At 40.5% G+C, this 72,089-nt stretch overlaps 2 protein-coding genes across 2 annotated transcripts; both read right to left on the reverse strand.

Annotated features, from left to right (window-relative positions):
• Nucleotides 1–15,799: 15,799 nt before the first annotated feature.
• Nucleotides 15,800–33,366, reverse strand: IL26 (interleukin 26; the record flags this gene model as incomplete). Its single annotated transcript, XM_082666120.1, has 5 exons — nucleotides 15,800–15,886; nucleotides 15,974–16,039; nucleotides 32,746–32,880; nucleotides 33,054–33,110; nucleotides 33,196–33,366. 5 exons carry the CDS (start codon nucleotides 33,364–33,366, stop codon nucleotides 15,800–15,802), a joined length of 516 nt encoding a protein of 171 aa, XP_082522246.1.
• Nucleotides 33,367–57,970: 24,604 nt separating this feature from the next.
• Nucleotides 57,971–62,916, reverse strand: IL22 (interleukin 22; the record flags this gene model as incomplete). Its single annotated transcript, XM_082666171.1, has 5 exons — nucleotides 57,971–58,048; nucleotides 60,534–60,599; nucleotides 61,498–61,641; nucleotides 61,753–61,818; nucleotides 62,731–62,916. 5 exons carry the CDS (start codon nucleotides 62,914–62,916, stop codon nucleotides 57,971–57,973), a joined length of 540 nt encoding a protein of 179 aa, XP_082522297.1.
• Between the last annotated feature and the right edge of the window lie 9,173 nt (nucleotides 62,917–72,089).

Raw genomic sequence — 72,089 nt, forward strand, 5'->3', positions numbered from 1 at the left:
AGCAAGTGCCTGGTTGGGAATCCTGATCATTCACTGCTCCAGAGGATCTGGGAAAACTTGCCCAAGTATGCTTCAGTGGCCCCCAGCCAGCTCTCACAGCCCATTCAGACTTTAAAAGCTCTCTCCTTGGACTTATGTAGCCCAGGATCCATGGGTACACAGCACCCCACCACCTAAGCCTGGGCGGCTAGAGAACCTCTGAAACCTGGTCCCAGCACCTGGACATTGACAGGACACCATAACTGTCAGAAAAAGAGGGCAATGATGTGGAAATAGGAACAACAAAGGAACCTCTAGGAACAACTCAGAATCCCAACAATTGTACCATGTCTGTGTGGGTGGAAATCTAAACTCTAGAGTTAGGAGGATTCTGGTTACAAATAACAAAAAATTCTATTCAATTTGGCCTAAAACAATGATCAATTATTCCACCTGACTAAAACATAGGGAAGCTTTGGGGCACAGTTTAATTTAAAATACAGCTCCACTTCTTGGTGATTCTCTAAACTTTGGCCTCCTTGGACTGGCTTCATTCTTAGGCTAAATTTCTTACTGGTAATGAGAGGCCCACAATAGTAACTGGCGTTACAATCTTTCTCATTCATATCAGGAAGAGATAGTACTCCTTCTTTCAATTATTGATTCAAATTTATAAACCTCAAAATGACTGGGCTCCCTCTGAATAAATCTCCACGGTCAGGTTAATTCCATTGGTCCTGTGTTGACTGAACCATTCATTGTGGCAAAGACATTGAACAATTCTATCCTCATCTTTCCCCACTCCTTATCCTTTTTACCTTGCTTTATTTTTACTCTATAGGTCGATCATTTAGCTTATTATATACTTGTGTTTGTTTATATGTTGCCTATTTGCCATTAGAATAATGTAAGTCCCATGGGGGTAGACACTTTGTTTTGTTCCCTGTGCCCAGAACTGTGCCTGACATAAATAACTATTTGTTGGATGAATGGATGGATGGATGGATGGATGGGTGATCTGTAGTAGTGTGAGTGGTAAATGGCTATTGAGGAAGCAGAGGCATAGACTGCTCTTGCAGGAATGTTAGCTCTAAATGGAAGAAGAACAATAAGGCTGGGGCTAGAGACTGAAGGTGAACTTGAGGCAAGGTTTCTTTCTGTAAGAAGAGAGTTTTCTACACATTTATATGCTGAGGAAAAAGACCCAGAGAGGGGAGAGTTTGAAGTATGTACTGCACACTCCTAATGTAATGTAACCGGAGGAACAAATTGGCTTCCATCTCTTATTCCAAGAAGCAAGGCAAGGCAATTTTAATCCTTATCGTATTTTCCTTGAGTGACGTCTAGAGTTAGGTCAGAAATACTAAATCTTTTCTAGCTCTGCTTCATCTAAAGATTATCATTTGTGGGCTTCCCTGGTGGCACAGTGGTTGAGAGTCCGCCTGCCGATGCAGGGGACACGGGTTCGTGCCCCGGTCCGGGAAGATCCCACATGCCGCAGAGCGGCTGGGCCCATGAGCCGTGGCCGCTGAGCCTGCGCGTCCGAAGCCTGTGCTCCTCAATGGGAGAGGCCACGGCAGCGAGAGGCCCGCGTACCGCAAAAAAAAAAAAAAAAAAAAAAAAAGATTATCACTTGTGTGGACCAGTGTTTCCAAAACTATTTTCTGTGAAAGAAAGACACAGATGTTGCTAAGTGATAAAGCTAACATGTTCTTGGTCAAACAACTTCCGAAAACAGGTTAAACAAAGTTAAAGATTTATTTTAAAGCAGAACTTCTCCAAGCCTTTAATATTCCAATGTGTAATATAATTCCCGAGGTAGAAAATATAGTTTACATCACTTTCCCAAACTTGTTAAATAAGAAAACACTTTTGTAAGTTAAAAAAAACTACTACTATATTGAGGAAATGCTAATATTCCATGGAACAGAGTGAGAAATTCTGGTTTTAGTCACATATTTGTTTTTTCCTTAGGAGCAAGGTACACCCTAGTTTGTGTTTAATGCTTTCTGTCAGGTCCAAAGGATCTGTATTATTATGGTGGCCACATATTCTTGATTTGATGTCAACTTCAATTACTTGGTCCATTGTCCCTCTAAGTACTTTAGAAATGTTTCTGAATTTGTTGCCCAATTTTTGATTCAGAAAACACATTCACTACATGTATTTAAAAAAATAGTTTGGTCAGTCAAGAGAACATGGTTTTCAACAGTTAAGAAATTGTTTCTGCTGTTTAGTAAAAGTCATCATATAACTGAGATGAGAGAAAGTAAGGCACAAAAGGCAGCTCAGAGAAGTGTAAAACTTTGTAGGTGATGGTTTTCGTCTGTTTCCTAATAACTATGTGATATTACCGAAAACATTTAACATCCCCAAGCCCCAGTTTCTATAGCCACAGAAAACACAAAATCAGTAAGACCTTTGCTCACCTAAAGCTAATACAGCATTGTAAATCAACTATAATTAAAAAATAAAAATTAAAACAAAATTAATAACAAAAATAATACTACCTTTGCTACTTCTCAGTCATCGTGAGGATCCTTCAGATCTGTGCAAAAATGCTACCTCATCAGTGAGCCTTTTCCTGACCATAACCTTTAAAGAGTGAACCATCCCCTGCCCTGACCCCTGGCCCTAAACCCCCTCCCAGCTTGATTGCTCTTTTTAATGCTTGTCATCATCTGACATTATTTTTTTCTGGTAAGAATATTTGACATGAGATCTACCCTCAACAAATGTTTAGTGTACAATACAGTATTGTTAACCTTAGGCACACTGTTGTACAGATCTCTAGAATTAATTCACCTTGTGTAACTGAAACTTTACACCCATGGAATAGCAACTCCTTATTCCTCCTCCCCACTCAACCCCCGGAAACCAGCACTCTACTTTCCACTTCTAAGAGCTGGGCTATTTTTAGACATTTCAGATAAGTGGAATCACGCAGTATTTGTTCTTCTGTGACTGGCTTGTTTCATTCAGCGTGGTGTCCTCCAGATCATCCATGAGGTTGCATATGACAGTGTTTCCTTCTTTCTCATGGATGAATAATGTTCCATTGTATATGTATACCACATTTCCTTTATACATTCGTCTATCAATGGACACATATTGTTTCCATATCTTGGCTATGATTAATAATGCTGCAGTGAACATAAGAGTGCCACCCGTTTGAGATCCTGATTTAAGTTCTTTGGAATACATACCCAGAAATGGGATGACTGCATCATATGGTAGTTCTATTTTTAATTTTTTGAGGAATTTCCATACTGTTTTCCAAAGTGACTACACCATTTTGCACTCCCACCAAAAGGGTACAAACCTTCCAATTTCTCCACATCCTCACCAGCACTTGTTATCTCTTGTTTCGTTTCGTTTTGTTTTGTTGACAATAGCCATCCTAACAGGTACAAGGTGATAGCTCACCGTGATTTTGATCTGCATTTCCTGATGATCGGCAATGTCGAGCACCTTTTCAAGTATCTATTGCCCACTTGTATGTCTTCTTTGGAGAAACATCTATTCAAGTTCTTTGCCCATTTTTTAATCAAATTATTTGGGTTTTTTTGCTATTGAGTTGTGTGAGTTCTTTATATATTTTGGAAATTAACCTCTTATCAGATATATGCCTTGCAAATGTTTTCTCCCATTCGATAGGTTGCCTTTATAGTTACTTATTTGTTTATTGTTCATATCCCCCCAACTAGAATGATATTTTCATCTATTTAACCTTTAAAACAGACCCTGACACATAACAAGTAAAACAAATCAATCTTTGTTGGCTAAATAAAATTTTTAAGTGATCAAATTTATGGAAACACTTGGAAAGTGATATTAGATTCAATCAGCAGAATTGGAAATACAGTTGACCTTTGACCAACACAGGTTTGAATTGCATGAGTCTGCTTACATGTGGTTTTTTTTCAGTAGTAAATACTGAAGTACTACAGGATCCCACACTTGGTTGAATCTGCAGATGTGAAACTGCATATACCAAGGAACTGTGGTTACGGAGATACAGCAAATTTGGAGGGCCAACTACAATATAATAGGGGGATTTTCCATTCTGCAGGAGGGTCAGCACCCTTAACCCCACCCCCACCCCTATGTTGTTCAAGGGTCAACTGCAATATCAATGAAATCAGGTACATATGAAAGTTCAGTATATATTTATAGCCAATCATTGATAACACTGGGAAACTAACTGATAGGAAATAGTCATTGTGGGCTACTGTGGCCACAGAAGAATCCGTAGACCCAAGGGGATCATGAAAAAAATATAGAATTGGGTGGGAAATGGAAGAATAAAGAGGGCATTGCAGTTGGACAAAGCAGCATATACAAGATCATGAAAGCAGAATAAGCTTGCCTTACAGGGGGGGCTTTTTAAAAAATGGACTAGCCTTCAAGGGAAGAATACATTTCAAGGACTAGTGAGAGATGGATTTGTAAACTCATTCAGTCACTTAGTCAACAGATGCTTACTGAGTACCTACTACATGCTGGATTTGAGTGAGGACTGGTGATAGTTGAGGGCCTGATGATGGACTCTTTGAACATCAGACTAACAATTTGGAAGATGCTTGTGCTATCCCATGGGGTTATTGTTATTTTCAAGGTTAACAAAATAGTGTACTCAGGGTGCTCTGTAAGCCATTACATTCTATGATGATATACGTCTCTATTGTTACCCAGCTGGAGATTGAAGTACTGAAAACCTCATGTTAGACCATACATTTAACCAGGTGGTCATAGACAGTATATTTCTGAAGATCATATGGTATTTCAGAATTTAGAAAGCATGGTTGTGGGGGAAGTAGAAAAGCCATAAAACAGATTAAGCACCATCAATCAATAGACCTGTTTCACGCTTTAAGAACAGAAACTGCTAGAATTAAGTGATAAACTCAGTCTTTCCCAGAATGGATCCAGACCTTTAAAAAAAACTGCTCTGAAACTAATAAAACATTCTTCTGTTACCTCACTTAAAATTGTTGGGTGGAAAATTACAAGTGACTAAAGGAAACTGATCGCTGTCTATAAGATCCAACATCTACTAGAAAAATAGAGAAAAAGCAAACCTACATCGTGTGCCTCAATGCACTCTTCTGCCGCAAATTAACCAGTTTAACAGCAAGAATCGTTTTTCTCAAAACATCTCATTACTTTTATCCTCAAAGAACTGATCATGCCTCTTTCATTCTGACAAACTTGTCAAAACCTTTGCTACATGTAATGGAAAATGCCTCATTAATTCGGCCCTGTGATTTTTGAGCCCCTACTATGTGCTGGGCTCTCATTAAAGGTTGGCAGAACAAAGAACAATGAGGCATAACCCCTCCTCTTAATGAGTTTTGATTCGGTGAGAGAGTTAGACAAGGGAGTCAAAGGTTGCAGTCTGCTGTGATAAGGGACATACTGTATTTGGCAGGTATTGTGGCAGCAAGAAGAATCCAGGGGAGGAATCTAACTAGGCTAGGGATGGGAGTAAGAATATGAGATAGATGGGTAAGCTCACAAACTATTTGGAGAAGACCTCTGTTCTCATGAGGATAGTCAGGCATGTCATCTGGAAGGAAGGGACACTTGAGCTAAGACCTGAATGAGAGGAGTCGGCTGTGCAAAGAACTGGAGAAGAACATTCCAGGGAGAGGAAGTAGCAAGTGCAAAGGCCCCAGACAGTGAACTTGGATGTTTCAGAAATAGAAGGATCAGCAAAGAGATGAGGTCAATAAGCTCACGTAGGACTTTCTACACCAGATAATAAGGTTTATTCTCAGTGCAAGGGAAGCCACTAAAAAGTATCAAACAGGAAGGGATATGCTTTGACTTACAGTTTTTAAGTTCTCTCTGGAAGCTATGTTGGGGCTAGATTCAGGGGCAGGAAGTGGGTGGAGACATTGAGACCAGTAAGATGTGAGGCTTTTGCAGAGACGCCAGTGTATACCAATAGGGGAAGGAGAAGCAGAAGGATTGCGGATGTATTTGCGAGACAGAACTGAAAGGACATGCTGGTGAATTTGGTTTGGGTATGGGAGAAGAGAATAAATCAAAGATAAACCTAGATTGTTGGCTTTAGCAGTTCAGTATGTGCTAATTTATCTTATCATAATAATAATTCATGCTTTATTGTTTTTATTATGCCCCAGTCACAGCTCTAACCACTTTACATATATTACCTCATTTAATTCTTACAAACAACACTACAAAATAGATACTATTACCATCACCCCTATTATACAGATAAGGGAAGGGAGGAAGAGAGATTAAGCTTTTAAATTTCAGCCTATGTTTGAACCCAGGCTCTACTCATTCCAGAATTTGTGTGCTTAACCATGACATTATTCTATCTTGTATTTCCAAGTTGCTGAAGACTAGAGGTTGGATGGACTTTAGAAGGTGAAACAAAATTTCTGTTTCTGACATATTATGTTGTAGATGCCTTACATGGAAATGTCAGGTACAGAGTTGGATGGGTGAGTACGGAAGCCAGGGCACAGGTCAAGCTGGAGACATTAATGGAGTCATCAGCACACAGATAGTACTTAAAGCCATGGGGTTGAATTGGATATATCTAATAGCAATCTCCAATACAGTTTAGAAGAACCCCCAAACCAAGTCCTGGGGTCCTCTAATTTGTAGTTTTCAGAGAGAAACTCACTTGAAAGACTGAGAAGCAGCATTCAAACGAGGTAGAAAGAAACTCAGAGGAACACGGATTCCCAGAAACTGAGAGATTAAAGTATTGGCTTGTTCTCAGCCAAGCTCTGTCCTCATGGTGGCAACATGGATGCAGTGGTTCAGCCTATAGCCTTTCAAGCTTAATACTCAAAGGAAAGAGAAACTCTTCCCAGGAAGCAAGTCCTGGGGTTCTGTCTGACTGGACCTTCTTAAATCATGGGCCCATTTCTCAATTCTACACCAATCACTGCAACTAGGGAGCTTGAAGGTAGGGTCCCATTCATGATATACGGATGAAAAGCTGGGATTCCATCATCCACTGTAGCTTGTAATTTGCGTGAAACTATCACCAGAATTTTGAAAATTACCATGGATGTAAAGTATTAGAGGGACCTGATTTCTATGAAGAGAATTCTTTCTCACCTGTTCCAAAGAATCTCAAAAGATTTTTTTACCATACGAAGGCTGCCTACACTCATGGTTGCCCATATCTAACCCTCAAATATGCCTTCTCAGTCTATGCCGCTCTAAGCCTGATCTCAAGTGGGCAGGACTCAACCATAAATAATATGGGTAAATGGAAAATAGAAAATCACCAGAGCCTCATTTCATGTCAACTGCTTTGCAAACAGTTCTATTTAAAGGAAATGTAACCACATGGTTGGGAAGCCATTTCACCCACTCTCTTGCAAGAGTTTCTATCATAGAAGAGTTTCTGTCATAGAAAGTGAGGTTAGGAACGAGCCATGGTTAGGATTTTCAACATCCTTGGCAACAAGGGCTTTCAGTTTTCTTCCCTTTCTCTCTGAATGCACCGTTCACTCTCTCACTTACTTATTCATTCAACAACAGTTTATCGAGCACCTACTTGGATAAGGCACCATTTAAGTACCGGAGACACAACAGTAAATGAATCATGCAAAAATCCCTCCTGTCATGAAACTTAAATTCTAGTAGAGGGAGACAGGTGACACTAAGTAAAAATAATATGTAAGTAAGTTATATAAGAGTGTACCATGGAGAGGGGAAAAACGGATGTGGAGGGCTATGGTAGGAGGTGTGAAATTTAAAGAGGCTGGCCACCTCTCTTAGACACTTTTTTTCTGTACCAACTACCTTTACTTAGGAAGAATTTTTTCCTAATTATTAAAAACATAAAACCAGTGACGCATGAAGACATTTCATGGAGGGGGAGGCATGCGGCCCTGGAGGACCCCAGTTTACCAGCCCTGGTTTTCAAAGGCTTCTGGGAGTGCAGGGATCAGAGTTTGTTCTTGGGAAAGTGGAGCCAGCATGACTCATCCCAAATCGGCTGGCACGATGGGCTGTCTTGTTTTGGGGGGTGGGGAGCAGATGGAATTGGGCGAAGCTTTGGACAGGAGCTGAAAAAGCAAGCTGCGGGAGTTCCTTACCCCTGGAGGACTCTGAGTCCCCACCTCTACCCTCCCACAGCAAATGCAGACACCTACATTTAGGCTGGGCTTTTCCCTCTCCCTTGCACACCCAGAGCAGCAGAGGGATGGGGTGATGCACTCCCCAGTCTCAGCTGGGGCACACAGGCAGAAGCCATCCACATTGCAGTCTCTGGCTGACAATGCGGACTTTGTCAGGGTAGAGGGGAAGCACAATGTATTATCCAGGGCATGCGTCTACTAAATTATTTGAAATGTTAAAACCAATCAAAATGTATTATTTTTAGTTAGGTTTGGGTAAGGCTTCAAACTTATTATTGAAAAAATGGCCTGACATTTTGGGGGTATGTATCTCAGAAAAAGAAAATGTTGGAGTATATATAGGAAAAGATGATCTATTGAACAAGTTGTCAGAGGCATGCAAACTAAAACCACGTGATGCCACTTTCAACCATCAGCTGGCAAAAATGGAAAAATATTGATGATATCCGGTGCTAGCAAAAATGTGGGAGAAATTAACAATGGAAGAGTTGTGGGGAAATTTTGCTGGTATTTAGCATATATTCTGGGGAAAATTTGCCAGTATTTAGCATATATTCTAACCCCGCAATCTTGCTTTTAGAAAGTATTCCTATAAAAATAAAAGCACAGACCAGGATATACATACAACAATGCTTGTCACAGCCTGTTTTATATGGACAAAAAAATGAAACAACAAACTGGAATGGTTGAATAAATTATGCTGTACTCATTCCATGGAGGATTTTGTAGCTAATTAAAATGAACTTATATATAATATATACATACGTGGAAAGACATCCCTGATGTGTTAAGTGGAAAGACCTAGTTAAAATGTAGAATAAATGGTGTGATACCATTTTTATTTCTAAAAAAGGGGAAGATGTGTGTGTGTGTGTGTGTGCGTGTGTGTACATAATATGTATTATTGTTGTTGCTGATGAAAATAGAAAAATTGTGGGAAGAGCTCTAGCAAACCATCATCATTGGCTCACTTGGGAAGGTGGTGATACAGAGGTAGAACCATATAATTGTTTTTTCTTTATATGCCTTGATAGTGTTTCAGTAATGAGCCAAGATCCCAGCCACCAGCAGCAGCAGTGTTCACAGGGCTGAATGTTCCCCAGTACGTCTGCCACCAGTGTCTATGTCCCCACGGTGAACTGCAGCCACTCCTCTGCCTCTCCAGGAGAATCTCCAAGACCAGCAGGCAGGTCTAGCCCAGGCTCCTATCAAATTGCTGCTTTTGCCCTGTGTCCTAGTGTGCATGAGGCTTTGTGTGTGCCCTTTGAGAGCAAAGTTTCTATTTCCCCCAGTCCTATGGGGCTCCTGCAATTAAGGCCCACTGGCCTTCAAAGCCAAATGCTCTGGGGGCTTACCTTCCTGGTGCCGGAACCCCAGGCTGGGGAGCCTGACATGGGGCTCAGAACTCTCATTCTTGTGGGAGAACCTCTGCAATATAATTATTCTCCAGTTTGTGGGTTGCCCACCTTGGGGGTGGGTATGGGATTTGATTATATCACGAGTCTGCCCCTCCTACCCATCTCATTGTGGTTCCTTCTTTATGTCTTTAGTTGCAGGAGATCTTTTCTGGTAGGTTCCAATCTTTTTCATCCATGGTGGTTCTGCAGATAGGTGTGCTTTTGGTGTGCTCGTGAGAGGGGATGAGCTCAGGGTCTTTCTACTCTGCCATCTTGGCTGCTCTGTACTCTTCACCTTGAATTTAATTTTTCCTGCAAATTGATTTTATTGACTGTTTCCAGGAAGTGGGATACTCCCATGTCATAGTTGTGTGGCTTTTTTTTTTTTTTTTTTTTTTGGCGGTACGCGGGCCTCTCACTGCTGCGGCCTCTCCCGTTGCGGAGCACACGCTCCGGACACGCAGGCTCAGCGGCCATGGCTCACGGGCCCAGCCGCTCCGCGGCATGTGGGACCTTCCTGTACCGGGGCACAAACCCATGTCCCCTGCATCGGCAGGCAGACTCTCAACCACTGCGCCACCAGGGAAGCCCGTGTGACTTTTTTAAATGGATGACCCAAGGCTTTCCTCTGCAATAAAAATGAGGCTGTTACCATTGTTCTGAAAAAATGCTCCAGGAATTTCTTCTCTGTGGAATTCCTCTTAACAGGAACTCAGACCAAGGTTTTTGTTTCATGGGATAAAATTTCCATGATGTACTTAACGCTGCTCTTCCTAAACCCAGGCCTCCTGCAGCAGCAGTTTCTTCCAGCCCCTATTTTTATAATTTTTAAAAACCCTAATAAAGTATAAAAGAGAGAAGCAAGGGGATGACGCCGAGAAAACATGGCCCCGAGAACTCAACAAGGATTCATTATGAATAATTGCGGATTCAACTGGAAGATAGTAAGTTTTAACTATTGTAAGCACACAAAACCATGCCATTTGAGAACAGGTGGGAAAACGAAGCTGTTTACTGGAGAAGAGATTAGGTGGGAGGAGATGATGAAGCTGAGATGGAAACAAAAGGAAATGATGGATGTCTGCAAATATTTAATGTGTGGCTGCATCACCTGATATCCATTCTCCCCCCATTCACAGTATGGAACCCTCAGTTTTTAGCTGGATGCATGGCTACCCCAAATAAAGGCTGCATTTTCCACCTTCTTTGCAGTTGGGTGTGATTCTAAGTTCTGGCCCTGGTCTGTGCACACACAGGGTGTATGTAACTTCCAGCTTGAACCTTTGAGTCTCCCCTCCCCCAACATACCTCCTAAGTAACCCACCTGTCCTATGGAAGATGGGTCACAATTACTCTAAACCCCAAGTTTTGGAACTAGGAAAAATATATGACAAATTTCAGGAGGGTAGATTTCAGATCAATATAAATAATTGTCTGATAGGCAAGATTATTTGGAGAGAGAGGGGGCTTTTCCAGGAGGTGGTCTTCCTTAATTGTAAGGGGTCAAGAATACGCTAGATGGGAACAGTGTTATAAAGAAGATGCCAGTATAACACGCAAAGTTGACAATGCGCTCTCACTGGTCCTTTCAAATTGTGCGATTGTATGCTCCTATGAAGTCCAAATTTCAAGGCATTTCTGTTGGCCCAAAGGAGATACTAGAATCTCACTGAAGTTTATTTTTCTGAGTCCTGGTTTACTACAAATCCGTAGAAAATGTAAAACCCTACAGTCATCCTAGGCTATTTCCTCAGCACCAATCCCTCCTCAACCAGTTGTTCACTGAGTTTTATCAGCTTTACCTCCTCAATATCTCCCAAGTCCATTTCCCTTCTCCAGCCTCACGGCCACTTTTTTTGTCCATCATTCCATTCCAAAAATACTTCCTGAATGCTTGCTATATGACAGCACCATGCTAAGCACTGAGGACATGATGCTGAATAAGACTTAGTCTGTGTCTTCGAGGAAGAGATAAGGAAGCAAATAGAAAGTTACAATACGATGTGGTAAACGTTATGCTATGCAAGAGACATAGAACACAGCCTGGGAGTTGGGGCTGGGAGGAGAGATCAAGGAAGGCTTCCTGGAAGAGGCAACACCTGAGCAGAGTCTTCAAGGCTAAATTACCTCAAACTTCACCTCCTTAGTGCAGTGTGTCCGACCTCCACCCCACTGCACCTTCTACATAGCTCCATTACTGCTTATATTCTACCGTGTGATTGTTTACCTTCCTATCTCCCTTCCTAGATCCTAAATTGCTAAAAGAAACTATGAGTTTTACTGATAATTATGACCTCAGCCATGACCACACGACTAGCAGATAGGAAGCATTCAGTAAATGTTTACAGAATTGATTGGTTTTCATTTTAGTTTTTAGTGAACAACTCTTAGTCCTAGTGAAGGAATCGATCCTCCTGACTTCTTAGGGTGTGTGGTAATCCACAGCACAGTTCCGCATCTGCTTTTGAGAGTTTCTGCTGTTCCTTCCCGTCAGCCTGACTGAGCTTTCACTTTTTGTTCCATCCACCGTGTGTAACCTCTCGAGAAGCCTCCTTAACCATGACTCCCATAGCTTCCCTCCCTGGGAAGCCACGTGGACCATGGCTACCTGGACAGGGTGGGCTGACAGGACAGGAGCAGGGCTGTACTGCCATCCCAGCATCCCCTGTGGAGAGCCATAGTCATCGGCCCCATGGAATGACTGACTGGGTGAGCGTGCTTTCATACCTCCATCTCTGGAAACAATGACAGGCGCTCTGAAACCTGTTTGAAACCTAAATATCGTGGCTTGACTTCTTCTAAACTGGTCTCTGTGGGTAGGTTAAAATGATCAAGTTCGAATTTCCAACTATTTCTCTAAGTTGGACCAGAGCGAGGCAGTGGAAATTCATTACTATGCAGTGTTTCCCAGTGTCTGAAGCACACTCCACCTGGGTTTTGCAAGATGATTCTACATGGTACACTTGTGAACATGTTTTAGTTGAGAACGTATTTGTTTAAGTTGAATGACCTATTTGAATAGTCATATATGTATTTACAGTTACCTCTTATTTGGGGCAAGTAAAAAAGTATGCTGATTTAAATTCTTTGTTAATGTAAATAATAACATAGATGTTCTTAGAGGACTTGGGTTGGAAAACATTGTTATATCACAGTCTTCAAGTTTCATGCCAACCAGTGAAGATTATGGCAGCAGAAATGCCAGAGCTGAAAGAAACCTTGGAGGCTATCCAGTCCAATTTACTACTTTATTCACTTAACAAATATTTTTTGGGCACTTACCATGTATGAGGAGCAGAACTGCAGTGAATCCGAGAGGGACAGCCTAGAGGGAGAAACAGATATTAAATCTACAGAAGAATTATAATTATGACAGGTTCTGTGAAGAAGTAAAGAGTGTATGAGACCATTAACAACAGGATGATGTTTCAATAAAATCATAAAGGTTCAGGAGAAATGAAGCAGGCAGAGCAGGGCTCGGGGTGGTAGGGGCAGGTGGTGGGAGAGAAGAGAGTGTGTGAGGTCCTTTGAGGGCACGTGTCTGGAGTAAAGAAAGACCTCAGTCCCCCACTCTGCAGATATCTGTACAGATCACCCGTGGTAGCTAGTTTCAATCAGGATCCATCCAGAAACGGAGGCCCAGGAAGTGAACTAGCCTGACGTTGGTCACACACCCTAAGAGCAGCAGGGCCAAAGCCTCGGTCCATGCCCTCAAGAGCTCACACGTTCACCATGTGCTGATGTAGTGCCCCGCGTTCAGACCCTGATCTGGGTGCTGGGGACCCTCCAGAGAACAGAACAGACAAAAGTCCTGCCTCGCAGAGCCTCTATTCTGACATGGCGGAGACAGTCAATAAACAAACAAGTCAGTACAAGCACGCCAGTGCGAGAGAAGTGTTTCAGAGAAAAGTGATGAGGGCGGAGGTTGATGTTTTGTATGGATGACCTGGAGGGAGTTGGGACTAAGCGGGTCTCTGGACCACACTGAGGGCTGTGTCCACCACTCCAGTCTACTCACAGGTACTCAGGCTCGTTCTGCTCTCCCTGTGTTAAGAGCAGATTCGATGCCCTTAACTCTAATTATATGCTGTCAGACAAAACATTTTAATAGGAAACATAGTCTCCTAGGTATGACCCAGGAGGGATCTGCTAGAAGGAATCTCCTCCTATGAATGCTGAAGGGCTTGGGGATTATAGAGCACCTCGTGGGTGTTTGGGGGTATGCCGCCATTTCCCAAAATGCAGCCATCTCTGGCTCTGGTAAGGTCCAGAGTGGGACCTGTAATCAGAGGGAAGCTTTCACCCTGAGCCCACGGTGATCCCACCAAACACGGTTTCCTCCCTGTGCACAAGGACAACAGCTTCTCCCTCCTTAACTGCCTTTTCAGAATACCAGTCTTTACTCAAACACACTAAGACCACGCTTTTTCCTTTGGTATCTGAAAAACGTTTGTGAAGAGGCACCAGCACGTGGATGTTGGTTTTCTGCTCAGTGATGATGTTTAAATTCCTATTGTGCTTCAGCAGCCTTTTGACTCTTCTGGGCAAACGGAAGAATTTGGGAAACAATCCAACAAATAAAAACATTGAATCCAATCACCCCAGAGTACTGTGGAACACAGATAAAATTTTATCCTTAAGGACCTAAAGTTGGCAAATGAACATTTCACAGCCCCTCTAATACCCGGCGTCCCTCAGTAATGGAACACGTAAGAATGCTTTGTAACCAAGATGGAGACTCCCAGCTCTGTGGAAGTACGGCACAAACTCAGCTGTGAGGGTGCCTGATCCTGGAAACCACCGAGGGCCCTGAAAGTGGGGCAATGAGAGGCCGTGGGTGCACCACTTCCTCTCAGGTCCAGGGGAGAGCCAGGAGGTAGATTCCTGATCCCCAAGATGCCAGCTCTTCCAAATGTTTCTCAACAAAGAAGGCTGCCCCATTACTGATGGCCTAGGAGCCTGCACTGGGAAGCCCTAAATCAACAGCACGAAAAGAAGACAGAGTCCCCCAGTCTCCCCACCGCCAATCCCCTCCACTCACGGCACGTTTCCCTGCCTGTGGATTTGCGTAACAATGAGGTCCCCAGTAGGATAAGACATGGAGCCGCGGAGTGTTGCTGGGGAAGGCAGAATGGAGAAAGCGCAGAGAACAAAGAGGTAATTTTGGACTATGAGATAAACCAAGAGACGATAGTCCCAGGTGAACAGACTAATGACCATGTGATTGAAAAGAACTGGATGGTGGGAAAGCAAAGTAGAGAGGAGCTTCCAAGGATGAAATCCACAAAGGCCTTCAGGAAGCCCCGCCTACTCATATCACAAAACACCAAGTCCTGGTGTTGTCTGTGCGCAGCAGAGGCACAATGGGTGCTTTGTGGAAGCAAACTGGCCATCACACAAATTGCTGTCTGAAACTGCCCGTGCCTACAATGCCGAGGCAGGATCCGTTTAATGCAAAACAATGGTCAGGCAATATGACTCATTCAGCTGAAGGGCTAGCTGTGTGGGTAAGGTTTTTAGATAGTAAGGGAAGTTTCCTGTGGTGAACTCTGAGCGGCCATTCAGACTTCTATTTGGCCTCCACCAACTTTCTTAATTGTATGGCGCCCGGAAGGAACATAATCACGTCGGCATCACTTCAACTTGGTGCATTGTAGTCTGTGTAGCTTGGGTTATCTGTCAAAGGTGTTTCTAGTAAACCATTCCAAGCAGTTAGTTTACATGTGTGTCCTATTTGATTTGATCTGGTAGTTACCCATTGTACTCAAGGAAATTCTAGCATACTGTCCTAAAAAGGACATCCAGGAGAAAGAAACACAGCTTATTTCATTAAAATCAAAATCTATTAGGGGCTAAGTTCACACTGGGCATAATTAATAATCACCAAGCCCTTAAGTAGACAGTAATCATATACATGGCATCTATGTAAGTCTCAATAACATCATATTGTATCCCAGAAATCTGTCGTTTTCTATGCACAAATATTACATGATTTAATTCTGGTTATACGCCTTTAGATTAAACTCATGCAATGCACTTGGGAATGACAAAACATGTTCAGGCTGAAAACATTCTTTGAAAATACAGAAAATGTGCACATTAGTGACAACTTACTTACCTCCAAAATTTTATTACATTAAAGTCCTCTAGTCTATTCTGAATCATCTAATTTGCTGTTAGTACTATGTACAAAATTTTAAAAAGGAAATACACTGCTTTAAATTGATTTCTGGTTGTTCTCATTATATTTCAAAATAACAGTCAAATCAATCCACTTGGCTTCTTGCATTACTTAATGCTTTCCAGAAATTGTTTAATCCAGGAAAGAAGAATAGCCAGTTCACTGACGGCTTTGTAGATTCCTTTCTTTCCAATCTGCGGATAAAGTGGAAATATTAGAAGCAGAAATATTTCACATTTTAAAAAACAAAGCATTCAAAGACAAGAATTTGGAATACTTACCTCATAAAATTTTCTTTTCATCCTGGTAATGGATTTCATTTCTCTAGCTGATGAAGCACAGGAAATCTAAGAAATCAGAAGTAAATACAGAAAATATTGTTGAAAAAGGGCTAATAATACTCACTCTTCCATTCACTCAACCAACATTTTTTGAGCAGGTATAATGTGCTGGGCATGACATACACTGGCAAATATATAGTACCTTGTCTCTGTCCTCACTGAGCTTATAGTTTCATGGGGGAGAGAGATGATAAATAAGAAAACAAATGAAAAATTTAAATTTCCAAATTACAATTAAAGCTGTTTGTAATGCATAAAATCTATGATAGGAATTTACAGCTGCTTTCAATTGGGTGGTCAGAGATGGTTCTTTCAAGGAATGACATTTAAATTAAGATCTGGAAAAGGAGAAGGAGCCAGCTATATGAGGAAGTGAAGAAAGAAAATAGGGGTTTGGGGAGGATGCAAAGGAGAGAATAACTCAGGTAACCTGAGTGAAAAGTGTGCAAATGTCCTGAGGCAGGAAAGACCTAGTGCTTTCCAGAAACTGAAAGAGAGAAAGCATGGCTGCAGCAAGAGAGATATGGGAAGCATAGGAGATGTGAGAATGACAAGAAAAAAAAATTTTTTGAAAAATCACCCTTGCTGTTATATACATTGCACAGTACAATATTCAGGTGTTGATTGCCAGGAGAAAGCACCAGGAAATTAATATTAGTTTCTAAATTAGGAGGAGGAGCAAACTAATGTCTTGAGAAGATGGCTTGTACCTCGGCAGGGGGGGAACTACCAGTCTCCTTTGAGGAGATGAATTTTCAAACCCCATCTGAGCACAAGAATTGCTTAGGAGTCAAGTAGGAGGAAATTCTTCATCATCCTTTTTACTCCACAAATTTCCATAAGGTTAAATAGAGAAAAGGGAAGGGAATAAAAAGGTGAAAGTGTCTAATTTATCTACTTAGCTTTTACTCATAAAACCTTAGCGCTGGAATTGACCAAGGACATTATATGGTTCAATTGTTCTCAATTTACATAAAAGGAAACCAAGGCCCAAGGTGTCCCAGGATGTCCTGACCTTGTGATGAAATAGTGTCGGTGCATCAATAAAGATAATACGTAATCAAAACTCGAGAAATGGAAGCAGCTAAATGACAACACCTATTAAAACAAATAAAACACGGCCCACAGGGCCCTTTAGACCAGAACACAGAGGAGAAGAGGGGACAGGGGAGGGGCAACATTCAGGTCTTTCTCTTATCAAGAGAAAATAACTGAAACGATTTGACAGTTATCTCCTGAATGCTGTTGCCCGGGCCTAAAGGTGGTGATGTTGTCATGACTCTGCCCAAATGGAGACTCTACCTTCAGGTCAGACCCCGCGTAGGAAGAGATTCCTCCTGGAAAGGGGCTTTCATGATGAGGCACAGAAGAGCTGCAGACACAGAATATTCGGGTGAAGGTTTAGTCTGCAGGACTCACAAGTGCTGGACCTCCCTGTGATAAGAGCCGTGGATTTTTTTTTAACATCTTTATTGGAGTATGATTGCTTTACAATGGTGTGTTAGTTTCTGCTGTATAACGAAGTGAATTAGTTATATGTATACATGTATCCCCAGATCCCCTCCCTCTTGTGCCTCCCTCCCACCCTCCCTATCCCACCCCTCCAGGTGGTCACAAAGCACCGAGCTGATCTCCCTGTGCTATGTGGCTGCTTCCCACTAGCCATCCATTTCACATGTTCACATGTACATATATGTCCACGCCACTCTCTCATTTCGTCCCAGCTTCCCCTACCCCCGTCCCCGGGTCCTCAAGTCCATTCTCTACATCTGCATCTTTATTCCTGTCCTTCCCTTAGGTTCTTCAGAACCATTTTTTTTTTAGATTCCATATATATGCGTTAGCATACGGTATTTGTTTTTCTCTTTCTGACTTTCTTAGCTCTGTACAACAGACTCTAGGTCCATCCGCCTCACTACAAATCACTCAGTTTCGTTCCTTTTTATGAAGAGTCGTGAATTAAGAGGACACTTCCTCCCACACCAGATCCTGTGAGGCAAAAACAATGCAGGCAGCCAGTGTCAGAGCATACTTTCAGAAGGAATTCATTCCTTCACTAAACAAGCATTCATGAAGTGTCTACTAAGTGTCCGATCGTGTGCTAGGCACTCAAGACATAACAACGAGCAAAACAGAGTTAGTGAATAGAATAGTGGTGGACAGGAAAATCAACAAAATACAAGATCCATATTAGAAGATAAAAAATCCAGCAGTTCCAGGAGCTTTCCTTTTTATCCCAATTCCCCTTCATGTGACGACAGAACTACTAAGAAGATTGTTAGATAAAAATAATAGCAGTCAACATGTATTTTGTTAGTATTATGTATCAGGCACTGATCTGAAGGCTTTAGTGATATTAACTCATTCAGTCCTCACAACAACCCTATGAGGTAAGTACTATTTTTATCCTCATTTTATAGATTAGGAAAGCGAAGCATAGAAGTTAAAATTCTGCCTATTTTCACATAGTAAGTGGCAGAGCTGAGATCTGAAGTATTCTGACTCCAGAGTCCAGGGGAAATGTTGGAAATGCCTCTAAAAGACTAAGCTGATTGGCAGAGAGAGAGAGAGAGAGAGAGAGAGAGATTTCAACCTGAAAATGGACAATGTGATAATAAACAAAAGAAGAAATCCTCTGTGCGTTTGTGTGTGCGCGTGTGTTTCCCTTTGTTCATTTGTTTTTCAGATTGGAACTGCAAAAGCAAATTCTAGAAATACCAAGTCTAGTTCCAACCAAGTAGAGTAGCTATGGAAAAAATTTAGAGAATTCTGCCCATTATATTTTAAATGGAGAGTTTGATCAGATGCTAAATCCTTCTAGTCAGAAATTATCTAATATAAAAGTAATTGGCATGGACATATATACACTACCAAACGTAAGGTAGATAGCTAATGGGAAGCAGCCGCATAGCACAGGGAGATCAGCTCGGTGCTTTGTGACCGCCTGGAGGGGTGGGATAGGGAGGGTGGGAGGGAGGGAGACACAAGAGGGAAGAGATATGGGAACATATGTATATGTATAGCTGATTCACTTTGTTATAAAGCAGAAACTAACACACCATTGTAAAGCAATTATACTCCAACAAAGATGTAAAAAAAAAAAAAAATCCGTATGGAGGAAAAAGGTTTATTTTAATAAACTGTCAAATACTAAAAAAGGAATTGGCCCAAATCTTGCAACTGGGAAAACAAAGATGACTTCACAAAGAGAATCAATATCTGCTGATTCCAATACACTCGATCAAAGTTCTTAGATGCGAAGATCAATCACAAAGCACCAAATCAGCAAGTCACAGGGCACAGCATCAGATACGCTTGTGTTGGGGTTTAAAGATTTCACACGGAAAATGGGATACCAAAGAAGTCACCCAAATTCTGGACGTTACAGAAGCTGAATATCATTAAGGCATTCCTGCTGACTAGGCCCTCTGCCCAGAGAACATGGGTCTGCAGCGTCTCCCATAGCATGGTGGGAAGTACAAGAAAGGCTTCTGACTTCATCTAAGGTACAAGCTACCCCAAGAAGAGCAAGGAGAGTAGAAAAGGAGAAAAACAAGGTCGGGCAAAAAAACAAACAAACAAACAAACAAAAATCAAAACAACAAAAATAAATCACTTAACAGTGCCAATGTTGCCACCAGAGTTCCATGGGTTTATGGGATGCTTTCTAGCACCTTGACTCCTAGTAAAGAGCTGATGCAAGAGGTTTTCATTTTCCTCACTTTTGTAAATATGTCTACAGACCTAGTAGGACAGCCTGATTTTACTGCTGTAATCTAGATTGCTTTGCTTGGAAGGGGGAATTTACGAAAGAATGATTTCCTTTACCTTATATTTCAGCGTATATAGTTCCATTTGCTGAAAGCAGAATGCACAACCAAAGGGCAGCAGTTTTTTTCTAAGAATGGCTGAATGATTTGACAAACTCAAAAAAAGCAGACACGATCTAGACTAGAGGCAATTTATTAGTAAGGCTGGAATAACCACAGACAGGTTCAAAAAAAAAAAAAAAAAGTGTGAGATAGTCATGGAATAACAAACACAAAGCAACAGGCTAATCATTCATCATTAAGTCAATACATTTTTACTGCATGCTTACTATACGCTAGGCATGAAATACTGTCTCTGCCCACATAGCAGAGATTTATTTAATTTATAAAAGTAACTTTCATGGTGAAAATTGCCTTGGGGCACAAGGGATGGCTCATAATCTACTGACAGTGAAGCAAAATTACAATACTAAGTGATAAATACTGTGATTTAAAACAAACAAACAAACTGCTCTGGCGACAGAGCAGAGGCAACCCAACTGTGGGATGCCAGAAGACTTCCAGAAGGAGAAAACAAGTGAGCTGCATCTTGAAGGGTGACTAAGATGGAGTGGGAGAAGCAGAAAGAAGGGACAAGTAGGTAGAGGAGGCACGATGTTCCAAGGCTGGAGAGAGCAGGGATGATTTACACACCCTTTGGGTCTCAGCTGAAATCCTCAGGTTCAATTATCTATGATATGGTCCCCAACCTCATATGTCAATTATACCCCAACCCCAACCTTATATGTCAGTTATACCTCAATTTAAAAAAAGAATGAATCCATGCAATTTTTCACATGAAATGGTAGAGCTATGCCCCATAATTTTGACAGAAAAGTTATATATCATTAACCAAGGAAGGAATTTGTCAGAAAAGAGATTCTATAATATTATAATTAGAAAATATACTTACCAAGATTAAAACCAATGATTCATAAATGATCTCTTTATCTTTCAGTTAAAGTAATACTGTAAATAAAACTCTAACATTAGGCACTAAAAATGTACTTGATTGTTTAAGAGAACCACTCCGTTGAAAATTGTTGAGAAAATGTAATTGGAAGAAAATTAGTGTTCTGTGTATGGAAAGCAATAAGAAAAGACAGTAACAATTTTACAGAACTACTACTTGTTAGGTGCTTTGATATATTACCTTACTTAATTCTTCTAACAACAACAAGATGAGATTATTGGTATTGTTGAAAACAGGTTTAGGACTTTGCACCTAATGAAAGAATAAAACAGAGTTTGTCTCACTTCCTACTCTGTTTATCAGTTCAATCAATTGCAATTTTTAAAATATTTGAAATTATAAGGCTAAGTAATTGGCAGTGCTTCACAGCTTGATAAGCTCGTTGCAACTGAGGATACAAATTACTTATCAAACATCCTACAGGAATTGGAGACACAAATATTCTATTTGCCAAGACTTACCAGACTTTAAAATTAATTACATACAATTAATGTAAAGAAATGGAGCTCTTTAATTACCAATTACTATTCAGGCTCTTAAAATGTTAATTAAAGTAAATGATGAAATCTTGAAAGCTAATGTAATTTTTTTCAGTTTCAACTTTGATCACTAGCAATTAGGCCAATTATTTTATGAATTCAACTAAGCAACTATTAAGTTCCCTTTCAAGTCTGAGAGTCTTGAGTTCTATAAGAATCTTTAAAATGTCTTCTAACATATACCAACTTTCCAAATACCATTAGGGCAAATACCGTGGTTAACAAAGATTAAAAATAAATATATTTATGTTATCCATAACTTTTTTCTTTAAACAGTTATACACCTGAATTACCCAAATCAGACTAATATTTTTTTTAATTTTTCTTTTATATTGGAGTATAGTTGATTAACAATGTTGTGTTAGTTTCAGGTATACAACAAAGTGATTCACTTATACATGTATCTATTCTTTTTCAAATTCTTTTCCCAATTAGGTTGTTACAGAATATTGAGCAGAGTTCCCTGTGCTATATAGGTTATCCATTTTATTCTTTTCTTTTTTTCAGCATTTAAGCACAGATCTGTGTGACTTTATATATTTATTTTTTTGGCTGCACCCTGCCTGTGGCATGTGGGATCTTAGTTCCCCGATCAGGGATCGAACCTGTGCACCCTGCATTAGGAGTGTGGAAATATGTAATATTTTATTAGGTGCTGCAAAATTCTTAGAATGTTCTCAGAAACAATAAGATGCCATTCAAATACAGTGGTACTGGGATTCCAGACCTTGGAGTCTATCACGAAAATCACTGTAGTTTTGTATCTTAAGAGTGGCTCGAAAAGACGCCAGTCTTAGTGGACTTATAAAGAAATCCCAAAGGCAGGTAGCTTACAGAATCAGAAAGACTTCTCAAAAATAAAAAATAATTTAAATCCATGAGTTAATAATGAAACTAAGAGAAAATAACAACTCATTGATCACCCTGGAAGAATGTTAGAAAATCAATTCCTTATATTCAAAAGTGGGAAATAAAGAAAAAGAATTACATGTTTATTCTGCCTGTTTTATATGATAAGTTCCTCAGGACAGCCAAATAGTAAGGGGTAAGTTCTCTTTACAGAATTATCCCCACTTATAAATAAAGTAGGCGTAATAGAATCTTAAAAGCATCATTTTTCAGTTTTATGAATTAATAGATCAAAACAATAATTATCAATGTCTGCTAACATAGAAATAGAGGCCATATAGTGCATTCTAGAAGCTAAAAGAAAGATTGATCATGTTATGTAGGAAAAGGGAAAATATTAAAAAGACCAAATTCAGACTTCTAGAGATAAAAACTACAATGGCTAAGTTGAAAAATATACTGAATGGGACTAAAGCAGATTAGATACTACAGAATAAAAGGTTTATAAACTTGATGATATAGCAATAGAAGCTATCCACAATGAAACACAGAAAAACACGGAAAACAACACAGAATCAGAGAGCTGTGGGACAATTGCCAATGGCCTCATGTATATGAAAATTAGAATTTCAAGAATAGAAGAGATAGAAGGAGGTACAGAAAAAAATTTTTTCTTAAAAAATAATGGCCCAAAACTTCCAAATTTGATGAAAACTATAAACTCACAGACGGAAGAATTTCAATTGACTCCAAGCACAAAAAGCATGAAGAAAACAAACCAATGCACATTATCATGAAATTGCTTTAAACAAGTAATAAAGAGAAAATCTTTAAAAAGAAAGAAAGCCAGAAAAAAAAAGATATGACATAAGAACAAAGATAAGAATGGGAGAAGATTTCTTGTCAGAAACAAGCCTGGAGACAATGGAGCAACACCATTTAAGTATTGGAAAAAAAACCTATCAACCCCAAATTCTATATTCAGAAAAAATATATTTAAAACAGAAAGAGGAAATAAAGGCTTTTTTCTGCCATAAAAAACTGAATGTATTCATCACCAGTAGAACTGTACTACAAGATCTGTTAAAGGACAAATGCTGGAGAGGATGTGGAGAAAAGGGAACCCTCCTACACTGCTGGTGGGAATGTAAATTGGTGCAGCCACTACAGAGAACAGTATGGAGGTTCCTCAAAAAACTAAAAATAGAGTTACCATACGATCCAGCAATCCCACTCCTGGGCATATATCCGGAGAAAACTCTAATTTGAAAAGCTACCTGCACCCCTATGTTCATAGCAGCACTATTCACAATAACCAAGACATAGAAACAATCCATTTTTTTTAATGGGCAAAATATTTGAACAGACGCTTCACCAAAGACAATATATAGATGGTAAATAGGTAAATCAAGAGATGGTCAACCTCATTAATGATTGGGGAAGTGCAAATTGAAAACACAATGTAATACCACTACACTCCAGCTAGACTGGCTAACATTTTTAAACACTGACCATATGAAGTGATAGCAAGGATACTGAGCAATTTTAACTCCCACACACTACGGGTAGAAATGTAAAATGATTCAACCACTTTGGAAAACAGTTTAGCTGTTTCTTACATAGTTAAACATACACCTAACCTATGATCCAGCCATTCCACTCCTGGGTGTTCACCCAAGAGAAATGAAAATATCTCTCCAAACAAAGACTTGTATATAAATATTAATAGCAGCTTTATTTGTGATAGCGAAAAACTGGGAAAAAAAACTAAATAGACATCAACAGATGAATAGATAAATTGTGGTATATCATTACAATGGAATACTACTTGGCAGTGAAAAGGGAGAAGTAATTGATACACTCAATAACATGAATGAATCTCAAAATAATCATGCTGGGTGGAAGAAGTCAGACATTAGAGAGTATAACACATACATAGATTTTCCTCAATTTACGATTGGGTTAAGTCCCGATAAACTTATTGTTAGTTGAAAATATTGTAAGTCAAAAATGCATTTAATACTCCTAACCTTCCAAACTTCATAGCTTAGCTTAGCCTACCTTAAAAGTGCTCAGATGGGCTTCCCTGGTGGCGCAGTGGTTGAGAGTCCACCTGCCTATGCAGGGGATACGGGTTTGTGCCCCGGTCCGGGAGGATCCCACACGCCGCGGAGCGGCTGGGCCCGTGAGCCATGGCCACTGAGCCTGCACGTCCAGAGACTGTGCTCCGCAATGGGAGAGGCCACAGCAGTGAGAGGCCCGCGTACCGCAAAAAAAAAAAAAAGTATCACCAAAAATAAAACATCCACATAGAATCAGAGTATTTTAAAAATACTATATACAATTTATAAAGAGGCTGTAGTAATCCTTACTCCTTAATATTTTCTACAATTATTAAGATACAAAATAAATAATTGTTGGATTCTCTAAGCTATAGAGAATTTGTATCATAGATTTTGTATCATAATTTGTATCATAAATTTTGCTGTTTTTTGCTATTTACAAGTTTTTTTGGGGGGGCTGGTTTTCAGAAGAGCAAACACCAATGCTTATGGCGGGCATAAATTCAAATCCCAAGTAAGTGAACACATTAAACAAATTACTATATGCCAAAATTCTGTATATAAGTTAACTGTCTAGAGCTCTGGAAGCAACATCATAAATGCAACACTGGTTTTTTAATCAACCCCTCAGAATCCTATTTATCCTAAAGCCTCACATAACCAAAGCATTATTCTAGAATTCTGGGTCTTGGAAACAGGGCCTGGGCCATTTCCTCCTGTTTCCAGATCATGGAAGAAGCCTTGGACCAGTTTTGAAACGTGTCGAGGTTCTACAGAAATAGAACCTGCAGAACTCGGGGCCCCTCTCAAAGTCCCTCCTTCTTGAAAACTTACCTGCTCCATCCAGACTCTAGTATTTCTGCTCTGAAACCCCAGGGCTTTGTTAGCACTAATATTATGGTGCTTTTCCTTTCTTCCTCTTATAATTGTTTGTGAAGTTACCTTGCCATCCCCTTCCTTCTGCCTAGAACCCTCCTACCAACACACACACACACACACACACACACACACACACAGTGCAGAACTCCTAGAGGGTAAAGTCTGTGTTACTCATTTTTCCCACAATACCCCAAATAGCAAGGGCAACAGGGGAAATACAAAAAGTGTTAATTATTTTCTATGTATTGGCTGTTTCTATATTGACTATATTTAGTGTCCCCCTTTTTTTTTTTTTGCGGTACGCGGGCCTCTCACTGTTGTGGCCTCTCCCGTTGCAGGGCACAGGCTCCAGACGCGCAGGCTCAGCGGCTATGGCTCACGGGCCCAGCCACTCCACGGCATGTGGGATCTTCCCAGACCGGGGCACGAACCCGTGTCCCCTGAATCGGCAGGCGGACTTTCAACCACTGCACCACCAGGGAAACCCTAGTGTCCCTTTTTGACTAAGAAAATATCACATCTCAGAACAGTCCAACCAGAGCAGCAGAGAGAGGGAAGATGAGCAATATTCTCATGAATATTTTCTTCATCATTAATCGTTTTAAAATATTTTCCTCATTAGTGTTTTCTTATTAAAATGTTCTTTTTCAAAAACTCTTCATGGACACATCTTTCAAATTATTTCATAAGTTATTTTTTCCTGACATATTGTTTATGGAAACATGCTTCATGAATATAAATATATTCAATGACTATATTCATTTTTTTAAAGAACAGTTAATTAGATATAAAGTTGTTAACTAGGCAACTAAAAGGGTAAAGAGAGACATCATAGAGGCAGTAAATGGAGGAAGCAGTTACCATCTCCAGGATGGAGGGAACAAAGGGAAGAGGTTGAAAAAAAAAATGGAAATGAGAGCGACCTGTTTGCCTTTTGCGGTACAGTCATCCTTGACTCAGAATCAGCACATCTAGGGGGATGTCTGCATCCAGTAAAAAATGAGATGACCCAGATTGGGTTATAGATGCTATTTCTGGTTTTATTTTTATATTTCAACTGCAAATTCTATAGACCAAGACATGGATTTAGTCTCGGAATCCATTCCTAGAAAGTCCACCCAAGTTTCAGATGGTTAGAGAAACAGTATGAGAGAGGAGAGCTTTAAAGCAACCAGTAGAACCATTGGGAAGGGGGAGAAAAGTTTTCTGTAACTTGCAAAGCTTTGATTCATTGCCATATTCAAGAATTAATTATAGCCTGAGGTCCCTGGAATGAAGAGAGAAAAGAGAAACAACATGACAGTTACACATCTGGTGGAAGGCACAGCTGCTTCTGCTTAGGAAAGCTGCCTGTATCCCTGTCTCCCCGAATTAAAGCAAATGGTCAAAAAAGAAGAAAAGAAAATATCACATGTAAATTAATGTCACCTACTTCACATTTTATAACGTCTCCCTCCTAAACTCCGCCCCAACCACTAATTTAGAATTCCACACAGAGCAAATGCTCGGTTAATTTATATTAAACAGATACAAGCTTCTGTGGCCAAAAATATAAACTTATAATTGGCAGAAAGATTAAATGCAAGGCCTATTATTAAAATTAAACCTATTTCCCTAAAGCAATGTCTGTGGAGACTTTCTAAAGCTCAGGCTAATCCTAGACTTTTTTTACAGTTTCACAGAGGTGGTTGGTTTACTCCAGCACATAAATGCCTTAGCTTGTGAGACAAAGTAACTGAAGCTAACAAGGGTTGTCTTGGAGTGGGAGAACGTAGGAAGGAAAGCCCAGTTAGGTGGCGCTGCGGGTGGTTGTGCTCATATTTGGCCGCAAGGGGGAGCCAGCCGCTTTGGAAAGCCTCCACGACCAGCCTGAGAGGTACCGCCTGCTCCCATCACGCTGTGGTCCAAGGCATTGAAAAAAGCATCTCTTGACAGATTAAGGTCCCTTCAGGAAATAACTTCTCCCAAAACAAATCAAGGAAAACCAGAGTTCCTAGATAGCTCTATGTTTTCTAAGTTTTTCATCTAGAACATTTTTTGGTTTAGGTTATAACTATTATGTGTTTTCTAGCTATTTGAACTGAAGAACCAAATCAATGGTCAAAACAGACATGGCTTTTGTTGGTTCCAGGTGTCCAGATATATTGTACTGTATCAGGCAAGGATTTCTAGTGCCTTGTCATCATTACCAAAGTTCATTTAGAATAATATTACATTAAATTGTATGGCTAGTGCAAGAGACAGCACCTGCACAGAGGAACGAAGGACACTAGCAAAAAGAAAAACAGAAGGTGCTTTAAAAAGTGGGGGGATGGGGTCTCTGAAGACAATCCTCGTCTCCAGATACTGAAACAAAACCAGCTCACTGTTCCTTAGGAAGACTCCATTTTGGCCTACAGTGACTGCCGTAGGTCTCATTATTTACCCCAATATCAAGTCCTTCAATGGATTATTCTCCTCTTCAAGTCTTTTCATGGTGAAAACTCTTACTGGGGATGATAATGACCTAATCAGCTGGTGGTAAAATGAAATATAAAATTACATAATCGTTCAACTTAAATAAAGAGACTATACTGATTTGGGTACCGGGAGCCTGCTGAGCTCCCAGGCCAGTTCCCTGCCCTCCAAAGCTCCCTCCAGGCCGCGCGGGTCCTTGAGGGCATAGGAGGGAGGCCAGGGAGATCCGGAGAGGCGGGCGGGAGGGGCCCTCCCAGACCAGAGGAGCAGGAGAGGAGAGGAAGGTGTTTGCCCCACCCACTCGAGCCCAGGAAGCCTGCTGGGCTCCCAGGTGAGGTCCCCTGCCCTCTGAGACCAGGGCTGGGGGGCACGCCTGGGCCCCTTCTGTTCCTTGAGCCTAAGCCCCACCCTGCACATCCCCCAGGTCCTTTCCCAGCCCTGTGGGTCCTGAGCATTGGTCCCGCCCACCACCCAAACCTCACCCTTGCTTAGGCCCCGCCCTCCACAGCCAAGGCCTTCCCCCCCCCCTTTTTTCTTTTCCCTCCTACTCTTTTTTACTATTGTGGTACTGATGTACCTTCCAGTTGTTGATTCATCTATATTTTTATTTTTATACTCTTTCTAACATATAACATCAGTTTTCTAGTCTAATTTTATTTTTTACTTTGTCATTGTTCTTTTTCTTTTTTTTCACACCCCACGCAGCTTGTGGGATCTTGGTTCATGAGCCAGGGTCGGGCCCAAGCTCCTGTGGTGGGAGCTCCAAGGCCGAACCACTGGACTAAGAGAGAACCTCAGGCCACAGTAGAAATGCTACTGTGGAGTAGCAATACTCATATCAGATAAAATAGACTTTAAAATAAAGACTGTTACAAGAGATAAGGAGGGACACTACATAATGATCAAAGGATCGACCCAAGAAGAAGATATAACAATTATAAATGCTTATGCACCCAACACAGGAGCACCTCAATACATAAGGCAAATGTTAACAACCATGAAAGAGAAATCAACAGTAACACATTAATAATAGGGGACTTTAATACCCCACTTACACCAATGGAAAGATCATTCAAACAGAAGATAAATAAGGAAACACAAACTTTAAATGACACAACAGACCAGATAGATCTAATTGATATTTATAGAACATTCCAACCAAAAGTGCAGATAGCCATGGCAATCAGAGAAGAAAAAGAAATAAAAGGAATACAAATTGGAAAAGAAGAAGTAAAACTGTCACTGTTTGCTGATGACATGATACTATACATAGAAAATCATAAAGATGCCACCAGAAAACTACTAGAACTAGTCAATGAATTTGGTAAGGTTGCAGGATACAAAATTAATGCACAGAAATCTCTGGCATTCCTACACACTAACAATGAAAAATCAGAAAGAGAAATTAAGGAAACACTCCCATTTACTACTGCATCAAAAAGAATAAAATATCTAGGAGTAAACTTGGCTAAGGAGGCGAAAGACTTGTACTCAGAAAACTATAAAACACTGCTGAAAGAAATCAAAGATGACATAAACAGATGGAGAAATATACCATGTTCTTGGATTGGAAGAATCAATATTGTGAAAATGACTATACTACCCAAAGCAATCTACAGATTCAATGCAATCTCTATCAAACTACCAATGGCATTCTTCACAGAATTAGAACAAAAAATTTTACAATTTGTATGGAAACACAAAAGACCCCAAATAGCCAAAGCAATCTTGAGAAAGAAAAATGGAGCTGGAGGAATCAGGCTCCCCGACTTCAAACTATACCATAAAGCTGCAGTAATCAAGACAGTACGGTACTGGCACAAAAACAGAAATACAGATCAATGGTACAGGACAGAATGCCCAGGGACAAACCTACGCATATATGGTCACCTTATCTTTGATAACGGAGGCAAGAGTATACAATGGAGAAAAGACAGCCTCTTCAAAAAGTGGTGCTGGGAAAACTGGACAGCTACATGTAAAAGAATGAAATTAGAACACTACCTAACACCATACACAAAAATAAACTCCAAATGGATTTAAAACTTAAATGTAAGACCAGACACTATAAAACTCTAAACATAGGAAAACATAAGAAGAACACTCTTTGACATAAACCACAGTAAGATCTTTTTTGACCCACCTCCTAGAGTAACAGAAATAAAAACAAAAATAAACAAATGGGACTGAATTAAACTTAAAAGCTTTTGCACAGCAAAGGAAATCTTAAACAAGACAAAAAGACAGTCCTCAGAATAGGAGAAAAGATTTGCCAATGAAACAACAGACAAAGGATTAATCTCCAAAATATACAAACAGCTCATGGAGCTCAATATCAAAAAAACAAACAATCCAGTTTAAAAATGGGTGGAAGGCCTAAACAGACATTTCACCAAGGAAGACATACAGATGGCCAAGAGGCACATGAAAAGATGCTCAGCATCACTAATTATTAGAGAAATGCAAATCAAAACTGCAATGAGGTATCACCTCACGCCGGTCAGAATGGCCATTATCAAAAAATTTAGAAACAGTAAGTGCTGGAAAGGGTGTGGTGAAAAGGGAACCCTCCTGCACTGTTGGTGGGAATGTAAATTGATAGAGCCACTACGGAGAACAGTATGGAGGTTCCTTAAAAAACTGAAAATAGAACTACAAAATGACCCAGCAATCTCACTACTGGACATATACCCTGAGAAAACCATAATTCAAAAAGCGTCATGGGGGGCTTTCCTGGTGGCGCAGTGGTTGAGAGTCCGCCTGCCGATGCAGGGGACATGGGTTCGTGCCCCGGTCCGGGAAGATCCCACATGCCACGGAGCGGCTGGGCCCAGAGCCATGGCCACTGAGCCTGCGCGTCCGAAGCCTGTGCTCTGCAACGGGAGAGGCCACAACAGTGAGAGGCCCGCGTAGCAAAAAAAAACAACAACAAACAAACAAAAAACAAAAAAAAAGAATCATGTACCACAATGTTCATTGCAGAATTATTTACAATAGCCAGGACATGGAACCAATCTAAATGTCCACTGACAGATGAACAGTTAAAGAAGATGTGGCACATATATACAATGGAATATTACTCAGCCATAGAAAGAAACAAAATTGAGTTATTTGTAGTGAGGTGGATGGACCTAGAGTCTGTCATACAGAGTGAAGTCAGAAAGAGAAAAACAAATACCGTATGCTAACGCATATATATGGAATCTAAAAAGAAAAAAAATGGTACTGATGAACCTAGTTGCAGGGCAGGAATAAAGAGGTAGACATAGAGAATGGACTTGAGGACACGGGGTGGGAGGGCGAAGCTGGGGCGAAGTGAGAGTAGCATCAACATATATACACTACCAAATGCCAAATGTAAAATAGCTGGCTGGGGGGAAGCAGCCGCATAGCACAGGGAGATCAGCTCGGTGCTTTGTGATGACCTAGAGGGGTGGGATAGGGAGGATGGGAGGGAGGCTCAAGAGGGAGGGGATATGGGGACATGTGTATGCATATGGCTGATTCGCTTTGTTGTGCAATAGAAACTAACACAGTACTGTGAAGCAATTATACTCCAATAGAGATCTATTAAAAAAAAGAGAGACTATACTATTCACTGTCTTAATAAGATGACCTTATAAGTTAAGTATAGAATACACCAAAGATAAGTGGTGACGTTTCCATTATTTCAGGCAAGGGAACTGGCCCAGAGCATTCTCTCCGTGTTCTGCCAAGAGGTACCAGTTTGTAATTTTTATGCTTGTTGTTATTTTAATGGAATAGGAGAGTTCATGGAAAACTATGCGACCCAAGTCCCAAACAAGGTTGTAACTTAAGCACAGACTAAGCAAAGAGAACATAAATTTGTTGAATTTTTTTACCTAACTGAGCAGCTCACCCTCACAGAAATACCTCTGCACTATAGACTGGAATTTGGGTTACTGAGTACTTTCATGGACCACAAGAAAATGATGCCCTAACTCTTAAACACTAAAACTCCACTCGCAACTGCCCAGAGTTCAAGTTCCCGTAGCCCTGATGCCCAAGGGTAGAAAGCTCGTTTCCTTCTGGCAACCCCAGGACTGTGATAGTCATCAGCAGCCCACAGCCCAGTTTGTACCACCTTTAAGTACAACCACAGGAGGCTTGAGAAAGCATACTTGGAGCCCAAACAATGTCACAGAAAAGATTCAACACTTCCCACAAGCAAGCCAACTAATACTGCACAGACCCTGGCCTGGTTGTTTTGCTTTGTTTTGTTTTTCTGTACCAATCTTTAATATTGTGGATGCTTTTACAGAAAAGTGTGTTCACTTTTACCTTCTTAATTAATTCCCCATTGCTTACGGTGACAGCAACCACACTGCGGCATCAAATAATTTAGGTACCAAAGAAGACACATTTCTTTTTTTCATTTTGTTTTGATTGAGACTTTGCCTTATACAGGGTACAACTCTAAAAACTTATATGAAAATAAGATTAAAAAATCAATCTAAAAGCTCTTATCAATATGGGAAAGAGAGGAGGTGACAGGAAGAGAGAAGAAAAGAAAGACAGAGGGAGGAAGGAAGGGAGGAGAAAGAAAAGAAAGAAAGAAAGAAAGAAAGAAAGAAAGAAAGAAAGAAAGAAAGAAAGAAAGAAAGAAGGAAGGAAGGAAGGAAGGAAGGAAGGAAAGAAAGAAAGAAAGAAAGAAAGAAAGAAAGAAAGAAAGAAAGAAAGAAAGAAAGAAAGAAAGAAAGAAAGAAAGAAAAAGAGAGAGAAAGAGAGAAAAAGAGAGAGAAAGAAAATATCCTAGAATAGCATTTGGCACATAGTTGGTGCTTAAGAAATATTTGTTAAATGAATGAATGAATGAGTTAGAAGTCACATAAAGAGAGAATGATTTGAAAAAACAGATATTCATTTGAGAAGCACCTCCTGTCACTTTAGCTCTCTTCAACATGTTTTCTGTGCCATTCCTTAAGAAATAATACATAGTGGCATTACAAGTTATACAGAGTTATTTGATACTGTTTCCCTGGTGATGGACTCTCCATTTGGACTACAAGCCAACAATTAGAAAACCCCTTTACCCACTCTTTGAGTAAAGACAACTTCCTACATGCTGTTTTCTGGATAGATGTCTGGGATCAAATTCACCTTATTTGCTATGCATACTTGCACAGTGGCTCAATTTCTGCCTAAGGCTGTGAAAGTCTTCCACAAAGTGTATTTCCTTGCAAACTTGTAATTGGAGTTTACCAAAAACATCTTCCATGAAAAAGGACAGTAGTTGTTCTTGGAGTCTGCAGTTTTTCTATAAATAAGATAGAATAAATTGCATAAGGTAAACTATGAGTAACTTTCGTAAAATGACACTGAAGCATCCCCCGATTATTACTTCATGACCATCTGGAAAAAATAAAATGCAAGGAAATAAAAGCATCCAACAAGTAGAAACGTGAGAAAGAAAAAGACCCTCTGGCTTACCATAAATAGCTTTTTTGTTTTCTTTTTTAATAACTGTACTTTTTTTACGCGATCTTCCTACAATAAAACAAAGAGAAATAAGATTTATCCAGAATTTCAAACGTCCCTTTGGTCATCATTCTAAGCAGAGCCTAATACTTACTGGAATTGTTGCTTTGAGCCTTGCTGCCTTGACATAGAGCGTATCAACAGCTTGGGACAGTGTTCCCCTTGGGTAGCAACTTGCGGCGAAGGAAGATTGCTTGTGCTTGGCAATGGCAAGAGACAGAGTGACAAACAGCAACCCAGACCTCAAAATGCAATACATCCACATTTCCCTCCACCCCACTCTGGGCTCATGTCACTCACGGAAGCCAGACAGTTACTCGTGTTGGTTAGATGAGAGGATAACCTAGTTACTTTAGCCCTCAAGGTTGCCTCTCCAATGAGATGCTGTGAAAGATAACTTACAGTTTAGAGAGAGGAAGATCACTTCAGTTGTTCTATTTTCTTAGAGCTTGCTTCATAATCAAAAAACGCTGACCACATCATCTGTGATCTTAAGTAAAAGCACAAATTTACCAGTAAGGTTGGGGCCCTGTTTCCCAAAAGAATTCAGAACCTCCGCTGCACTTCACAACAGATTTCAGTATTTTAAAAGTCATGTCATGCTAGTAAGAGAACTTGTTCTCCAGGATGCCATGTGATTTTTTTTTTTTAAATATGAAAAAAATCTCCTTTTCTAACAAGTAGCCCAGGAAAATTTGACCAAAAGGTAGAACGAGCAGCCCTGGGAAACCTGCTCATGACCTCAAAGGGGTTTGACATTTAGCCTTTGCCAGATCCTTCACCTGCCCCCCTCTTCCCTCAGAAGCCATCGTCCTGCAGCCTGGCATCAAGACCCAAGTCCTCAAGAATTTTTCCAGCTCGGAAATTGCAACCCCCCCAACATATTCAAGACTTTTTTGAACCTGGACCCGGGATTAAGACCTACAATTTAATAGGTTCTCTATCATCTCTGTCCTAGCTGACCACCCACACTTTTTCTTTAACTCTAGACTTCCAGGAGAGTGCCAACTCCTTACCTTTTCATCTTTGAATCCTCAATGCCTACCACGATGCCTCATGTAAAGAAGAAGCATATTCAGCACTAGATGAATTGTACTTCCCTTCCCACATCATGAGATGCTACTATAACTGCTTTGTTTCTTCATTTATTCCATTAACAAATTTTTATCAAGGATCTGTCTACAAAGAACAGTGCTTGGTACCAGGGGACTACGTACGAAAGCAGGACTCCCATCCTCAACTCTGTCCCAATTCTTCCCATGGTGATAAATATGGTTCCTTTCGTGTAGCATCCCCAGGATAAGACGTGGACACAGCTCAGGATCATATACTGAGAAGCAGAGCTAAGTCACCAAAGCGCTGAATGAATGGAGCCAACATCATCCCAGGCAAGTTAACACGAGGACTCTGGTTGTGAGTAAGTGATTCATCAAAACTAGGCAGCGTCAATAAAGCATCAGAACCCAAGACTGATTTCTAAATCAAGGCAACCAGGGCTGGCAAAGGAGCAAAGAGAAAGTATAAAGTAAAAGGTCCAAACACATGGAAGTATTTTTGGCTGTTTCAGATAATAAGCGGATCTCTTTGACAAGCCCAAGCATCATTTCCACAGGAGCACCTCCGCTGATAAAGGACACTCCCTCTGAAATAAGACAGGAACCCCTCCTAAAGAGCTACGACAGAAGACAGCTGATCAAGACTGCAAAGTGAGGATCACTGAAGTTTTATAGAAATTCGGGAAAAGGAAGAATTATTTTTAGCTGGGATTAGCTTAAAGGGTGTTGGAACTGGGACATGAAATATCCTAAGGTTTTTTGTTTTGTTTTGTTTTGAGCAGAGTAATACTTACTGTTCAGAGTTCTTTTAGACAAAAGAATGTGAACATCAGGAATCAAAAGTCCAAATGCCTTCAGTGGGCGTGGGATTAACATAAGCACTCTGAGTGGGTAGACATAGGACAATCGAGACTAAACTGCTTATATGGCCACCAAACCTAAAATCTGCCCAATTATACAGCCTATTAACACACTGTGTGGGTACAATAAAAGCACCACACAGAATACTTCCAGGAGCCATATACTGCCTTGAGCAACTAAAATTTGGGGGCCCCTGATATGTACCAACAAAATGTAAGTGCAACTCAAATTGCTAATATTGATAAAGAAAGTCAGTGTGGGTGCTGACTGTTTTTTCACCTCTGATAGTTGCATTTCCATAAATGTCTTATATCCCTCAAATCCTCATAATCCAAGGAAGACCATACATATCCCAAGGATGTTTCTGCTTTAGTTTACACCCAACTCAAGAAAACCATGGTCTTTTCTTCAATGACTGAAAAGTATGTCGCCCCGTTGATCACAGTCATCCTACGCCTTAGTCAGCAGACCGGCCTCGTTAGGGTCCTTTAAACAGTCAAATCTCACCTCACAGGATGAATAGGGATTATCCTTTTGAATAGGATACTCAAAGCGCAGGCCCTGAAGACAATTCCAAAAGGGGGTTCCAAAAGTGTCCTGAATAACAGAACTATTGGAATAAGTACATAATGTCCTTCGGGCACCAATTTAAAAGAGAAGTTCCTGCTCATTTGGATCGATTTTTATTACACCACTTTCACAAGTTTCTTATACAGAACTGTATAAAAATTGCTGTTAATTACAAGGAGATTTGGTTTTGAAACTCAAATCCACTTCTCATTAGTTGTATGGCCTTGGGAAAGTTACTAATCCTCTCTAAGCCTCAGTTTTTGTCATCATTAAACAGGACAATAATTATACCTACTGCAGAGGGTTGTCATGAGCAAAAAATACAGCAATATAAATAGAACACTTAGCACGATGGCAGCCATAGTAGCACTCTGCAAGTGGTAGCTATTTCATTCTTATTTTTTAAACAATAAATGTGTCTTAGTCTGTTTAGGTACTATAACAAAATACCAGACTGGGTAGCTTTCAAATAACAGAAATTGATTTCTCACAGTTCTTCAGGCTGGGAAGTCCAAGATCAACATGTCAGCATGGTCACATTCTAGGAAGGGTTCTCTTCTGGGTTGCAGACCACCAGCCTCTCACAGCATCCTGACATGGTGGGGCCTCTTCTATAAAGGCACGAATCCCATTCATAAGGGCTCTGCCTTCATGACCTAATCACCTCTCCAAAACACCATCACCTTGGGGTCTAGGTTTCAACATATGAACTGGGGGCAAGAGAGAAAAACACAAACATTCAGACCATAGCAAAATGCATGTGTAACACCTGTATAATATTCAAGTTCATTACAATCCTTGAGAAGCTTTGGGAAATGGTTGAAGAAAGCAAGAAAAGGGAAGGACGGACAACGACGTGACATGTCACAGTGTGTGGGCTTGAGGAGCTCCATTTATCCCACACACATCCAGAAGGCAGACTAGAACCAATTAAGTGGGCATTTTAGGGCTGCGACTCCTACGTAATATACAGGAGAACATTCAAATGCTTTATCTGCCCCAAAGCACAACTGACTGCCCCAGTTCCCAAATGCCAGCATGACAGCCATTGCCCTTGAAATTTAAGTCCCCTCCCACCCAGAAGAATGCTAGCAGCCGTCTCTGATGGTCAAGCACATCCAATAAGCAAAATGAGCACACCAGCTCACGCAGAGAATCACAGCTCACTTTGAGTCCTTGATGATACAACTTTGCAGATGCCCCTCTGTTGGAGGAAAAAACAATTGGGGATTTTTAATTTGCTAAACCATTTTGTTGACTCTAAGATGCATTCCTTCCACATGTTAGTATCTCTGAAATCCCAGTCTGTTTCTTTTTTTAAAAAAACAAAATTCACATTTTATTTAGGTTGAAATAAGCTATACCAAATTGATTTTCTTCACCAAAAATAATGGCAATATTTTCTGTATTATTCCTAGATAAACCACAAAACATTTATTTTTGTAGTTTCTAGGTTTTGCTTGTAAATCAAGATGAGGCAGTAGATACAGTCATGGAAAAAGACAGAAGAAAACAGACAAACCGGTTGTCAGTATCCACGGCCTCTGATCCTGTCTTGACCATGAAACAGAAGTGTTCAACATATACATGCCAAAAACCTTATGAAGATGAGGCTCAATAAAAGAATGTAAACAGCAACAACCAGATGTGAACAACAATGGCAGGCTCTTCCTTTCAAACTTTAACTATAACTTGTTCCTTTAACTCCATTTGATAAAGACAAAATCTACACTGAAATCCTTGTTTGGCGAGCTCACATGTTTCTCTTACAGTCTGATAATTTTCTTAACTGTCCCTTACAGATTTTTAACAGCATACTTAAAACTCCTACTATTCAAAGGTCAGTCATGAGCTTCATTGTAATGTTTTGTAAAATGTATTCCTTGCTCCCATACCTCCTCAAAATTTATTTCTTCAAAGAACTGATAATTCAGTACCTGACAACTGGATCCACAGTGATAAATGTTATGTGTAAAATGACTTAACTAATACAAGTCCAAAGTGCCATTAGCAGAGATCACACAGAGTGTAACGTGGTACTTTCAACGCTATCTTCTGGAAGAAGAGTTAGGTCTCCAAAGCATGGGACTTCAAACGGGCCATTTAAACAGGCAGATTATCAATGACTAATGTACTCAATGGGAGGCCTACAGGTCAAGATATTCAGTGATTAAGTGGCCTGCGTACACCTTATAACTTTTCTGTAAGATAGTGTCAAATTTCTTACAGATTTTTTCAAATATCAAATATAAGAGAAAACCTATTTTAAAAGTCTCTTAGGTATTTTCAGTGGTTTCTGAATTATCTGTAGGAAGCTCTGACTTACTTGTATAGAGTTTAATATATGTATCCACCATTAAATCCAAATTGTGTTTTATATCAAAATTTGTGTTAAGCGAAGCCAAGTTCCTTGACCTTTGGTCTGTCAAAGTGTTCCTCAGGTATGATTTGAGACCCTTTCACCCATTTTCATAGAGTTCACTCTCAACCTTCATCACAGGAAGAATACATAGGACCTTCAGCAATGCATTAACTTTAGGAAAAATCTTGTTGTCTGGCAGATGAAGGGCTTCATAATTAGTGGATGGAAGTTCTGTATCTTTCCCTCTGTGTTTGCACTTGATTCTGCAACAATGCAGCTCAGCAGAGAGCGTGTCAGGATTAGGTAAATCACTTCTGTACATGTCAGCACTATGCTCCTCTGATGTATTGAATTTGAGCTGTCCCCTGATAGAGAGTACCAGAGATAAGCATTTAAGAGCTTTAAGGTGCTGTTCCGAGAATATATCTTTCAGGTCCTGAATAATGTGCTCCACTGTTGGAACACTTAGAGTCTCTTTATAGTAACTCTCAGAGGTTAGCTGAGATTCCAGGTTACTGTGCTGAGCTCTGCGAAATTTCCCTGGGAGTTTTACCAGAATATAAAGTTTGGTTGCCAAATTTGTGAGTTCCTCAAACCAAAATTCATGATAAACCGGTATTTTCCATCACTTCATTTAGTGAATGCAGCACTGCAGTCAAATTACTGGCTGCAAAGAAGACATCAGAAGTTTGCCCCTGAAGATTTTCCCCAAAGGCTCTTGTAAAAGATAGAACATTTTTAAGAACAACAATGGTAACAATGAAATCAAAATCTGTTACCGCAGCTCTCACAGACCTCTAGCATCCGTTTCTGCTGTGTTTTCAAACAGAACAATGTGTTCACTGCCGTTGTCCCAAAGCACTTTCTCAGAACCTCTTCGCCAGAAATGATCTGGCACTCCAGCAGTGCTTGAAAGTTATCAGGAGTAAAGAGACCTTCTGGGATTTCATCAGCTTCATGTTCATCCAGAGGTGTGTTCTGTTTTCCCATAAGAATCAAAATTTCAAATAAAGATTTTAAGTATTCTTTGTTTTCCTTCTCTTCAAGGGTTAAAGGTAAAATGTCTTCCTCCTGCTCTTCACCCCCCTCTGCACTGGGGTTCTGAGCATTGCTGTTGTTTATTTCCTCATGTTTTCGTTCCTGTTCAGAAGTTTCATCAATTTTTTCTGTTTCAATGTCCTGATTTCATCTTCACGCAATTCTTTTATTCGTTTTCTGTGTCTACTGTGTGGATTATTCAAATGGCTGGTAAGATCAAATATTGTTGGTATTGCATTACCTCGAAGAACTGTCCTATAAGGGCTAGTTCTACAGATCACAGAAGTCTCAAAGTGTTTGGCACACAATCGATAATGTTTATTTAGTTGATGGGGGTTTTATCTTCTAAGTCTGCTCTCCTACAATTCTCCACCCACTTCTGGCATCTGGCTGGAGCCCGCAGGAACCTGAAAAAAGCCAGGTCCGACTGCGTGCGCTTCCACGTGCAATTGGGGTCCTCGCAGAAGTTCGGCATCGCCGTCAGCCAGCCGGCCGGCCCAGCCCTCCCCTCCCCGCCTCCTCAGGGCAGCCCACCAGCCCCTCGGGGGCCGGGGAGGGGACCCAATCTGTTTTATAATCCACGGAGTCTTACAATTATATCACCGAGTCAGGAGTCCGTTCTGGGCGGTCCCTAATGACGTCATCACTTCCGCTGACCTGCGTGCATGGTTGTTACTGTGGGTGTTGAGTTTACATGCTGTTCAAATGCCTTTGGAAAGAGACCCTATGATTTGGCATTGAAACTAAAGTTAACGTGTTCACAGAAAGGCACAGAACAGCAGTGGACTGCAAATCTGCTTTTAGAGAAGCAAATATTTGTCTTTGGAGGAATGACCAAAAATACATGTTTTCTTGCAAAGCAACAGCCAAGCGCGCAATGTTAAGAAAGCGTTGCATCATAGTTTATTCAGCAACATTTTTTTTTCCTTTCTTAGTGGTAAATGAAATAATGCTGCAACTTCCAATATATTGTATCTTAAATTTGTTGAAATACGATGTTTAATGACCTCAGTGATTGGTATAATTCCTCAGGATCATAAATCCTAAAATCAACACAGATGTAAATAAGAAGCAGATGGATCTATTTAAACCACTCATCCAAAAAAAACCCCCAAAACCCACTGAAATCCAATGTTTTTCCCAGGATAGATCCAGAAGATATAGACGAGAAATAGTCATAGATAGATAAATATGTTCAGTACAATGATAGCTTGGTTTTTGACCCCTGAGAAATGGTAGGTCCCATTCTATTGAACACTTCCACCCAGGAAACCTGTTTATCTCATGTTTACATCCTCAGAGGGATGGATGAGAACACGTTAGAGAGGGAAAGAAGAGTGCTGTCAATGGTCTGCACGGGAAAAGAGGGAGCTACTGAGGTTGGATGCACAAGCAGCATGAAGAGGAAACATGCGTGGAAATTCACTGACAGTCTCAGCCTATGTTCCCGGCCCTGTGCTGGGTGGCTGGTACTCTGTGTTTTCACCCTTCATCATTAATTGACTCAGTCACCAAGTACTTAAACTGAGTGCTTGTCATCTCCCGGGCTTACTGGAGCTTGTTGGGAGGAGAATGTTTTTATATCCTAAAGTTCGAGGTATAACTAAATGCTTCCCATTATACTTGAGAATGTAGTTAGCATCTGGTATTGTTCCATTTTACAGACGAAGAATCTGAGGTCCGGGGAAGTTGAATCACATGCCCAGTGACACTCAGCTCAAAAAGGCAGAGGATTCCATCCATGTTTTTAAGACTCCAGGCCCATGTGTTTCCCACTCCCTGTGCAGCCTCCCTCCACACTGGAGAGCAGGATACAAGGAGTGTCTGAGGCTGTGGTGGAGATCACAGAAAACAGAGACTTAAGGAAAAAGGAGCAAAAAGAAAAAAACCTAAGGAATAGTCAAATGAAATTTTTGTGATATTTTATAGCCCTTGCATATTCACTACAGGAATATCTAATTTTATGTAATACTTCATAAAGATTTTCCTTTACTTGGTCTTCCCAACATTTCTATAAAAGGTAAAGAAGGTCTTGTTTTTCTCAGTTCACAGGTAAGAGAGCTGAGACTGAAAGAGGTTAAATGGCTGTCTGAAGGCACAGACAGGAAGTAGCACACCTGGGTTTGACCCATGTCTTCCAACAGCAAATCCAGTGGTATTTCCACTGTACCATTTTGACTCTGGGTTAATAAATAAACATTATGTATGTATGAGTCCAAGATCTTCTGATGGGCAGCGTGAGAATAAACCAACACACAAATACAAAAAAAGTATTATCCATTCCAATAGCTATTATGCAGTACCGATCTTCTTCATAGCTTTGTAGATTTTGGGTTATCTTAGCATTTTCAGTTTTGACATGATAGTAGCATACATACTGGCCATTTATTCTCCGGCAACGAAAGGCATGTCATCCCTAAAAACTGCAAAGAATATGGTACCCTAACTGTGATTTCAAAATAAAAAATAAGAAGTCAGAAGCAGATTTCCCATAGTAACCACCACAATGGATGACAGAAATAGACCTCTGCTGCTGTCCCCCTCACTCTTAGCCCCACAGAAGAAAAGGATACACAATGGATACATCAATCCAAGCATCCTCCAAAATTTTATCAAAGTACGTGACTTAAAAATAGCCTTTTACCTCATTTTCTAAGTGCATCAAAAAGAAGTTTGGCAGTAATAACTGCAAGAATCGAGACAGAGTTTAGAAATCACAATAGCAAGAGTCCTAGAAATAGATATATCTTTTCTGTCAAAATGTATTAATCATTGGTCCATCTCTTCAGCCCTGTGGTTCTGGGGCAGTCAGCATAAGTGTCTGTTAGACTCTACTCAGACTAAGCAATGCACTTGAACCTGAACTTGCAGCCACTAGAAGCATGATTTCTCCCTTAAGGACTTCCTGTCACACTCAGAGTAAAAGCCAAATCCTTTCAATGGCCTAAGGGCCTGTCTGATTTTGCTATTCTCCTTGCCTTTTGGCTTTTCCTCCTGCTCTCCCCTTTGCTCACCTCCTCTAGCCACAATACCTCCTTGTTGCTCTTCAAACTCACTAAGATGCCTGTAGCTCAGAGCCTTTGCATTGGCTGTTCCCTCTACCTGAAATGTTTCCCCACTCCACCACACCCCACCCCAGATATCTGCATGGCCAGCTCTTTTAAGTCTTTCAAGTCTTTGCTTAAATACAACCTTCCCAGCTAGGCTTTCCTAGGATACCTGTTAATGGGCTGAAGGTTGTCCCTCCAAAATTCATATGTTGAAGTCCTAACCCCCAGCGCCCCAGAATGTGGCTGTGTTTGGAGGTGTAGGTCTTTAAAGAGGTAATCAAGTTAATTACCTATCTGGGCAGGCCCTGATTCAATGTGACTGATGCCCTCATAAGAAGAGATTAGGACACAGACATACACAGAGGAAAAACCTTGTGAGGACCCAGAGAGAAAGTGGCCATCTATAAGCCAAGGAGGGAGGCCTCAGAAGAAACCAATCCTGCTGGGGCTTCCCTGGTGGCGTAGTGGTTGAGAGTCCGCCTGCCGATGCAGGGGACACGGGTTCGTGCCCCGGTCCGGGAAGATCCCACATGCCGCAGAGCGGCTGGGCCCGTGAGCCATGACCGCTGAGCCTGGGCGTCTGGAGCCTGTGCTCCACAACAGGAGAGGCCACAGCAGTGAGAGGCCTGCGTACCGCAAAAAAAAAAAAAAAAAAAAAAAAAAAAAACAACAATCCTGCTGACATCTTGATGTCAGACTTCTAGCCTCCAGAACTATGTCACTCTGCCTGTGTGGTACTTTGTTATGGCAGCCCTTGCAGACTAATACAGTGCCCTAATGAGAATTAACTTCACTCCTTGCTCCTTTGTTTCCTTTTTCTGTTTTATATTTTTCCAAACTCCTTACCATTATCTTACATATCTTTCACTTATGCATTTTGTTTACTGCTTATCTCCCTTTGCTAAAATCTAAGCTCTATCAGGGCAGGAATTTTTCTCTGCTTGGTCATTGCTGTTGCCTCGGTTCCAAACAGACTAGCCCATGGTATGTGCTCAGTAAATACTGTTGGATTACTGATTGCACCTCCATCATCACCATGGAATGCCCTGTGAGGTGAGAGAAGACCAAAAGGCAGTCAGGGCTCTAAGGAGGAAGGAGAGAGAAGTTTGGGTGCTGACATAAAGATAATAAACTCTGCTTTGGGAGCTCGACCCACTTCTGAGCCACGTTGGGCAGCCACAAGCAGCTCTTTATCTTCTCATTTTGCCTATGAAATCTACAAAGCTCACAATGGGCATCCCCTCCTCTGCCTTTGATATTGTTTCCTGTCTCTCCTCTGCATTTCAAACCAAAGCAGATGCGTAGGAGGATCCGATCAGCTGAGCACCTGGGCTTGATGGGAACCTCTCATGCAGCTCTGCGCTGGGGGGTGCTGGCTACTGCTTTTTGTTCTGTACCTTTCTCTCATAACTTCCTACACACCAGCTGTTCGCTTTACTGCTTTTAAATGTATCTGTGTTTTTGTATTACAGGCCTGGGTGTTCTCTGATGACAGGAACCAGCTAATGAGAGGTCTCTTATCCTTCCTACAGATTTGTTTTGGTGCTAATGTCTTCCGTGATTCTGTTCTGAATCAGTATATTTGTTAATTCCTTCAAAATTATACACACACACACACACACACACACACACTCACCATTCTACTGTTCATAGCAGATCTTATCAATAAGATAGGAGATATATATGCATATATGCAGACCTTATATATATTGAGCACCTCCTATGTTCCAGGCAGTACTCCAGATGGTAAGCAAAACAAACCAAAACCCTTAACCTCACGGAGCTTAGATTCTAGAAGGAATTGCCTTAGCCCAGGTGCCTCATACATCTGCCCACGCAACCTGAGTTCTAGCCACACTGGACCTCTGACCTTCCCCTGAGCCCTCTGTCCCCTTTCATGTCTCCAACCCCTTGCTTTTCCAGGTCCTTGGGCCCAGAATCCTATTTCATCCTCTATGCATTCATCCACCAAACATTTACCAAGCACCTGTAAAGTGCCAGGCATTTTTAGTTCCTGGAATACAAAGATGAACAATAGTTCTTGCCCTTGAAATGTTCTCAACATAGACACATAAATAATTAAACTTTGGTGTGATAAATGCTAAGAGAGAGATGTAGATTATGCTTGGCCAGTCCTGAAGATGGAGCAATTAACTATGACTAGGTTGTAAAAGGGAAGAAAAAGAGAAAATTTCACAGAGGAGAAGACATTTTAAAAAATTGAAATATAGTTAATTCACAATGTGTTAGTTTCAAGTGTACAGCAAATTGATTCAGTTACATACATACATATATGTATATGTATATATCTATATCTATACATATCTATATCTAGCTATCTAGCTATCTATATATATTTTTTCAGATTCTTTTCCATTATAGGTTATTATAAGATGTTGAGAATAGTTCCCTGTGCTATACAGTAGGTCCTTGTTGTTTACCTGTTTTATGCATAGCATTGTGTATATGTTAACCCCAAACTCCTAATTTATCTCCCCCCTCCACCATTATCCCCTTTGGTAACCATAAGTTTGTTTTCTATGTCTGTGAGTCTGTTTCTGTTCCGTAAATGTGTTCATTTGTAACTTTTTTTTAGATTCCACATATAAGTGATATATGGTATTTGTCTTTATCTGTCTGACTTACTTCACTTAGTATTATAATCTCTAGGTCCATCCATGTTGCTACAAATGACATTATTTCATTCTTTTATATGGTTGAGTAATATTCCACTGTATTTATATACCACATCTTCTTTATCTATTCATCTGTTGGTGGACATTTAGGTTGCTTCCATGTCTTGGCTATTGTAAATAGTGCTGTTATGAATATTGGTATGCATGTATCTTTTCAAATTAGAGCTTTCTCCAGATATATTCCCAGGAGTGGGATTGCAGGATCATACGGCAACTCTATTTTTAGTTTTTTAAGGAACCTCCATACTGTTCTCCATAGTGGGTGTATCAATTTACATTCCCACCAACAGTGCAAGAGGGTTCCCTTTTCTCCACACCCTCTCCAGCGTTTATTATTTGTAGACTTTTTGATGATGGCCATTCTGACTGGTGTGAGGTGATACCTCACTGCAGTTTTCATTTACATTTCTCTAATAATTAGAGATATTGAGCATCTTTTCATGTGCCTGTTGGCCATCTGTATGCCTTCTTTAGAGAAATGTCTATTTAGATCTTCTGCCCATTTTTTGATTGGGTTATTTGCTTTTTTGATATTAAGCTGTATGAGCAGAAGATCTTCCATACCCTATGATTTAAATCGTTGCTTAATTAACTACATTGAATTGAAATGCTTAAGGGTGTCAGTGAGTCAAGCAGCCATGCTTCATAAAGATTCATAAAGTTCCTGCGCACTCATGGTGCCCAAAAAATAGCATCTGCAGCGATGGCAAGATGAAAATGTCACAGGTGAAACAACAACTCAAAAAAGCATTTCAGGGCTTCCCTGGTGGCACAGTGGTTGAGAGTCCACCTGCTGATGCAGGGGACACGGGTTCATGCCCCGGTCCGGGAAGATCCCACATGCCGCGGAGCTCAGGCCCGTGAGCCATGGCCGCTGAGCCTGCCCGTCCGGAGCCTGTGCTCCGCAATGGGAGAGGCCACAACAGAGAGAGGCCCGCGTACCACAAAACAAACAAACAAACAAAAAGAAAACTATTTTGATTTTAGAAACCAAAATACCACTGATTTTGCTTCATTACAGGGTCAAACATTTGCACACGACTTAGATATGCCAAAAACTGGCTTTATTTATTGTCCATAAACAATATCTAAACTAGCAGACTCCATCCTACTACTAGGTGGGAGCTGGGAGGAGAATGGAAGAGAGAACAGAGATATATAGGTCAGAATCCCAGCAGAAAACATACGTTACACTCAAACTGGGTAATGGAAAAGAGTTGTTTTTTTAATGGAAGTATAGTTGATTTACAATATCGTGTTAGTTTCAGGTATACAGCAAAGTGATTCAGTTATATATATATTTTTTCAGATTATTTTCCATTATAGGTTATTATAAGACATTGGATACACTTCCCTGGGTTATACAGTAAATCCTTTTTGCTTATCTATTTTATGTATAGTAGTGTGTACCTGTTAATCCCATGCTCCTAATTTGTCCCTCCTCCCCCTCCCTTTCCCCTTTGGTAACCCAAAGTGTGTTTTCTATGTCTGTGATTCTGTTTTGTATATAGATTCATTTGTTTTATTTTTTACATCCCACACATAAGTGATATCATATAATGTTTGTCTTTCTCTGCCTGACTTACTTCACTTAATATGGTAATCTCTAGGTCCATCCATGTTGCTGTAAATGGCAATATTTCACTCTCTTTATGGCTGAGTAACATTCCATTGTATGTATATAACTGCATCTTCTTAAACCAGTCGTCTGTTGATGGGGACTTGGGCTGTTTCCATGTCTTGGCTATTGTAAGTAATGCTGCTATGAATATTGGGGTGCATGTATCTTTTCAAATTAGAGTTTTCATCACTTCTGGGTAAATGTTGAGGAGTGGGATTGCTGGATCATATGGTAGCTCTATTTTAAGTTTTGTAAGGAACCTCATACTGTTTTCTATAGTGGCTGCACCAACTTACGTTTAAAATTTTTTTTTATTAAAGTACAGTTGATTTACAATATTGCATTTGAAAAAGTTTAATAAGGGATTGGCTTTTTTTAAGGTGTGGAAAAAGTTTAAGGAACCCTATAAAGAAGTAATGGGATGCCCTGAAGCTAAGAATAGGTGGAAGCCTGTTAGTGAACAGGGTGGAGAGCAATTTCCGGAACCAGGAAAGAGAACTATATGGAAGAGGGCTGTCTGCAAGGAGCTGAGGTTTTGGGTAGAATATACAACCAACCTGCATGGCAACTTGGCCAGAGGGTTCCAGAGGAATACATATTCTAACTTTATTCTCTTCCTTCAATTTCCTGCTAACTTCTTTTCACTTGCCAAATGCAATCAAAAGCCAGACAGCCAGCACATATAGGGGGCAATTCGTGTATGTCAGCTTCTCTGGGGACAAAGTAGAGTGGGAAAGAACAGAGGATGGATATAGAGGGCCAAGTTGGCATAATCCATTCTTCCTGTCCTCAGCACCCACTCTTTTCTTTGTGCAGGTGAAAAATGCTTGTTTCCAGCACAGGAACTACTCAGAATCTCATCAACTACACTGTAGGGATGATGTAAATGTGGTCATAGTTCCACCTGAAAACTGAAATATCAGTCCCCATTAGCACTCTTCATGTAAGAGGGGAGGGAGGAGGAGAAACAAGGACAAAGAATGAATAACAGAAACCACATCTGCTATAGTTCCTATTTTTATAGCTGTTCACAGGACCTAAAATAATAATCATGAATTCCTTCTTCCACCACCCATTCCGTTTTCCTCTTACCTCCTGCCTGCACCTTCACTGGATGGAGTCCTTCACCTGGTAAAGTGACTAAACCTCATTCCTATAGAAATGGAGTTCTTGAGGATCCTGTCTCTCTTGGGTTGATGCAATTTTTCATTGATGAGACTGTTGAGCAAGTTGACTATAGACAATCCAGTGAACCCCTTTGGTCCAATTACAGTCTACCTAGCCCTCAGGGTGTAGCAGTAATACAGTTTTCTCTTGGCAATTAGGATCAATCATCCCAGCCTTGCCTACCTGTTTTTTTCAACAATAAACATTCCTTGAAGTCGATTTTAAAGATAAAGTCACTATATTGATGGTTGCCTCTGGGACATAGGACCTCAGCTTTCAACCCTTGGTATCACTGCATTCTCCTCGTTTAACTGTCTGCACTCAAATCTTAACATTTTAACCTGCTTTCAGGGCAAAATCACTGTCTTTACTTTCATTCCTATATGAAGCACTGTATATGAATGAATACTATAGTATAAATGAAAAACCAGGAGAAAAACTAACACTTTTCCTGTTAGTGAATCGGCTCCATACGTAGCTCATATGTCCCAGGCAACCAAGCCGAGTGTCACAGTCACAACGAGTTTTCTCTGGCTCTACCCCCATCTACTTCAGTACAATCACCACCTTCTCCTTGGACGATTGCATTGGCCTTGCTTCTGTTCCTACCCCTTCTATAGACCTATTCTCCACCCAGCAGCCAGAGTGATATTTATGGAACATGAGTCATATCAAGTCTTTCCCACACTTGAAACCCTCCAATGGCTTCTCTTCAGTCCTAAATGCTGGTTTGTGTCTCAGGGAGCTTGGGTCTCACACAAGCTCACAAATTAGTCTTCTGAAATACCTGGGTGTTACCATCTGGCGCTGGGGGAGGAGGCATCCAAGGCTTCTGCCAATGCCAAGAACAAGAGCAGTGCTGACAGTGCCAGCCAAATGCCAGCCACTGCCACGGATGCCAGAGCAGCTGCCAGTGATCACGTCAAGACTCCCTGTGAGGAATTTGAACTATTTCATGTCGCTGCCAAATTGATCAGCACTTCCCTCCAGACCTGAAGAGGATCCTGGCACCTTATGACTTCTGTCCATTGGCATTCGGAACTTTTAAATCTCTTTATTTCAGACTCCTTGTCCTAGGACGGAAGCATTTGGGAATCCAATTTTAAAGGTATTCTTCCATTTATGGCTCGATTTCTAGAAGACTGGTCAAAAATAAGTACGATACCAAATTTTTCTCAAATCATTACACTGAGACTCATTTGGAAGAAGAGAGGAAAGAATCCTAAAGCTCATCTTATCCCAGAAAGAATTCTCATCCCATCAACCCTGAAGCTTAGCTTTGGTACCTTTAAGCATTTGGAGCCCATACCCAAAAGTATTAACTCCGCTTTATCCACGAGTGAATGTGCAATTTACATTTGTGCTCACAATCACCACCAGTCTTTTTTAATTGATGGATAGTTGCTGTGCAATATTATATAAATTACAGATGTACAATCTAGTGATTCATGATTTTTAAAGGTTATACTCCATTTATAGTTATTATAAAATATTCACTGTTTCCCATGTTGTACAATATATCCTTGTAGCTTATCTTATACCTAACAGTCTGCACCTCTTACTCCCTTACACCTACATTGCCCCTCCCCTCTTCCCCCTCTCCACGGGTTACCACTTGTTTGTCCTCTATAACTTAATCATCACCAGTCTTGACCTCATCCTGCAGGAACTTGGCAAATAACTGGTGAGTGACCTGTAGAATAGTCCCAGGGTTCCTGATTTTATGGAGAAGGAAACACTTTAGACAGCTGACCACTGGCTTTCGCCTTTTATGGAAAGACCTATACATGCTTCCGTGCTGGTGTCATTTGTCCATTATTCTAGACAGAACTAGTCCAACTTTTATCTCTATCTCTCCTCTCTCTTCTCCGTACCACTGTACAAATCTTGACGACATCCAGCTTTCCCCCCTCATGTGTGCTTCAAGATTCATGCTCATCTTCCACTCACGGACTTCTCTATCAGGGCTAAACTCCACTAGCAGATAAGACTCCCCAGACTCAGTCGGCTTCCCCTTTACCTCCCTGACTTACAGGAAAACTGGAGGATGCCCTTCCTAACAAGCTCAACATAGAACTAAAAGCAGTTCATCTACAGCAATAGAGGCGACATGTATTTCTCCCCCAGCAGCATTACTCCTTCCTTTTAGCAAACTGCTAATGAGGCAGATGGATTCTTTACAATATCTTACCTTTTTCCTTTCAGAATCACATGCTGAATCAACATAACAAGTCTATAGGGGACTTCTGGGAAGATGGCGGAAGAGTAAGACGCAGAGATCACCTTTCTCCCCACAGATACACCAGAAATACATCTACACGTGGGACAACTCCTACAGAACACCTACTGAACGCTGGCAGAAGACCTCAGACCTCCCAAAACGCAAGAAACCCCCCACGTACCTGGGTAGGGCAAAAGAAAAAAGAATAAACAGAGACGGAAGGATAAGAACGGGTCCTGCACCAGCGGGAGGGAGCTGTGAAGGAGGAAAAGTGTCCACACACTAGGAAGCCCCTTCGCGGGCGGAGACTGCAGGTGGCGAAGGGGGAAAGCTTCGGAGCCGAGGAGGAGAGCACAGCAAGAGGGGTGCGGAGGGCAAAGCGGAGAGATTCCAGCACAGAGGATCAGGGCCGACCGGCACTCACCAGCTGAGACGCTTGTCTGCTCACCCGCCGGGGCGGGCGGGGCTGGGAGCTGAGGCTTGGGCTTCAGTCAGAGCGCCGGGAGAGGCCTGGGGTTGGCGGCGTGAACACAGCCTGCAGGGCGTTAGTGCGCCACAGCTAGCCGGGAAGGAGTCCGGGGAAAAGTCTGGATCTGCCGAAGAGGCAAGAGACTTTTTCTTCCCTCTTTATTTCCTGGTGCGCGAGGAGAGGGGATTAAGAACGCTGCTTGAAGGACCTCCAGAGACGGGCGCGAGCCGCGGCTAAAAGTGCGGACCCCAGAGACAGACATGAGACGCTAAGTCCGCTGCTACAGCCACCAAGAAGCCTGTGTGTGAGCACAGGTCACTATCCACACCCCCTTCCGGGGAGCCTGTGCAGCCCGCCACTGCCAGGGTCCCGGGATCCAGGGACAACTCCCCCGGAAGAACTCACGGCGCGCCTCAGGCTGGTGCAACGTCACGCCGGCCTCTGCCGCCGCAGGCCCGCCCCTCACTCCGTGCCCCTCCCTCCCCCCGGCCTGAGTGAGACAGAGCCCCCGAATCAGCTGCTCCTTTAACCCTGTCCTGTCTGAGCAAAGAAGAGACGCCCTCAGGCGACCTACACGCAGAGGCGGGTCCAAATCCAAAGCTGAGCCCCTGGGAGCTGTGAGAACAAAGAAGAGAAAGGGAAATCTCTCCCAGCAGCCTCAGAAGCAGCGGATTAAAGCTCCACAATCAACTTGATGTACTCTGCATCTGTGGAATACATGAATAGACAACGAACCATCCCAAATTAAGGAGTTGGTCTTTGAGAGCAAGATTTATTATTCTTTCCCCTTTTCCTTTTTTTGTGTGTATGTGTATGCTTCTGTGTGAGATTTTGTCTGTATAGCTTTGCTTCCACCATTTCTCCGAGGGTTCAATCCGTCCTGTTTTTTTTCTTAATAATTACTTTTTATTTTAATAACCTTATTTTATTTTACGTTACCTTCGTTCTTTCTTTCCAACCTTCCCTCCTTTAGACAACGAATCATCCCAAATTGAGGAGGTGGACTTTGCTTCCACCATTTGTTCCGGGTTCTATCCCTCCGTTTTTTTTGTTTTTTTTTTCTCTTAATAATTATTTTTTTATTTTAATAACTTCATTATATTTTATCTTACTTTATTTTATTTTACTTTGTCTTCTTTCTTTTTTTCCTTCCTTCCCTGCTTCCTTCCTTGCTCCCTCCCTCCCTCCTTTCTTTCTTTCTTTCTACTTCTACTAATTCTTTCTTTCTACTCTTTCTCCCTTTTCTTCTGAGCCGTGTGGATGAAAGGCTCTTGGTGCTGCAGCCAGGAGTTAGTGCTGTGCCTCTGAGGTGGGAGAGCCAACTTCAGGACACTGGTCCACAGGAGGCCTCCCAGCTGCACATAATATCAAATGGCGAAAATCTCCCAGAGATCTCCATCTCAACGCCAGCACCCAGCTTCACTCAACGACCAGCAAGCTACAGTGCTGGACATCCTATGCCAAACAACTAGCAAGACAGGAACACAACCCCACCCATTAGCAGAGAGGCTGCCCAAAATCATAATAAGTTTACAGACACCCCAGAACACACCACCAGACGTGGACCTGCCCACCAGAAAGACAAGATCCAGCCTCATCCACCGGAACACAGGCACTAGTCCCCTCCACCAGGAAGCCTACACAACCCACTGAACCAACCTTAGCCACTGGGGACAGACACCAAAAACAACAGGAACTACGAACATTCAGCCTGCAAAAAGGAGACTCCAAACACAGTAAGATAAGCAAAATGAAAGGACAGAAAAACACACAGCAGATGAAGGAGCAAGATAAAAACCCACCAGACCTAACAAATGAAGAGGAAATAGGCAGTCTACTGGAAAAAGAATTCAGAATAATGATAGTAAAGATGATCCAAAATCTTGGAAATAGAATAGACAAAATGCAAGAAACATTTAACAAGGACCTAGAAGAACTAAAGATGAAACAAACAATGATGAACAACACAATAAATGAAATGAAAAATACTCTAGATGGGATCAATAGCAGAATAACTGAGGCAGAAGAATGGATAAGTGACCTGGAAGATAAAATAGCGGAAATAACTACTGCAGAACAGAATAAAGAAAAAAGAATGAAAAGAACTGAGGACAGTCTCAGAGACCTCTGGGACAACATTAAATGCACCAACATTCGAATTATAGGGGTTCCAGAAGAAGAAGAGAAAAAGAAAGGGATGGAGAAAATATTTGAAGAGATTATAGTTGAAAACTTCCCTAATATGGGAAAGGAAATAGTTAATCAAGTCCAGGAAGCACAGAGAGTCCCATACAAGATAAATCCAAGAAGAAATACGCCAAGACACATAATAATCAAACTGTCAAAAGTTAAATACAAAGAAAACATATTAAAAGCAGCAAGGGAAAAACAACAAATAACACACAAGGGAATCCCCATAAGGTTAACAGCTGATCTTTCAGCAGAAACTCTGCAAGCCAGAATGGAGTGGCAGGACATATTGAAAGTGATGAAGGAGAAAAACCTGCAACCAAGATTACTCTGCCCAGCAAGGATCTCATTCGGATTTGATGGAGAAATTAAAACCTTTGCAGACAAGCAAAAGCTGAGAGAGTTCAGCACCACCAAACCAGCTCTACAACAACTGCTAAAGGAACTTCTCTAGGCAAGAAACAAAAAAGAAGGAAAAGACCTACAATAACGAACCCAAAACAATTAAGAAAATGGGAATAGGAACATACATATCGATAATTACCTTAAATGTAAATGGACTAAATGCTCCCACCAAAAGACACAGATTGGCTGAATGGATACAAAAACAAGACCCATATATTTGCTGTCTACAAGAGACCCACTTCAGACCTAGAGACACATACAGACTGAAAGTAAGGGGATGGAAAAAGGTATTTCATGCAAATGGAAACCAAAAGAAAGCTGGAGTAGCAATTCTCGTATCAGACAAAATAGACTTTAAAATAAAGACTTTTAGAAGAGACAAAGAAGGACACTACATAATGATCAAGGGATTGATCCAAGAAGAAGATATAACAATTGTAAATATTTATGCACCCAACATAGGAGCACCTCAATACATAAGGCAAATACTAACAGCCATAAAAGGGGAAATCGACAGTAACACATTCATAGCAGGGGACTTTAACACCCCACTTTCACCAATGGACAGATCATCCAAAATGAAAATAAATAAGGAAACACAAGCTTTAAATGATACATTAAACAAGATGGACTTAATTGATATTTATAGGACATTCCATCCAAAAACAACAGAATATACATTTTCCTCAAGTGCTCATGGAACATTCTCCAGGATAGATCATATCTTGGGTCACAAATCAAGCCTTGGTAAATTTAAGAAAATTGAAATTGTATCAAGTATCTTTTCCGACCACAACGCTATGAGACTAGATATCAATTACAGGAAAAGATCTGTAAAAAATACAAACACATGGAGGCTAAACAATACACTACTTAATAACGAAGTGATCACTGAAGAAATCAAGGAGGAAATCAAAAAATACCTAGAAACAAATGACAATGGAGACACGACGACTCCAAATCTATGGGATGCAGCAAAAGCAGTTCTAAGAGGGAAGTTTATAGCAATACAATCCTACCTTAAGAAACAGGAAACATCTCGAATAAACAACCTAACCTTGCACCTAAAGCAATTAGAGAAAGAAGAACAAAAAAACCCCAAAGTTAGCAGAAGGAAAGAAATCATAAAAATCAGATCAGAAATAAATGAAAAAGAAATGAAAGAAACGATAGCAAAGATCAATAAAACTAAAAGCTGGTCTTTGAAAGGATAAACAAAATTGATAAACCATTAGCCAGACTCATCAAGAAAAAAAGGGAGAAGACTCAAATCAATAGAATTAGAAATGAAAAAGGAGAAGTAACAACTGACACTGCAGAAATAAAAAAGATCATGAGAGATTACTACAAGCAACTCTATGCCAATAAAATGGACAACCTGGAAGAAATGGACAAATTCTTAGAAAGGCACAACCTGCCAAGACTGAATCAGGAAGAAATAGAAAATATGAACAGACCTATCAAAAGCACTGAAATTGAAACTGTGATTAAAAAATCTTCCAACAAACAAAAGGCCAGGACCAGATGGCTTCACAGGCGAATTCTATCAAACATTTAGAGAAGAGCTATCACCTATCGTTCTCAAACTCTTCCAAAATATAGCAGAGGGAGGAACACTCCCCAACTCATTCTACGAGGCCACATCACCCTGATACCAAAACCAAACAAGGATGTCACAAAGAAAGAAAACTACAGGCCAATATCACTGATGAACATAGATGCAAAAATCCTCAACAAAATACTAGCAAACAGAATCCAACAGCACATTAAACGGATCATACACCATGATCAAGTGGGGTTTATTCCAGGAATGCAAGGTTCTTCAATATATGCAAATCAATCAACGTGATACACCATATTAACAAATTGAAGGAGAAAAACTATATGATCATCTCAGTAGATGCAGAGAAAGCTTTTGACAAAATTCAACACCCATTTATGATAAAAACCCTGCAGAAAGTAGGCATAGAGGGAACTTTCCTCAACATAATAAAGGCCATATATGACAAGCCCACAGCCAACATTGTCCTCAATGGTGAAAAACTGAAAGCATTTCCACTAAGATCAGGAACAAGACAAAGTTGCCCACTCTCACCACTCTTATTCAACACAGTTTTGGAAGTTTTAGCCACAGCAATCAGAGAAGAAAAGGAAATAAAAGGAATCCAAATCGGAAAAGAAGAAGTAAAGCTGTCACTATTTGCAGATGACATGATACTATACGTAGAGAATCCTAAAGATGCTACCAGAAAACTACTAGAGCTAATCAATGAATTTGGTAAAGTAGCAGGATACAAAATTAATGCACAGAAATCTCTGGCATTCCTATACACTAAGGATGAAAAATCTGAAAGTGAAATCAAGAAAACACTCCCATTTACCACTGCAACAAAAAGAATAAAATATCTAGGAATAAACTTACCTAAAGAGACAAAAGACCTGTATGCAGAAAATTATAAGACACTGATGAAAGAAATTAAAGATGATACAAATAGATGGAGAGATATACCATGTTCTTGGATTGGAAGAATCAACATTGTGAAAATGACTCTACTACCCAAAGCAATCTACAGATTCAATGCAATCCCTATCAAACTACCACTGGCATTTTTCACAGAACTAGAACAAAAAATTTCACAATTTGTATGGAAACACAAAAGACCCGAATAGCCAAAGCAATCTTGAGAACGAAAAACGGAGCTGGAGGAATCAGGCTTCCTGACTTCAGACTATGCTACAAAGCTACAGTAATCAAGACAGTATGGTACTGGAACAAAAACAGAAATATAGATCAATGGAACAGGATAGAAAGCCCAGAGATAAACCCACGCACATATGGTCACCTTATCTTTGATGAAGGAGGCAGGAATGTACAGTGGAGAAAGGACAGCCTCTTCAATAAGTGGTGCTGGGAAAACTGGACAGCTACATGTAAAAGTATGAGATTGGATCACTCCCTAACACCATGCACAAAGATAAGCTCAAGGTGGATTAAAGACCTAAATGTAAGGCCAGACACTATCAAACTCTTAGAGGAAAACATAGGCAGGACACTCTATGACATAAATCACAGCAAGGTCCTTTTTGACCCACCTCCTAGAGAAATGGAAATAAAAACAAAAATAAACAAATGGGACCTAATGAAACTTCAAAGCTTTTGCACAGCAAAGGAAACCATAAACAAGACCAAAAGACAACCCTCAGAATGGGAGAAAATATTTGCAAATGAAGCAACTGACAAAGGATTAATCTCCAAAATTTATAAGCAGCTCATGCAGCTTAATAACAAAAAAACAAACAACCCAATCCAAAAATGGGCAGAAGACCTAAATAGACATTTCTCCAAAGAAGATATACAGACTGCCAACAAACACATGAAAGAATGCTCAACATCACTAATCATTAGAGAAATGCAACTCAAAACTACAATGAGATATCATCTCACACCAGTCAGAATGGCCATCATCAAAAAATCTAGAAACAATAAATGCTGGAGAGGGTGTGGAGAAAAGGGAACCCTCTTACACTGTTGGTGGGAATGTAAATTGATACAGCCACTGTGGAGAACAGTATGGAGGTTCCTTTAAAAACTACAAACAGAACTACCATATGACCCAGTAATCCCACTACTGGGCATATACCCTGAGAAAACCATAATTCAAAAAGAGTCATGTACCAAAATGTTCATTGCAGCTCTATTTACAATAGCCCAGAGATGGAAACAACCTGAGTGTCCATTATTGGATGAATGGATAAAGAAGATGTGGCACATATATACAATGGAATATTACTCAGCCATAAAAAGAAACGAAATTGAGCTATTTGTAATGAGGTAGGTAGACCTAGAGTCTGTCATACAGAGTGAAGTAAGTCAGAAAGAGAGAGACAAATACCGTATGCTAACACATATATATGGAATTTAAGGGGAAAAAATGTCATGAAGAACCTAGGGGTGAAACAGGAATAAAGACACAGACTTACTAGAGAATGGACTTGAGGATATGGGGAGGGGGAAGGGTAAACTGTGACAAAGCGTGAGAGAGGTATGGACATATATACACTACCAAATGTAAGGTAGATAGCTAGTGGGAAGCAGCCGCATAGCACAGGGAGATCAGCTCGGTGCTTTGTGACTGCCTGGAGGGGTGAGATAGGGAGGGTGGGAGGGAGGGAGACGCATGCGGGAAGAGATATGGGAACATATGTATATATATAACTGATTCATTTTGTTGTGAAGCTGAAACTAACATACCATTGTAAAGCAGTTATACTCCAATAAAGATGTTAAAATGAAAAAAAAAAAAAAAAAAAAAACAAGTCTATATAGGTAGTATAACAGATTCCCCCAGAAATCAGTTAGACCTAGCTTTAATAAGGGTCCACTGCTTATAGTGACACAATGTTTTTTAACATGTTTCTGATTCAGTTTTCCCATCCGTAAAATGTGGATAATACTAATAGCCACCTCATTTACTTAGAGTCAGGAATAAAATCATTTATACAGGTTCTGGGTCCATTTAGCAAATAGAAATGATTACACGATGATGATGATGATGGTGGTGGTGGTGGTAATATTAAAGGGGGGAAAAATCACAAAGCCACAAGATTTAGGATACAGAAGTGTTTATTGAGATAAAATAAACATATCATACATAGCTTCATAATTATTATCATAAATATTAATATTAGCCTTATGATTAAGTAGAAATATCTTATAATGTTTCTATAAATAAACCCATATTAGTAAAATGACATAAATAAGACAGGTACTTATAACAATAAATTAATTCATAAATATAAATTATTGATTATGGAAATGAAATTATTTAGGGGCTTTTTCCCTAAAGAGATGGGAAAGTAATCTTTTTTGTGGGGAAATAGACAACTGCTTAAAAATTAAATTTCTGTTTATAAAACACCAACTACGATAAAATGTTATCTATTAATAGATCTCGTTATGCTTGGAAGGTCTACCTTCTGGTCGTATGGATACAAGTGACATTGTTCTCTTTTTTAAGCTAAGCAGGGGTTTCTTTAGAATCCACACAGGACTGTGGAGTTTGGCGTCCCCTTTTTCTTTTGTTAAAAGAAAACCTCAGGGGATCTTATTGTTATTTCTAACAGGCAAGAAGCGTTAGTTATCCATTTCCGAGCTTTGCCCTGGTCAAGTGCATTCATTTTTCAGGGCCATAAACAGCAAATTCAGTTCTCCAATTACTTTGATCTCTCCACTCTCTCCAAGCTGTGAAAATAAGAACACACAAGTATTTCAGCATTTATACCATGTTTTCTAAAGAGAAACAAATTAGAGGGAGATGAGATGGTTAGGTTGCTGGGACAGAAACCAAGGTTTAGCCTTTTGTAAAAGATCAGTAATAATACCCTTTTAGCAAGTGTACGTGATTTGCCAAAGACTTTAAAAGTATGGCTATCTGAACTGAGAGGGCACCTGTGGGCATCAATCTAAGCTGATGATGTTTCAAACCACTTCCTAACCAGAGCAAGCAGATAGAGGCTGTGCTGGGATCTGGGGGACCCAGAGTGCCACTCATCCTCCTTGCCCTACCTCCCAGGCCCACTACTGTCTATGACCAATCAGTTACATATAACCACTTAGTTCAAACAGCCTTGAATCCAAACTGCACATTACCAATACACATGGGCTTTTTCTGTTTCCACTTTCTTGACCGAGGGGTAGAAAAAACAGGTTTTTACATTTATGGGGAAAATACCAAATGCATCCTATCCAGTTGCTTTAAGAGTAGAGGGCCAGGTACGACTTCTAACACCCCTTCTTTCCTCCTCCTTCCAAGCAGCAGGCAAATGAGGCTTTCAAACTCCATGGGTGAGGGAACCCAGGTTCAAGTCCAAATCATCCTCCTCAGAAATTCATCTAATCTATTAAATGTGCTCAAGGTTACCTCAAAGAAAACAACAACCCTAAGTCATCACTGTCATCTAGATTGCGGTCTCCTTTCAACTGAGGTTGAAGTTTGTGGAAAGAGTGGAGTGGTTTATGCAAATCCTGTGAATCCATGGAAATGGTGGCTTTCTTCCACCATTCCATCTTTCCATACTTCCTTTGACATAAAGCCAAGAGATCATTTTTATATCTCAAAGACTCCCAAGATTATAAAGAATTTTAAAGCTTCTCTTGCCCTACTGTGTGTCATCCGTTCTGCTATAGCCTGCTCTCTGCTTTTACCTCCAGTGACGGAATTACTACCCCCCAAGACAACCCTCCGTTTCAGACAGCGTTGACCAGTTTTTCCTCATGCTGCGATTTGTCTGAATAACATTCCTCTCACTATGCCTTCTGGAGCTGAAGGGAAAAACAAAAGCATAACCACTCTTCCACGTGGCAACCTGTTGCAAACGTGAAAGTCAATTCTCTCAAAATGGATTAAAAGATTTAAAATCTGTTTTCCCACACAGATCACCAGCAGATTTTTCTCTCCCACACTTCACTTTTCTAAAGACAACAAAGTAAGCCGACATGAGGGATTTTTCAAACCAGAAGCGCAAAGTACTTCTTGGCTATAGCATGCTAATATTCAGCCCTCCACGTCTAGCTAATGATTCTATAAAAAGAGAGTTGATCTTCACAATGAAAAACAACAAATCCTTCAGTTATCAAAGGAAGAGCCAGACACGTTCATTAAAGCATGTTCAGGAAGAAAGACTTTTTATAAAAAACATCAAGATGGAAAAAAGGGGGAATTGAGGTTACGCTTGTTCCTGAAAATTCCATCAACTAGAGCCTTCCTGTTTCTGAGGTTTCATTGTACCTGCTTGCCAAATCATCACTTTTGCTGCTACTAATCATACCTCTGGTTTTTGGATGAGTCACAGTTGCTGGCCTGAGCCTTCCACCATTGTTCTTTTCCTCAAATAGGCCACTTGACAGTATCTTTCACTGTCGAAATATACACTAACCTATACCAGATAGATGCTCACTAGGGCATTGTTGAAGGAGGGAGGAGACTAGAAAGGAAGGAAAATGAGAGAGGAAGAAAAGAGCGTTTCCAGCTCAGAGTATCATTTCCCTATAATGAATCCGTTACTAGTATTTTCATTCTATTTGAAACGGTGTAAAAGAAACTGGGGGTTGTTCACTTTTGCTTTTAAGTTAAAATCAATAGATATTGGGTATTATATTATAACAGTTAAATGTAGGTATCAATCATTCCAGAAATTCATCCTATATGCACATCCAGCTCTTTTGTTATGGTTGTTCTGGGTATATTTCTCCAAGTTTTAAATCTTCAAATGAATGACTTCAAAAATTATTTCAAATAAATTTACCCCCAGACACTTTTCTGGTTTTGAACAAATGCTTCTTCAGATTAAATGAATCAGTAGGACTCTTAAATTTCCCTTAGAATTAATGAGACTAAACATAATATCCATTGCTTCTGGCCTGGATGGGATTCAGAAGACCTGCATTCTATTCTGGCTCTGCCAGTGAGTGGCATATGGGGTGATGAGATTAGATGATTTAAGTTCCTAGCCAGTTCTAGAATTCTATGATTTGCAAAATTTGGAAATTGACTTATAAACATATAGACACATCTAAACACATATGCACCTACATAGTCAACCCAATGGCAGGAGAATCAAGTAAAAAGTCATGACATGGGGGGAAAAAAAGGAAAGAAAAGAAAGGAAAGGAAAACAACATTGTCTCTTCTAGCAAATGATTTAGCATTAACAGTTATCAGTAGTACCTTTTTCACTGTGTCCTTCAGATTCTGTACATTTCTCTGGATATTCTGGTTGTCACACTCCATATGCTACAAAATGAAAACCAGAGTAACAATTTTAACACAGCTGTACTGAAGCTTTTTGAACCTCAGCGCCCCTAAATGAGGTAAGTTACATTCACCTGGAATTAATGTGCTTAGCAATTTTGCCCACAATGACCTAGATTTCACCAGTGGCCTAGATTTTCTGAGCTCTTGAATTTCCTTGGACACCAAAGTCCAGTCATTTCTATTACATGGGACCTCACTTCACTTTTGGGAAACCCTACTGAGGTTGAAGTTTGTGGAAAGAGTGGAGTGGTTTATGCAAATCCTGTCAAGAATAAAACCATAATTGCACCTCATCAAAAATGCGTGCTCAGAACAAGAAACATACATAAAGCATCTTATGTGAACAGGGCCCTCCGCAATAAATACTAGGCCCCCTTTGCTCTGCTCACTCCACTGAAATCTTTTTTCATAGTTTTAAATGTTCAGAGGCATCGAGTTCACACACCTCTGATTTTGTCACTTCCCATATCAAAAGCGCAGCAGTCTTCACCCACCCACCACCAAATATTAAATCTTGTTTCCCTCTTTCTCTCTTTCCAGTTCCCTCCCTCCATCAACTTATACTCAGTGGATTCATTTGCACCAACTGGTATTTTTCCTTTCAGCTCCCAACTCCCTTCTCATCAGGGACAAATAAGCTCCATGTGGTCTTTCAGACCCTGTCCATCACCATCAACTCAAAGTGTGACTCAATTAAAGCAAAAATAAACATTCTGTGATTCCCAATGATTCCTGTAATGGTGTTACTGAGGCACTTCTAACTGCCAGCATGGGAGGGGCAACAAACGAGGGTGGGAAAGAAAAGGGCTCCATGCAGAAGAAAGAGAGAGGGTGGGCACCTGGGAGCGAGTGGACTTAGGTTGGGAAAGGAACTTACGCATTGGCCTAGCTTTTTGTTGAGCCTGGCCAGGAAGGGCACCACCTCCTGCATGTAGGGCTTGAATCTATTGGATTGGGGGAGCAGCACCTCTTCAAGGGCAAAGTTCAGCACCTGCTTCAGCATACAGCAGCGCTCCATCATCTGTTGGTGAAAGTGAAACAGCAGGGCTCATATTAGGCGACATTCAGAAGACCCAACCCATCCTCACCACCGCTCCAAATAACCATGAGTGGCATCATGCCTATGGCTTACCTTGACTCCCTGGAACAGTTTGGTCCCAATGAGACGAACATCTGTGTTGTTATCTGCCAAACTAGCCTGGAAGAGAAGAAAAGACTAAGTGCCTGGACGTCAAGGAGCTAGAAGAAATGTCTGTAAGTAGAGCTGTACTCTATCCCCTCTCCCCAGAGCAGCCACATAAGGACTAAAGAAAGGATTCAGATATGTGCATGAGTTTAAAATAATGCTCAGGTGTTGGGAGGAAGTATAAATGAGGAGTTTGGGATTAACATACACACACTACTATATATAAAGCAGATAACCAACAAGGACCTACTGTATAGCACAGGAAACTACATTTTGTAATAACCTACAAGAGAGAAGAATCTGAAAAAGAATATATATATATATACATACATATATCTGAATCACTGTGCTGTACACCTGAAACTAACACGACATTGTAAATCAACTAGACTTCAATAAATAAATAAGATATGCGGGTATAATGTACAGCATAGGTAATATACCTAATATTTTATAATAACTATAAATCCTTAAAAATTGTGGATCACTGTGCTGTACACCTGAAACTTAAATAATATTGTAAAGCAACTATACCTCAGTTTTAAAAAAAAATGGATTTAAAGCTCCTAGCATAGAGTTCATAACATAGTAAGTGCTCAATAAATGTCATTTTCTTTCTCTTCAAAAAATAAAATAAAGTAAAATAAAATAATGCTTAGAGGAATAAAGGGAAAAATAAATAGTAAGATGAGCTACTAAATGGCTCCTTTCAGGGTAAAACTCAATGTATGCATCCTAAAGGCGTACATTGGAAGATCTCCACAAAGTCTCAGAAGAGACAGAGAATATGATGGCTGGTCTACCAGTAGAGATAAATGTTGGTTTCTTAAAGATCTTAGATGTGCTCTGAAGAAACTTTAAGAACTATTCAGGTTCCAGGTAGATAAGGATGCAAAAGAAAGAGAGAAAGAGTGAGATGAGTACCTCATTAGCCAACGCGAAGGTGCGGTTGGTGATGTAAGGCTGCTGAAAGTTGGCCCTGTCGAGCCTGCACGGTGACACAATGGGCACAGCCGCTCCTCCCTGCACCCACAGGGCCATGAGGAGGAGGCAGCTGGCCGCCAGTGTCCCCATAAGGGAAGCGCTCATAGATTTCTGCCGGGCAGCCATTGTAGACAACACAAACTCGAGCAACTGGTGACTAGGGAAGGAGAACCTGGTATCAAGAGAACAAGAAGCAAAAACAACATAAAGGAAAAAAGTAAGTCTCAAGAAGTGTCACACCCAACAAACAAGCATGCATACCAAGTTTGTTGGAGGACTTACCTGTTGCTTTCAATGATTCTGCTTGTGATGGGAAGGTAGAAGATGCTGCTTTTATAGCGCCCAGGACACCAAATTGTGTGTGTGAAAAATATGACATCAGCAATTATCTAATTTCCAGTGCTGTCTTCTGAGAACTACCTAACCACCATAGGAACCCGCAAAGCACCACTTCCTAGCTTTCCCAACTTGATACGCCAGCATTTCCATAAAACGTCACTTTTAGGGCCCAGAGGATGCTTGTACAAACAAATCCCAGAAATTTTCCAAACCCTACATACTTTTCAAAGAAAACAATTGCTTTGCTTTGTAGGTTCCAGGTTTAGTATAATAGTTTTTGATTTCCTATAGTCAGTGAGTAAGCATTTTGGTCATGAACTCATTTTCCTACCAGCTTCATAGATTCTTATCTCATTGGAGGTGATCAAAAATAAAGCACTTACATCCTCTGCTTTAAAATAAACAGTAATGACAGCTTGAGGATAATTCCATTTTCAAAAAATAATTTTATCTCATTTTTTAAAATATGCTGAGTCCTGAAGAAGACTTACATTTTAAAAATAACAGTATTGGCTAATCTAAGCACTGTTTTCCTCCCGTTCTGTGACTTTTTTTAAGTGATCATAACAATTATACTAGATGCAAATATACCTTCAATGTTTTCATTAAATTATAATCAATATCAGTTTAAGTTTGGAAGTATTAATGCTGAACAATCTGATCGCTATTTTTCTTAACATGCAAGTATTTTAAGAATACAAGCAATTATACTTCGATAAAGATTGAAAAAAAAAGAATATAGTAAATACAGTAGTTCATTGTAAAATTTTACCTGCACTACTTCTAAACAACACACAAGTCTCAAAAAAATTTTCCAAAAACCTTATAACATTTTTTATTATATATATGAAGGTCTAAAGAAGAGAATCTTGCAATTTAGTTATTACATGTAGACTTTATTAAAAATACATTGAGGGCTTCCCTGGTGGCGCAGTGGTTGAGAGTCTGCCTGCCGATGCAGGGGACGTGGGTTCGTGCCCCTGTCCGGGAAGATCCCACATGCTACAGAGCGGCTGGGCCCGTGGGCCATGGCCGCTGAGCCTGCGCGTCCGGAGCCTATGCTCCGCAACGGGAGAGGCCACAACAGTGAGAGGCCCGCGTACAGCAAAAAAAAAAAAAAAAATACATTGAATTCTATATAATACCTAAAAACTAGACTGAAACCCTCCCAATGGGTGGGAGCAGGGAGCAAGTACACTGATCTATTGCTAAGGGAAGGAATGTGAATTCGTGCAAAGTAGTTTGATCAGATATTTCTCTTCACAACGAGTTCAGATCAGGAACATCAAAGAAGGGATGTGAATAATTGTAGAAACTTGAGCATTTTGTGAGATGGCACAGACCTAGGCAAGGAGCCACAGTAAAGGCTTAGGACAGCATGAGGACGTTGAGCATTTGGGAAGGTGGTCTTAGGAAAAAGAGAAGGTTAAGGCGGGTAAATAAAAACTAGACCCATTGCCCACGTCTTCTTGTGGTTGTTCATGAGCCCAAGATGAGGAAACTCTTCTTTTCCAATTTCCTGTTAATAAGATATGACCATTTTTGTCCAGATCTCTATATAATTATATTAGCATTAGGGTTAAGAGTTAAGCTCTTAACTCTATGTAGAGTTAAGCCCTATGTATAGAGTTAAGAAATATAATGGATTAAATAGGCTTTTGTTTGTTTACCTGGGAACCTTACAAACATACATAATTTTGTTCCTGGGGAAAATAAGTTCTGATATTATTGAATTATATACTTTTTTTTTTTTTTTTTTTTTTGTGGTACGCGGGCCTCTCACTGTCGTGGCCTCTCCCGTTGCGGAGCACAGGCTCCGGACGCGCAGGCTCAGCGGCCATGGCTCACGGGCCCAGCCGCTCCGCAGCATGTGGGATCTTCCCGGACCAGGGCACGAACCCATGTCCCCTGCATTGGCAGGTGGACTCTCAACCACTGCGCCACCAGGGAAGCCGTGAATTATATGCTTTTGAGGGAAGAGTCTCTCTCTCTCTCTCCCTCTCCCTCTCTCTCTCTCTCTCTCTCTCCCTCCCTCCCTCCCTCCCTCCCTCCCTCCCTCTCTCTCTCTCTCATCTTTGTATCTCCAACACTTAGGACAGTGCAACACATGTAGGAAGGACTTGGTAAGAGCATGTTGAATGAATAAATAGATTAAGTTAAATAATTTACTAAGTATCTTTGGGAATATGCATGGAGATAATTTGGGTACTGCCTTTATAGCACTTCTAACGTTGGGGTTTGACCCAGTACTACTTGCCAGCTTCCTGCATAAGGAATAAATAGCTGTGAAACAAAAATAGAATGCCAGAAATTTGCAAACCAGTCTTTAGTAGCAGTGATACATCTATTATTCATTATATGGCCCTGATGGACAACCGTTAATAAGATAGTGTTAATGGAGCAAAGATCTTAGGTTTTAGTGAACTTGACCAAGCACACTAAGGGGAAAATCTGTTCTAGAGCTGTATGTGGATTTCTAAACAGTCATACAAGGAGTCTCAACAATATTTGCTATTAGGAGAGATTGTAGATACAGCATAAAACGGCTTCTGTGAAAATAGCTAGAGACATCTGTGTGCTAAATAATTTCAGATCATTCATGGGCCTTCTTTGCTGTTGTTTCTTTGTGAATTTTCAGCTCTCTCCCAGAAGCCACCCTGGACAAAGGGCAACCCCAGCGTCCTGCTCCCCAGCCCCAGACAGACTGTACCCACGGTCAATCTTAGCTATTTGCAACAATCTACCTGGTCGAATGCCAGGAAGGGCTAACCAGAGTCCTCTGCCAGAAGTAGCCTTTTTTGTCTCATTCACCACAGCAGCCCCAGCACCCAGAACGGTGCCCGGCACACGACAGGCGATGGATATTCACTGACTGCATGATTACACTCCTTCCCAACCCGTTGGCCGATGCTTGGAAATCCACAATGCATTCCTTTAAAGTATACATCTCTCTAGAAGTAGGACTTTAGGTATCTCAGGTAAAAAGTTCTGTATTCATCATACTCCTCAGTACAACACACATGATCACTGTTCCATACAAGGTTCCTTCTGGGTGTGTGTGTGTGTGTGTGTGTGTGTGTGTGTGTGTGTGTGTGATCCTACCCTCATTATTCTCCTTCCCTCTGCACCAGTCACCCACCACCACTTCTAAGCCTGCCATAGACAACTGCTCTAATTTGACATACATTTCTAAATATATATGCATCCTTGTAAAACAACAAGTAGCAAGTGTTGTTTAGTGGCAGGGTGTATTTTTATTTTATAGGAATGGTTCTCTTTCTTAATCTTTCACTTGGCACTGTGGTCTTGCAATCTACCTGCGTTGCTGTGTGTAGCTCCTATTTCTAACGTGACGTGCCATACTGAGTCTCCACATTTTATTTATTTGTCCCCCCTTTGTTGGGCACCTAAACCACTCACAGACATCACAGCACTAAGCAACCCCTTCCAAGTCATTTTAATGGTAATTTTAGAGAATATCTTTGAAACAGTTACCCAGGAGTAGGTCCACTGGGTCATAGAGATAAATTCATTTACTAGATACATCAGCTTGCTCTCCAGAAAGGCAGCATTGATTTACTCTCTCACATCAGTGAAGAAAGCTTTCTGCTTTCTTTTTTTTTTTATTATTTTGGGGGTAGGAGTTTATTAATTAATTTATTTATTTATGCTGTGTTGCGTCTTCGTTTCTGTGCGAGGGCTTTCTCTAGTTGTGGCAAGCGGAGGCCACTCTTCATCACGGTGTGCGGGCCTCTCACTATCGCGGCCTCTCTTGTTGTGGAGCACAGGCTCCAGACGCGCAGGCTCAGTAGTTGTGGCTCACAGGCCTAGTTGCTCCGCGGCATGTGGGATCCTCCCAGACCAGGGCTCGAACCCGTGTTCCCTGCATTAGCAGGCAGATTCTCAACCACTGCGCCACCAGGGAAGCCCACTTTCTGCTTTCTTACATCCCCACCCACACTTGGCATCATCCAGCTTTAATGTTACCAGCTTTTGGAGGTTTAAAATGGTATCTCATTGTTGTTGGTTTTTGTTTTTTGTTTTTTTGCAGTACATGGGCCTCTCACTGTTGTGGTCTCTCCCGTTGCGGAGCACAGGCTCCGGACGCGCAGGCTCAGCGGCCATGGCTCACGGGCCCAGCTGCTCCGTGGCATGTAGGATCTTCCTGGACCGTGGCACTAACCCGTGTCCCCTGCACCGGTAGGCGGACTCTCAACCACTGCGCCACCAGGGAAGCCTTCATTGTTGTTTTAATTAGCAGTTTTCATAACATTTGCAGCCACTTGGGTTTCCTTTTATGAATTGATTGTTTACATCAATTGCCCATTTTTCTAACGGGCTTTGGTCTTTTATTGTTGTTGTTGATGATGATTTGTAAGAGTATCGTGTATATTTTATATATTATTCTCTTTTTGGTTGTAGGCAACTCTTCTCCCAATTTGTGTCCTGTCTACTAACTTTTTCTGCTTGTCCTTTGTTGAACAGAAAATGTAATTTGGATGTCATGTAAAACATTATTTTTCAGTATATGGCTTGTGCTTCTCAAGGCTTTGTGTAAAAATCTCCCTCCATCCCTAGGTCACAAAGATATTCCTCTGTCTTTTCTTTTATTTACCCTATAATTTTGCCTTTCACAATCAGGTTTTTAATGCCTTTGTGTAGATGATGGGAAGTAGGGAATCAGTTTTATTTTTTCCACATAGCAAGCCAGTTTTCCTAACACAGTTTACTAAACAGTGAGTCCTTTATCATATGTGAATTTCCCATTTATAAGTAGCTATCTTTGAGCTCTCTGTTTTGTTACACTGGTTTATTTATTTTTCCCTTTTTGTTCTTGAGCTAGTTCCATACTTTTTATTACTGAGGAGTGTCATTATATCTAGACAGGAAAGTCTACCTTCTTTACTTTTTCAAGGCTGGCTTAACTAACTATTCATGAAATTTTTGTATATATTTTACATAAATTTTATAATAGATTTGTCAAGTTTCTAGAAAAATGCAGCAGAAACTTTAGAATATCATTTAATGTAAAGATTAATTTGGGAAGAATTAGCATCTTTATAACATAAATTCATTCCATCCCAGAGCATTTACCATCTATCTCTCTTCTATGGAAGATTTTCTTTTATACCCTTTGATAGTCTTTCAAAATTGTCTCCCTGAGATCTGGTGTATTTTTTAAATTCCTAGCTACATTATAGTAGAAGTAAGATTTTAAGCTGTTATTTATCACTTTCACCTGGGTGTGAATGAATACCAAGATGGCTTGGAGAAAGAGACTATGTGGGTTACTCATCTCCTGAGAACATAAAAAACATGTACCTTTTTCAACTTCAGTAGAGAGGAGAGGAGAGATAGAGGTACCCAGCAAAGAACAAAGCTAGAGACTGGGGTTTCCAAATGTGAACTTCCTTTACTTTTCACTTCTGCTCAAGTATAACCCTGTCAGTACCCAGGACAACTTCCTACCATGTCCACCCTCCCTCTTAACACCCTGCCCACAAAGACACTTGTCAACCATAGCCACCTTTCTCTCCTTCCTGAGGACTAAATCGTGTGAATCTGTACTTTACCTCATCTTAAAGGGAAGACTATACTCACGGGGATGTGTCATAATATAAATGAGTACAGTTTCCTCTCTAGTAATACCAAGTACTGAAATTGATTTAAATGATAGAAGAAAGCAATATTTATGCAGTTCCTCACTACTCTAGGACATAAACACAGAATTTGACATTGGCTTCTTAATGTCCACCCTCTACTGTCAGATTTTTTTTAACCCATAGATCCATCCCAGTCTCTCTTTCCACTGATTATTTTGGCTAGTAAATAAGTCTTAAAACATCATAATTCACCCTTGCTTATATAACCAGATATTCTAAATCATAGCTAATTGCCTATTATCAGTGAAACTTTTATCCCAACTCTCTAAACAGTTTTAGGATTATTAATGTTTCTCACAGTCATTTGCACAGGTTAAATAGTATTTTAAAACATGACTTTAAAAATTCATATTAAAAACTCTATGTATCTTGGTGCAGTTTAACCAGACCCTCTCAGTCTCTGATAAGAAAATTTGGGGCCATGTGAACTAGACATTTCTTATATTCTCATGACCCTGTTGAACTTGTTAAAATACAACTGATCAAACACAGTTCCAATTCCTAGGTGATTTGGTTTTAAAATATCACAAACGTCAATCCTGAGAAAATGTCCCCTTTCCCTTTTCTTTGTCCTAATTCAAAAGCTGTGTGTGCTATAAATAGGACAGAGCATCACCAATTTAGGTCAGCTGGACAAGATGTCACTCTCAATCAGTGCAAGTCTGAAATGCAGTATGTTTTAAAAGAAGTACCATTTTGTTATTACCTCCAAATTCTTATAACCAGATAAACTAAGCTAATTTATTTCATTCTGTTTAACAAATATCGATTTTGTTTCTATTGGAATATTTTACCAAGTAAGGGTTCTTGAACCCATGTTTAATACTTTTTAAAAATACAGTAACAGTTAACGAATTGCATTGTAGTAGCCTTAGGATTAACCTGAAGTGGGCTTACCTTTGAGAGGAAACACTGAAGTACCTAAACACTGATTAGAGAACTGGAATTGAGATTGAACTCATATTAGTAAATTAACATACCTTTAGAGAAATTTGACCTACAGGCCTTTATATGAGTAGGGAGGGAATTAAATGTAAGAACCAGATGGAAATAGTATTGTAATACTTAAAAGCCTAGAAAAGGGAGGAGTTAACAATACATAATAAAGTCATAGACAGCGGGATCATCTATTAGAACATTTAGTTGAATGTGTCCAAGAGGAAATATCTAAGTAGGTTTACCAGGAAATGGAGCAGAGACAAAGAGCTATGCACAGGTTGCTGAATGAGAGAAAAAAGGTAATTTGCTTTATTTATTCATTTCCTCATGCATTTCTTCATTGTAACATCAGCTCCATAAGAGCTCAGGCTCTATCTGACACAGTCCTTAGAACATCCTTTTCTATGTGTTTATTATGGTTTAATAAAAGTTTTCCTAACATTCTTCAGAATCAGTTACACCTTTTCAGCAGTGACCCTGTCCACATTTTTCTCTTACTTGGGCAATAATTTCCAGGGCGCCTTCTGCTCGGTTCTGTACTTGTCAAGAAGTGATCAGTGTCGACCTTCACTATCTGTTCAGAGTTCTCTTCTTAGGTCATGGACAAAACCAGGGCCACACCTTAATTTCTAGAGCTGATCCTACACATCCCAGATTTCGTCTCTTTTCAAGCCTACTCCCTTCCAAGCACGAGAATTCCTACTTCTTTATCTTGACAACTCAATGTATTAATGACTGCCAAATACCTGCCATGTGCCTAATACTGTCTCAGGTTTTCAGAGATGCAAAATGACTAAGACATGGCCCTGGCCTCAAGAAGCTTATTAACACAACTGATTCAATAACATTTTTAATTCAACTGCTATGTCCCAGGTACTGGGCTGGACACTAGGGAGGCACAAATGAATAAGGTATATTTCTTTCCTTTGGAGCCCTCAGAGTATAATGGAGACGGTGATCACTCAAAGAGAAAAGTAATGATTCTTGTAGTATTATCCTACAAGTACAAAATAACATTAAATGAATAAAACATGCTACAATGGAATTATAACCATTACAGTAGAGGTGCCTGATTAGAAATTGATACTGGAAACTCATTCAAGACTTCAAGATGTTGAATGTGAGTAAAATTGTTAATACTATCAGTATTTGGATCAGTTTAAAGCATGGAAGAAGGGTTTCCCAACAAGAGGAAATGGCAGGGAAAAGAAACCTTGGAGATGGGGCTGGTGGAAGAGAAATGACTAGTTAGATTAGAATAGAATGATGTGGAGAAGTGATGGCAAAGAAGGAGTGGGGTAGATAGGGTAAGAGCAGCTTACGAGCAGCTTTGAATACCAGCCAGAATAGTCTAGACTTGAGACAATGGGCAATAGAGAGCCATTATGGACAGTTGTGCATGGAAGGGACTTGTATAAAGCAATAACTTAAAAAGACAGCCTGAGAGTTACGGGAAACGTGAATTGGAGAGGCGGAAACTGACATCAAGGAGATGAGCTAGGGGACTGTGACAGCAGCAGCAGGGGAAATTTAGCACTACTGGTGCCGTAAGAAACAATGAAGACGAAGACCAGAATCCAAATATACCGGCGCCACCAGAGGGTAAGATTTAGACTTAACACTAGTTTGAGTTTGTGACACAAAATATTTTTTGAACACTTCAATTGAGGCAATTCAGTAAAAAAAAAAAAAAGCTAATTAAGATGTTTTAGGAACTAGTGATCCTTGAAACATAGTCCCATACACTACTGGTGATCAGTTGAATGATCTGGTAAACAACTGGCACACCCAGAGTGCAGAGATGCCATATGGGGGTCCCTGAGAAGGTGCAGCCACTTAGGAGAAAAAGATAAATGGAATAGGAACCGCTGACTTTGAGGGAAATTTAGGCCAAATTTGAAGGCTTCAGGAAGAATCACCAAACTGCTGCCACTGATTATATCTGCAGCAGCTCAAAGGCTTCTAACCAACTTTCTCCTCATAACTGATTCATGAGCCCAAAGGGTCCCTTCCTGTCCTCAGGGATCACTCCTCCTCCCCCACTCTAGCTGAAATGACAGGTGGGGAACCAACTGAAGCCAAGATCAAATACGCTTCCCCCGTGGAATGGGGTGCAGTGGGGGGAAAGGATAAGAATGAGAATGCTGGGGCCGGGGAGATCGTATGTTTGGAGAGAGGGGTAAAAGGGACTCGGTGGCTCCTGGACTTTGCCCTCATAGAGATGGCCTACGCACCCAAGGCAGAGAACTGCTAGTGAAAACAAAATGATCACTTGGTTGACAAAGATTCTAGTTGCTTTGACAGCTTCTCGACAGAGCCTGAGCAACAGCGTGCAGTAAGACAAAACCCTTCTGCTCA

Source organism: Grampus griseus (genome assembly GCF_964374135.1).
Source record: "Grampus griseus genome assembly, chromosome: 11".
Lineage (NCBI taxonomy): Eukaryota > Metazoa > Chordata > Mammalia > Artiodactyla > Delphinidae > Grampus > Grampus griseus.